This window comes from Cyprinus carpio, chromosome B3, assembly GCF_018340385.1.
Source record: "Cyprinus carpio isolate SPL01 chromosome B3, ASM1834038v1, whole genome shotgun sequence".
NCBI lineage: Eukaryota > Metazoa > Chordata > Actinopteri > Cypriniformes > Cyprinidae > Cyprinus > Cyprinus carpio.
In genome coordinates this window covers 6357931-6430019 of record NC_056599.1, presented here as the reverse complement: position 1 = coordinate 6430019, position 72089 = coordinate 6357931, and the positions used below count along the sequence as shown (strand labels likewise).

The 72089-nt window shown below is 37.3% G+C and overlaps 3 protein-coding genes across 4 annotated transcripts in view; 1 reads left to right on the top strand and 2 right to left on the bottom strand.

Annotated features, from left to right (window-relative positions):
* LOC122136717 (gastrula zinc finger protein XlCGF57.1-like) overlaps positions 1 to 10478 on the top strand; it is a 15282-nt gene extending 4804 nt beyond the window's left edge. For both annotated transcript variants that reach the window (XM_042721208.1, XM_042721207.1), the window contains one exon: positions 8546 to 10478. In XM_042721208.1, the coding sequence (XP_042577142.1) occupies positions 8546 to 9711 (1166 nt within the window). In that variant the 3' untranslated portion in view covers positions 9712 to 10478. The remainder of the gene's footprint in view (positions 1 to 8545) is intronic.
* Positions 10479 to 29873: 19395 nt separating this feature from the next.
* On the bottom strand, positions 29874 to 37245 carry LOC109052093 (zinc finger protein 271-like). The gene is made up of 2 exons (XM_042721246.1): positions 37190 to 37245; positions 29874 to 31916 (listed from the first exon to the last, which is right to left on the bottom strand). Exon 2 carries the CDS (start codon positions 31735 to 31737, stop codon positions 30697 to 30699), a length of 1041 nt encoding a protein of 346 aa, XP_042577180.1. The 5' UTR covers positions 31738 to 31916; positions 37190 to 37245; the 3' UTR covers positions 29874 to 30696.
* Positions 37246 to 47588: 10343 nt separating this feature from the next.
* On the bottom strand, positions 47589 to 58995 carry LOC109052092 (zinc finger protein 271-like). The gene is made up of 3 exons (XM_042721273.1): positions 58942 to 58995; positions 49448 to 50662; positions 47589 to 48320 (listed from the first exon to the last, which is right to left on the bottom strand). Exons 2-3 carry the CDS (start codon positions 50469 to 50471, stop codon positions 48241 to 48243), a joined length of 1104 nt encoding a protein of 367 aa, XP_042577207.1. The 5' UTR covers positions 50472 to 50662; positions 58942 to 58995; the 3' UTR covers positions 47589 to 48240.
* Between the last annotated feature and the right edge of the window lie 13094 nt (positions 58996 to 72089).

Below are 72089 nucleotides of genomic sequence, written 5' to 3'. Positions count from 1 at the left end.
GATTTAGGTAATAAGATGATTAAGTGGGTACAAAATGCCCTTTTTGTTTTCATCAAATTGTGTTAGCTTCTGTTTCTGTGAGAAATCCCTCTCGAAGTCTTGAGGTTTTGATGCTGGAAGATATACTTTTTTTTATCAGAGACAATGAAGCGAGAGGCTCAGCAGAGAATCTCTAGAGTCTGTGTCTGCACAGAGTTTTTCCTCAAGGCATGTCCACACATTTCATACACAGTCCTTCTACCTACAAACAATGTACACATTTTACTCTCTTATGGTGCTTTTCCACTGCATGGTACGACTCGACTCGGCTTGGTTTAGCTCGGTTTGTGTTTCCACTGCAGTTTAGTATCGTTTTAGAGTGGGCGGGATTATTCACACGTGGTTATAGTCACGCCGCCTCTACTGCCACGACTCCTGAAAAACTTTTTCATTCTGCGTCGCCCCATCAAGCTCTCGCTCAATGAGAGGAACGTCTGTTCTTCCGCAACAGACCACGAAACACTTTGACTGTTAAAAAAATGTGCGCTCGTTCCGAACAGTTGCGTTCGATCCTTCGCTGGTTGTGCTGATTTAAATCTAGCAGTAAAAAGAAAAAAGCCTGCATAGCTGAAATATACAGCCCCTCAGATAAGAAACATCTGGAGAAATACAAGTGGGCCTTGTTCTTCACCATAACAAGTCTTGGGGGCCCTTCTCTCGAGGGAGGAAACTAATTGTATGCATAAGGAAAACTCTATGAAATGTATAGAACACGCCTTAAAGGATAGAACTGTATAAAAGGAAAGACAGAAAAACATTCAGGAGATTTTTCTCTGCATAGAACGTCTTGGCTTTATTCTCTTTGAAATAAAGTCTATCTTCTGGAAACAAAACCCCATGCCTGAGTGTGATTCTTCAGATCAGCGGCAGACAAGACTGCATACCGAGTGGAAAACCCCCAAAAAAGTGAACCGAACCGTACAGTACCCATACACACAGGAAACATGATCATAACAGAACAATGACTTGATTACTCTCCTGCAGGCCTCCTTACACGCAAGAAACACGTTCATAATAGTAGAATAACTTGATTACAAAAAAAAAAAAATCTTCTACAAGATGTTCAGTAAAGAGAGGTTTGGGAAACTTTCATATTGATTGTCAAGGTCAGATTAAATATTACTTTAACTGTTTAATTTACATTTATTTTATATCTGGTTCACAAATGTTTTACCAAATATTTTGGACATTTTTCAATATAGTTTATAACACTGCAGTTTGTGTGAAAACTGAAACAATGGGTTGAGGTGATTTTCTTGTCCTCCCACCCTGCTGTAGAAAGAGTTCAGATGATGTCACTTCCTGTGTGTCACAATTTTAAGAAATGCTCTGGTTTTTAAAAGGAGGAAAATCATGACAGATATTGAAATACTGCTATTCAAAATAGTAAGCAAGCGCTGCTTTGTTTACATTTCGTATATCTGTGTTTATCTCGTATATCTTTGTTTCGGTTTCTCCTTTTGAATAACTTATATATACTATTAATAGTTGCTGATATGAACAGCTCGTTCTTCCCACGCATGCGCAGAACGCATGTGTTAGTTTGTCGTCAGCTGTAGTCTGTGCGGTGTGTTCAAGCTCTTTTTGGTCCGACACTGCCGATGCGAGACGCTAGTTCTTTGAAGTCGCCTTGGTGTGTCCCGGCCTTAAGAGAAAACAAGTGATGATCTTGTGCTGACTGAGACCTCTTTCTTACTATTAAGCTGACATGAGGTTACAAGTCCACCACGACTGTTTGTGTGATCGTGTCGATGTTTAGAGTAAAAAAACTGTTATTGAATGTCAGGTCAAAAGTCAAAGTTTGAGCTCTGTGATGGGAATTGATCTGAAGTGTTGCTACTGCAATTTCATTTTCAATTCAATTTAAGTTTATTTGTAGAAATGTAAGGTAAAATTCAGTTAATGATATAATCAAACAGATGAATGCTATTAACAGCTATGATTATGTGTTAACACATAATCATTGCTGTTAATAGCATTCATCTGTTTGATAATAGTAACAGTCAAACTTACAGCATTTCTAGTTTTATTATTGATAGTCAATCATAGCCTGTGGTAACTCTGTACTTAAACTTTATTTGACACATCCAGGACTTATAAAGCATGTGTAATAACACACATACATGTTTCACATTGTTGGCAGATGTTTTAGCTGTGTAATGAGAGATTTTTCAAAACAATTGCAATGGCAGGACATCCAAAACTGCATTGGACGTTTACACCCAAGCCTCACTTTATATTTGGAAGAATTTACATTGTAATCTTTTTCAAAATTTCTTTTTTTTGTATGTTAATACAGATGGCAGAATGAAAAAATATGAATAGAAATGTGAACAATAGAAAGACAGAAGACAGAAATGCATGTAATGTGTGAATTAGCACATGTGTGAGTGCAGTGTCACTGAATGAGATTTTAAATTGATGTGATCTTTGTGTTGGCGCTCTTAATTTTGATATAGTAATATAATAATTTACAAAGAGACAACACTTTGCAGAGGTGGGACCAAGTTATTGTTTTGCAAGTCACAAGTCTAGTCTCGAGTCTCAAGACAAGCAAGTCCAAGTCAAGTTGCAAGTCCTCAACTTTAAGATTCAAGTCTCAAACCCGTCATTAGTGCTCTTTACCCAAATCAGTGTCTCAGTATTATTTACCATATCAAATTTGACATAGCAGTTCAATTTCATGTGAGATGGGTGCCCTTAGTAAAACTACTCAAGTTCAGTTTAGAGATTGTGCCAAAATAGGACAATCAGTGAAAAAAAAAAAAAATTGTAACAATAGCATAGACAAAATAATTTAATAGAAATAACAACTGCAACAGACTTTGCATGTGTGCATGAAAATATATGCTTCTAGGTTTTATATCAAAGCCACTGAGCCATTATTTGGAACTTCAATGAAACAGATTTAAAAACATGAGCAGAAACAGAAAAAACGTTCTGTTAAAGGAAGAAATAACTGCTACCATACTACACTTTACAAGTGAGAGAGGAAACGTGCAATATGGATGCAGACGAACTCAAGAATTTAAAAATGCTTTGCTACCATCCTTTTTAACCAAAAGTAACAAAGAAAAAATCATTTTATAGAAAAAAAAACACGGCAAAATATTCGATATTCAAAATCTCAAATATATGTAAAAAATTGTTAAAAGTGTTGTTGAATGTTATATGTTATATGTTAAGTGCATAGTTGATCCCTAAATCTAGGGGCTACGTACACTATACAGTCTGGATTTACAACACGTGAATGCATTCATTTTTCCCAAAAGAAATGAAAGTGAGTGCTGGGTGAAGGGAGAAGGGAGAGAAAAATTGAGTAGGTATATTTTAGTTACATATGAAATGCTTATTTGGTAAAAGAAACACTTATTCAAATTATATTTTAATGGGTCATTATTAGGGGTGTAACAACTAACCACTCTTCTTCAAGAATCAATTACAAAAAACCACGACGAATAATAATCAACCATCAAAAAACATTATTTCATTGTGAATCACTGATTTCGGACAGTAATCAATTTAAAACGCTACAAATCTAATGAATTGCAATTTCTGTAGTGACTCAATGCTTTCAAAATATATACACTAGAGGTCGACCGATATATCGGGCTGATATTTGTCATTTTTTTATATATCGGCCGATATCCGTGTTTAGTAGCGCCGATTAAAATTCAGGCACGTCGGCGGGCAGCCCCGTGTTATTTGTGCGGTGGAAAGTGCTGCTGCCGCATGTGAAGGACCCCAAGCCAAAACTTTTGGAAGATTCAACAACAGTCCTGGGAGATAAAGGTAGTCAGAGAATTTCACTCTGTAAATGGGGTGGAGAAGGTGGCAGTTCTCACAAACACTGCAGCGTGATTGAGGGCTCCATTACTCCACCCCGCTCACAGACAGCACCGTGCTCAGAGAGACAGCTGTCCTGGAGCAGCACAGAACGGTGAATGACATTTGTTCGGAAGCATGGTTTGATGCAGACAATAGCCAGGTTTCCATCCAACTCATTTGCATTTGGATGTCAATATTTGATAATTTCCATGATCGATCGTCATTTAAATTAACGATCAATTAATAACCTTAATGCTGCAAAATGCGTCTGCAGCGGTATTATTATTATGTGCAAAAGCCACTCGGAAAAAAGCTTTCTCCCCCGAATTAAAGGGGTTTTAGTCTGAATAAAATTGTTGTTGTATTTTAAAACGCAATTGCAATGTTTTAAAATGACACTATAGTATTAAAAATAAAATTATCCCAAACGTAACTGTGGCGCATGTGGCTGTGCTGCGCAGTCAGTGAACCACTTTTTTCACATTAAACATTTTATGCGAGCATTATGACCAGTACTTTATTTGATCCTGTTCTGCAAAATGTTCGATTTTGAATTTTTGCGTTCCGGTAGGCCTATTTGTTTTAAATAATCCGGCATTTACAGTGCATTAGATCGTGACAGTGCATGCGTGCGTGCAGACGAGGATGAGCGAGCGCGGGTTTGGCTAGATGTATTTGGAGGTTATTGCTCACGTCTCGTTCTGCACATATCCACATGTTTCCATATTCGCAATGTATCTGAATGTTAACCTATAATATATATATATATATATATATACATATATATATATATATATATATATATATATATATATATTTTTTTTTTTTTTATGTAAACTAGACGGAAAAGATCATCCTCTTCACATGAGCAAAAACGTCCTTGGCATAATAGCAGAGTGGACCGGTATAAGGTCTATTTAAACTGACCAGTGTAACCTTTTATATGTTTGGTTGACTGTACTTTATTTTAATAATGAACAGACTGCGATGTAAGTTTGAAATTAGAATGCACTTTAGATGTTCTGTGTCATTTATACCATGCTGGTTGCTAGTGTGTTTGCAGCACTACTATTATTTATTTTTTTATATATTTTATTTTTTATATTTTTCAGTTTGATTTTTTTTTTATAAAATTGTATGTATTTTATTTAAATGTATATTTATGTTTACATTTATGTTCCAACGAACTTGAAAAAGTATGCTTGATAAATGCTCTAAAACTTTTATGTAAATGATTGACATACAGGTCCTTCTCAAAAAATTTGCATATTGTGAAAAAGTTCATTATTTTCCATAATGTAATGATAAAAATTAAACTTTCATATATTTTAGATTCATTGAACACCAACTGAAATATTTCGGGTCTTTTATTGTTTTAATACTGATGATTTTGGCATACAGCTCATGAAAACCCAAAATTCCTATCTCAAAAAAAATTAGCATATTTCATCCGACCAATAAAAGAAAAGTGTTTTTTAATACAAAAAAAAAGTCAACCATCAAATAATTATGTTCAGTTATGCACTCAATACTTGGTCGGGAATCCTTTTGCAGAAATGACTGCTTCAATGCGGCGTGCCATGGAGGCAATCAGCCTGTGGCACTGCTGAGGTGTTATGGAGGCCCAGGATGCTTCGATACCGGCCTTAAAGGGATAGTTCACCCAAAAATGAAAATTATGTCATTAAGGCTTATTGGAGACGCGAACCGTTTCAAATGATTCAGTTCGATTTGGTGAACTGGTTCAAGAAGATCCGGTTACATCGAGTGATTTGTTTGCGAACCGGATATCACTAAACTGCAGTGTTGTGAACGCGCTCATAACAGACACAGAAGAGAAGACAACGCTGAATAAAGTCGTAGTTTTTGCTATTTTTGGACCAAAATGTATTTTCGATGCTTAAAAAAATTCTAATGGACCCTCTGATGTCACATGGACTACTTTGAAGATGTTTGTATTACCTTTCTGGACGTGGACAGTATACCGTACATACATTCTCAATGGAGGGACTGAAAGCTCTCGGACTAAATCTAAAATATCTTAAACTGTGTTCCGAAGATGAACGGAGGTCTTACGGGTTTGGAACGACATGAGGGTGAGTCAGTAATGACATAATTTTAATATTTGGGTGAACTATCCCTTTAAGCTCATCCAGAGTGTTGGGTCTTGCGTCTCTCAACTTTCTCTTCACAATATCCCACAGATTCTCTATGGGGTTCAGGTCAGGAGAGTTGGCAGGCCAATTGAGCACAGTAATACCATGGTCAGTAAACCATTTACCAGTGGTTTTGGCACTGTGAGCAGGTGCCAGGTCATGCTGAAAAACGAAATCTTCATCTCCATAAAGCTTTTCAGCAGATGGAAGCATGAAGTGCTCCAAAATCTCATGATAACTAGCTGCATTGACCCTGCCCTTGATAAAACACAGTGGACCAACACCAGCAGCTGACATGGCACCCCAGACCATCACTGACTGTGGGGTACTTGACACTGGACTTCAGGCATTTTGGCATTTCCTTCTCCCCAGTCTTCCTCCAGACTCTGGCACCTTGCTTTCCGAATGACATGCAAAATTTACCCGAAAAAAGTACTTTGAACCACTGAGCAACAGTCCAGTGCTGCTTCTCCTGCTTCTCTGTAGCCCAGGTCAGGCGCTTCTGCCGCTGTTTCTGGTTCAAAAGCACACGCCTGTGCACGGTGGCTCTGGATGTTTCTACTCCAGACTCAGTCCACTGCTTCCGCGGGTCCCTCAAGGTCTGGAATCGGTCCTTCTCCACAATCTTCCTCAGGGTCCGGTCACCTCTTCTCATTGTGCAGCGTTTTTTTGCCACACTTTTTTCCTTCCCACAGACTTCCCACTGAGGTGCCTTGATACAGCACTCTGGGAACAGCCTATTCGGTCAGAAATTTTCTTTCTGTGTATTACCCTCTCGCTTGAGGGTGTCAATGATGGCCTTCTGGACAGCAGTCAGGTCGGCAGTCTTACCCATGATTGCGGTTTTGAGTAATGAACCAGGCTGGGAGTTTTTAAAAGCCTCAGGAATCTTTTGCAGGTGTTTAGAGTTAATTAGTTGATTCAGATGATTAGGTTAATAGCTTGTTTAGAGAACCTTTTCATGATATGCTAACTTTTTGAGATAGGAATTTGGGGTTTTCATGAGCTGTATGCCAAAATCATCAGTATTAAAACAATAAAAGACCTGAAATATTTCAGTTGGTGTGCAATGAATCTAAAATACATGAAAGTTTAATTTTTATCATTACATTATATAAAATAATGAACTTTTTCACAATATGCAAATTTTTTGAGAAGGACCTGTATATATATATTACCTGTTTTATCTTTATTTAATACTTGGTCAGTTTATTGATTTGTTTGGTTAACTTTGGATACATTTTTTATTTTTAATACCTTGCAGTGCACAAAATTAAGAGAGATGGTTCAAGTCAGTGCTCAATAAATGATGATAAGTTTAGAAATGTTGTGCATCCACTTTTTATTAGTGTGACATTTTAGCATGCAAATGAAGGGGAAAACTTCAAGATATCAGCCCTAAAAATCGGAAGCACATATCAGCCATCGGCTGACCCTGACCTCTAAACATCGGCATCGGCATTGGCATTGGCTATAGAAAAACCCATATCGGTCGATCTCTAATATACACATTAAATTACTGCAAGCACGAATTAATGGAGACCCTGAACAGTGTCCGCGGATCTGAAATGTAAGTGTCTAAAGCATACGCACAGTTCCATTGAATGAAAAATGTGTTTTAACAATGCTGATGAACCGAATGTACGAAGGAAACTGTTAAAATAACCACAGCATTAACAACAACCTTGAAATAAGAGTGCGAGGTTTATCTGATAATCAGATGAATGAAAGTAGCGTGACCAAAATTCGATGTAAATTCAACGTCTAATGTCAATGTTAAATTGATTTCCAATACCGATGTCAGCGGACATTGATATTTTGTTGTTTTTAGGTTGTGTAACCAAAATCCAACGTTAAGTCAACGTCAAACTGATTTTAATTTTCAGCTAAAATGCAACGTCTGCCCGACGTCATGTCCAACGCCAACGTTACATAGACGTCCAGTGCCTGCTGGGAGACACAACATCTCATTTACATATCGACCAACGGCATATACCAAGCACAGTGCAAATTAGTGTAGTGATTTATTCGAATACTTTTCTCCCATAAACTTTGCATCTGAGAAGAAAACTCATACAAATGCATATTCAGTAAGGTCAAGTGCAAAAATATCTGTGTCCACGTCTTTTCAGCACTAATTCATTACTGCACGTCCTTAGTAAAACCTGACAGCACTATTTTAACGCCAAAAGACGGTTTGCCCTGTTGCAAGCTGTTAGTAAAACTGGTCCATAGTCGTTATTATCTTTTTTTTTTTTTATAATAATTAATTACTAACTTTCTATGAACTGGGTACTGTTTTTCAACATGTATGTTAGATAATTGTGTAGTGGATCAAACATGTTTAATAGTTCTCCCTGTAGAAACACGGGATTTGTGCCAATATTTTTTTATAGTTTCAAGGACATATAATTTTTAAAAACACATCAAAATGATCAACATTTCATATAGCAACTGTTACTTCACGGTTCATTTTTGTAGGTTGTTTTTCTTTCATATTTCTCTGTTTACTTTTATTTCAGAGTTGTTTGAGGAGAATGGAGAGTTCAGTGAAGTTGAGGAGAAAATTAATGTTAAAACTGGAGAAAAACCTTTGAGTTGCTCTCAAACCAAACAGAAAGATTTAAGGCAAAGAAGAGCCAAGAAATCCTTCATCTGCACTCAGTGTGGAAAGAGTCTGACAAACAAACATATTCTTGATGTTCACATGAGAGTTCATACTGGAGAGAAACCGTTCACATGTGATCAGTGCGGAAGGAGTTTCACACAAAAAGGAAACCTTATGGAGCATATGAAAATTCATACTGGAGAGAAACTGTACGCATGTGATCAGTGCAACAAAGCATTTTTGAGAGCTTCAGAGCTGAAGGAGCACCTGAGAGTTCATACAAAGGAGAAACCACATTCATGTCATTTGTGTGGAAAGAGATTTTCATTACTACAACATCTTAAAAAACATCAGAAAATACATACTGCTGTCAGAGAGTACATGTGCTTTGAGTGTGAAAAGACTTTTACTACAGCACAGTGTTTAAAACAGCATGAGAGGATCCACACTGGGGAAAAACCTTACACATGTGATCAGTGCGGAAAGAGTTTCACACAAAAAGGACACCTTTCAGAACATATTAGATTTCATACTGGAGAGAAACTGTATGCATGTGATCAATGTGGGAAGAGTTTCACACTAAAAGGACACCTTACCAAACATATGAGAGTTCATACTGGAGAGAAACCCTACACTTGTGTTCAGTGTGGAAAGAGTTTCACACACTCAACAAGCCTTAAGAGACACATGAACATTCACACTAGAGAGAAACTGCATGCATGTGATCAGTGTGGCACAACATTTTTGAGAGCTTCAGACCTGAAGAAACACCTGAGAGTTCATTCAAAGGAGAAGCCACATTTATGTAATTTGTGTGGAAAGAGATTTTCATGTCTACAATATTTGAAAAGACATCAGAAAATACACGCTGGTGTGAGAGAGTACATGTGCTTTGAGTGTGAAAAGACTTTTACTACAGCAAACTGTTTAAAACAGCATGAGAGGATCCACACTGGAGAGAAACCTTACATGTGTTCACACTGCAACAAGAGATTCAGTCGGTCAGGACACCTGAAAACACATGAGAGGATTCACACTGGAGAGAAACAGTACAACAGTGTCAATTTCATTGACGAATGATTTTCGTCACTAGCATTTTTCACCTATGGGAACGAGACAATGAATAAAATCTCTTTTTGAATGACAAAAACTAAAATCTGTTGACATTTTTTTCAACTAATAAAAATGAGATGAAAATGTTAGGGTGGGATGATTGGACAGAGATCATCCAATCAAATGAATCTCCTGCGTGGAAAGGAGGGGAGATGCACACGTTTGAACTGTAACGCTCTGATCATAAGTTTGCATGCACTTTGCTGCATGTCTCATAAAATGTGACTAAGTATGATATTAAAAGTCTAAAAGTCACTCATTTTTATAAAGTAACACTATCCAACAGCGACAACCGCAGGTAAAGTTACAGTGGAGGCTTGCCTTCCTTCGGTCTATTGACTTTCTACAGAGACCCCAAAGTGTGCCGTGACCTTTCTGGAGGCTCATTGAGATGAATGGGGGAAAATCATGTGAGGGGAGGAGAAGCCTCCATCGTGCTATAATTGGATACGAATGGTTATAATTGGATGTGATTGGTTCGTGCGATAAATCCCGCCTCTTGTTTTCGTGCGAGCTCTTGGTCTGAATGAAGAAAATGATGGCGTTATTACCTAATTATAAAATAAGTAAACTATGATTGGGTTTCAATGATTGTTTTCTGGACAAGTGTCAGATCAGCAGTCTTCCCCGTGATTGTGTAGCCTAGTGAACCAAACTGAGAGACCATTTTGAAGGATCAGGAAACCTTTGCAGGTGTTTTGAGTTGATTAGCTGATTGGTATGTCACCATATTCTAATTTGCTAAGTGAATTGGTGGGTTTTTGTTAAATGTGAGCCAAAATCATCCCAATTAAAAGAACCAAAGACTTAAACTACTTCAGTCTGTGTGCACTGAATTTATTTAATACACGAGTTTCAAAATTTGAGTTGAATTACTGAGATAAATGAACTTTTCCTCTACATTCTAATTTATTGAGATGCACCTGTGTAGGTTTTGAATTGGTAAACCATATGTGCACCCTTTTTTGGTATACCGTATGTGCACATTTGTTTTGAATCTTTTATACCGGATGTACACTTTTTATGAATATTTGTACTGTATGTGTATATTTGTGTTTTGAATTTAACTTGTATTTTATGTATAGCGTATGTATACATTTGTTTTGAATTTAATGTGTTTTTTGCATATTTGTACTTCAACATTTATTTGCAATGGGTTCTACATGTTCACTGGTGTATTTTGAATTCATGCAAATAATTGTGCGTATTTATATTAAATATTAGGCTCACCAATATTGAGTACATTTTTCAAAACAGATTTATTGTTTTTCTACTTAATCTGTATTTGAAAGCATTGTGTTTTATTCATTAAAATAATCTCATGAATAAAAGTAAATAGTTAACCCAACCTGTTGGGTTATTTTTAACCCAACTGGCTTTTAACCCAATCATTGAGTTAAAAATAACCCACAGTTGGGAAGGTGCTATGTTAACCCCAGTGGTGTAGTCCTAAAGAAAAAAGTGGTTAACTATTACCCAGTCCTCCCCCGACCCCCCGTCCCACCACCACCACAAAAAAAAAAAAAAAAAAAAAAAAAATTAAATTTATTGTTGTTGGTTTATTAGTAATTAATATAGCAATTTAGTAATATCAATACAGTGCACTCTAAAATTGGTCAATGGATTATTTTTCAAGCAGTTTACAGCATGACTTCCAGGTTGTTCCAGCCCATCTGTCGATGCATTAACAATAATAATAATAATAATAATAATAATTAATTACATTTATATAACGCTTTTCTAGGCACTCAAAGCACTTTACATTTTCAGGGGGTATCTCCTCACCCACCACCAGTGTGCAGCATCCACGTGGATGATGTGATGGCAGCCATATTGCGCCAGAATGCCCAACACACACCAGCTTATTAGTGGAGAGCAGACAGAGTGATGAAGCCAATCAGTAGATATGGGAATTGTTAGGAGGCCCTGATGGTCAGAGGGCAATGGGCAAATTTGGCCAGGATGCCGAGGTCACACCTCTACATCCTGGGATTTTTAATGACCACAGAGAGTCAGGACCTCGGTTTAACGTCTCATCCAAAGGAAGGTACTTGTTTACAGTATAGTGTCCCCGTCTCTACACTGGGGCATTAGGACCCACACAGACCACAGGGTGAGCACCACCTGCTGGCCTCACTAACACCTCTTCCAGCAGCAACCTAGTTTGGGCTGCAGGGTGATGTGGCTGCCGATAAGTTTTTATTACAGTTCTAGATAATTTCAACATGTTTCTTTGGAATTATATTCACTGTGAAAAGTGCTTAACAGATATTTGAATTTAATGTTTTATTATTATTATTATTTTAATGTTCATCTGAATTTTATGTTTTATTTTATGCTTTTATACACTAATTGTATGGTTTAGGAAGGGAATTCTACTTCCTGCAAGTGGATTTTGCAGCATATAAGCAGGGCTGGACTGGGGTTCAAATATGGCCCTGAAAATGTCAGGACACCGGTCCACCGGTCCGGGAATGCATCGGTGCTCCCGATGGCATTTGAGCGGAGCTCTCTCGCTGCAGCGGACACGTGCACTCAGTCGATGATGGGCGGGAAAAGACTGAATGACAGAAGAGATAATGCACCAATTACAACAAAGAATCACGAGTTTCACACCACTGTATGGAACACCATTAAAGGGGAAGCTATATGATAGTAGATTACAGACTTGCGAAGCAACAAAACAAGTGGGTATACCGAGGGTATATGCCAATATTGATCCTTAGAAGTCTTAATACGCAAATAGCCTGGGGAAAAAGTAAGCATATGGCTTATACTTATACTTGTGTATGGCCCCGACTACACCACTGGTTAACCCATAGTTGGGTTACTTGTTGGGTTATTTTTAACCTAACATTTTTTAGTGAGTACAGTTAGTAAAGTTAAGTTCTTTACAAACTATTCTGGCATGACCGTACACATATAAACCACAACATTAACACTGATATTATTACATTTAACAGACACAAGTGTGTGTGAAAGAATGTGAGCATGTGTATGAATGACAGAGTGTACACTCCATTTCTACTAAACAACACAGAACAAGCATTTAACATTTTGTTTTTACAAATTATACACTAACAGTTTGTTTCATAGTCCATCATGCATCACTGTCAATTTTCATGATCTCTTTAAAATTGCTGTAGTCGTGAACGAAGCCCCATCAGCACAGCATGTGACATCTTCTACATCATCCAGGGCAGCGTCCTCCTTTAAAACCACTGCTGTATCAGTTTAGAGGAAAGGACATTCTCTTCTTTGACCAGCATTCATCCCAGTCACCGCCTGTTCTCCATCAGTGCCTTAAAAAGAGAAACACATTTGAAAAAAGAAAACATTTAATTAAACTATCCATTTTCAGGTAGAGGTGTGTTCACATCAGTAAGGATAGGTAAATAATCTGTTTTAAAGTTTCAACACTTTGTGTGGTTGTTTAATGTCTCTGTCTACCGCAGCGCTCCAGAATGCTATAATGGCAGCACTAGTGTGAGGGCATGTAATATTGTTTGAATAAATGGGGCATCTGTGGGGCAGCTGTGGCCTAATGGTTAGAGATTTGGACTTGTAACCAGAAGGTCGCAGGTTCAAGTCTCAGGCCGGCAGGAGTTGTAGGTGGGTGGGGAGTGAATAAACAGCGCCCTCTTCCACCCTCAATACTCATGGCTGAAGTGCCCTTGAGCAAGGCACTGAACCCCCAGTTGCTCCCCGGGCGCTGGATATATAGCTGCCCACTGCTCCGGGTGTGTGTTCACTCCTCACTGCTGTGTGTGTGCACTTGGATCGGTTAAATGCAGTGCACCAATTCCGAGTATGGGTTACCATACTTGCCAAATGTCACGACTTTCACTTTTCACTTTCACTTTTCATAAATATATTGCTTTCAGAAAGCTAATTCTTTACTGAAACATTAAAACAGACATGACATTCAGATACCTCACAAATGTTCATGTACGTGGAGGGCTGCTCTTCAAAGGGTTAGTTCACCAAAAAAATTAAAATGGTCATAATTTACTCTCCCCCATGTTGTTCCAGACCCAAACAAACTCTGCTAATTTTTGGAACACAAATAAATATATTTAATATTCTCTTAATTTTTGTCCTCCATTGTAAGGGTGGGAAACCAATATTTTCTTCTGAACATACATGTTCGCTATCATATAATTTAAGATTTATTAATATATAAATATCGGAATGGATGACTTCTACAATAACTCTGTATTTACTGTATGAGGCTTTAAAATATTGATTATCTAGACTCAATTTTAAACTCTCAAATTAAAAATATAGTCATTTGTTTTCTAAAGACAGACAAAAGTCTTACAGGTTTGGAATGATATGAGGGTAAGTAAATTATTTTTTGTGTAAACCATTCCGTTAAGAGGGAGGACCAAGAATAGAGAGAAGAGAAGGACTCTCCAGATCAGACAACTCCAAAGTTGGTTTGAGTTCTGCAATGAAAACACAGACATCAATGGTTTTCATGAAATATGAGCACGTAATCACAATGTGAAGTAAACAGGCAGGAGACAACAAAAACATTTATTTTCTAAGAATAACTTAAATAAATCTCAAAAGAATGATGCTCTCCTATGTCTCTGGCTTTCAACATCCGCAAAAACAAAAAACAAATATTCTTTTACTCTTAGTAAAAAGAAAAATTGATAACATGGAATTTCGCTTGCCTTAAACTGTCTTTCCCTCTCTTCCAAAGAAGCTGAGAAAACCGCCGCCTCCTCACACAAGCAGGCATCTGTGTCCTTAACTCCAAAGTTAGTTTCATTCTCAAAAGAATGAAGTTATCTTGTCTCTGGCTTTCAGCATCTACAAAACAAACATTCTTTTAGTCTTAGTAAAAAATAAAATAAAAATGATAACATGATGGAATTATGAAGTTTACTTGCCTTAAAACAGTGTTTCCCTCTCTTCTGAAGATGAGAAAACCGCCTCCTCCTCACACAAGCAGACTTCTGTATAGCGTTAGTTAACTCCCGGTGCGGGCACAATGAAGACACAAGCTCAACAAGTCTGAAATATTACATGCAAAACATTACTTTTAACAATCACCACTTCAACAGTCTGAAAATAATTAAGCTAGTCTTTATTACATAACGCCATTTCCTTTAGGAAACTAACGTACATTCAGTTTAACAGCGAAAAATAAGATAACAAATTAGCATGAGTGTAACCATAACCATCTATTAACACCTCAAAAAGTGCAGATATTGTAAAATCTTATGTAAATATGACATAAAACACTCACGGACGTTATATTAAAAGTAACGTTACCTCTTCCGTTCAGTAAAAGAGGCCATTAAGACCTCCGTTTCTGAGGTGAAAACCGTGTCCGCATATTTTTCATTATAAGCTCTTTTATTTTTCACCTTTCATGAAACCTCAAAATACTCCCGGACATAAACAATGAATGATAACTTTACATTTTGAATCTTTACTTGCCAAAATGTCTTTCCCTCACTTCTCACACGCTGAGAAAATGGCGGCTTCTCGCACTGGCGACGTCCGATGTTAACGTTACGTGCGTGCTCTCCTTCACATCAGAATTCCCAACCCAATCAAGACCAATTTTCAACCCAAAGTTGGGTTAAAACAACCCAACATCCTACCCAGCGGTCTCACCCCAGCATTTTTTAGAGTGCACAGTAACAAGATCGGCAGTTTAAGACATTAACTTGTAAGCACAAAACACAAAATACTTCTCTTTTCAACATGAATGAGCCTTTATTAGATAAATCTAAGACATATAAACTAATCTAACACAAGTTGCAGGAAGAGAGAAAGTGAGGAAAGAATGAGTTTAAGAAAATGAAAATGTGAAATCCCAAGTTTACAGCAATGAGTTTAAAATTATATCAGATACACCAGTTCAGCTCAGAATCTGGAGGTAAGTTACTTGAGTTGCTTGTGTAAAGGGGGTGTTGAAAAGGGGGTTTCCCGAGGTTGCTGATTGGTTGGAAGTTCAGTAGTCGTTGAAGTGACGTTTTGGGAAGCCTGTGGTTGGAAGTTGTCTGAAGATGCAGAGTTGTGGGCTGGTTGTAGTTTTAAGCGGGCACTTTCGGAGACACGATGTTACAAAACTTAACTCAGAACACAAAACTCTCAACGGAAAAGAAAATAAACTAAAGTAAAAGAATAGAAGTAAAGTTTGACATGACTATGTGCCGTTTCTCCTCATGGTTTTGGAGGAGCTGGCGTGTAAACCAGAGCACGCTCAAAGAGCGCTAAAAATAAAACTTTACAAAAAGGCCCAGCTACAAGCCATGACCAAAATGCTAAAGAGCTAAAAGCAGGCATGATTGAAAGCAAAATGTCCTGAGTATTTAAACCGGGTTGTCGGACACCTCCCAAAAATGTTTTGCTGCACTGATCCCTGAGTACAGTTTCTCTCCAGTGTGAATGATCATGTGATGCTTAAGGTTTGATGATTGTGTGAAACTCCTTCCGCACTGATCACAAGTGCATGGTTTCTCTCCAGTATGAACTGTCATGTGAACATCAATATTTCTTTTGTATGTAAAACTCTTTCCACACTGAGCGCAGGTGAACGATTTCTTGGCTCTTCTGTTCTTTAAATCTTTCTGTTTGGTTTTCAGAGCAACTCAAGGGTTGTTCTCTACCTTTGACATGATTTATCTCCTCATCTTCACTTAATTCTTCATTCTCCTCACTTTCTTCATTTAACTCTGAAATAAAAGTGGTTTATTTTCAGTTAGTCATAAAAACAGAGAAATGTGAAAGGAGATAAAAATTAACTTTTTTTTTTGTTGGTAAAAATCCACCCACTCATTGTTTTATAATCCCAATCATTCATAAACAGTCTCTCCACATGAGCTGTTCCAGGTTTCTCACTACTATGACATCAGAGCCGGACTACCTCACAAATGAGGGTCAGTTCAGTGCTGGAGTTGTGCAAAGCTTGCTTCTGAAAGAGTTGTCGATACCAATGCTTCGTGCGCAAACATCCAGACTACAGACAAAGTAAGCATCACGCATCATATTTTGTTTTCCAAAAGCTCCGCCAGGGTTGCCAGGTTTTCAAAAAAAAATAAAAAATACGGCCAATTGCTTCTCTAAACTAGCCCAACTCAGTAAAAATCGCATTCCGGTGGGGTAAAAATACACGTTTTTGGTGGGATTCCCCTGGTAAAATTCACATTTTAGGGGCTAAATATCACGTTATTGGGGTCGCTTAAACCCGGGGAAAACCACAGACTTGGCAACACTGACTGCTCTGCACTTGTCTGAACAGGGAGGCGGGAGCAGCAGCAGCAGTTTGTTAAAGGGGACAAACATAAATAACAGCGCGTTTTGGCTCATACCTTAAAACTGGCCATTTCAACAAGCTATAAAAATGATCTGTGGGGTATTTTGAGATAAAACTTTATATACACACTCTGGGGACATCAGAGAACAATGTAAAATATTGTATCAATGCATTCTATGGCCCCTTTAAAACAGGGACTTGCTGCCACCTACTGGTGGTTCTATTGTCATTTTTATTTATCCATGACATGACCCCTGGTGTAGTTGATCAAATATACATACATATTTAATAGTTCTCCCTATTGAAACATGGGATTTGTCTACTTTCCACTGCTAGGCTCAAGACTGCAACTTTGCATTTTGCAAAAAAAAAAAAAAATCTACACAGCGCTGTAGAAAAAACAATCACAATAAGGCCCTGTACACACAGAGATGCATCTAGCTGCATCAGCATTCATCAGGCTCTGAGGAGATCTGCAGTTTACACAGTGAGAAACTCAAACTGAATGTGCTGGATCTGAAGATTATCTACTTAGGGCTCGTCAACATGAAGCCAGAGCTTTCCCTATCCAATTTTTGCTTTTCCTCGTTCCTCATGTCAATAAATATCAGTGTACACACAAAACCACTGAAACCGACTCAAACAGATCAGTATGTGGTGCTGTAATTCTGCCACAGAGATACACTAGAAACATAGAAGAAGACTTGAGCATGTGCATAAACCTTTCGCGCTATACACAAACACAACAACAAGAACATCTAGTAAAGTTAGTAAAGCTAATAGGCTTCTGCACCACGAACACAAGCATGTAGTCCACCCTTTGTTATTGTTTTTGTTATGACATGATGTAGCGGCGTCTGACATGGATAAAGACATGTGGTGATGATAACGTAGATTTATCCACTCTGGGACCCGGTTTAAAAAAAAAAAAAAAAAAAAAAAAAAAATTGCGATTTCAGGCTCCCAAAACGGTGGATCCGTCTCGATGTCTGATGCTGCGTCCTCAACAAATGTGAAACAAGAATGCATCGAACTATAAAATATACAGCATTCTGGATAAATCTGTCCTAACCATGACATGCCAAAGACACATTGTCTTTGAGTTGATCTGTTGAATCTGCTGGTTTTGAAGATGAAGATGAACTTTATTTACTGTAAAAACTTTAGATAGTGTTCCTCCTCAAAGAACAATGTACAAAGGTTTTATTCTTGTATTTCAGTTTGTTTCATGATTTAAATTATATCATTGTGCTTTCTTATGAGTTTCATTTAATTCATGTTCAGTTGTCTTATAATGCATATCACTTGTAGTTTACTTATGTTTTCATGAAGGAAAGTAGAAGCTCCTTACAAACTGTTCTTTTTCAGGAAGCTGAAGAAGAGGCTAACATTTTTAAGAGACACCAAGATATATTTTTAATTTATTCTTCATTGTTATTTTTAAATCAACTTATTCTTATATGATATATGTAGAAAACACAGGTGCAAGATATACTGTCATGTAGCTTTTAATTGATCTTTATTTGCTTCTCTTGTAAGTGGGAATGATACTGAACCCAGTCATGAGCCCTGGGGCTAAATTATGAAACACTGAAGAGATAAACTCTAATGCAGTGCTTCCCAAAACCTGTCCTGGAGGACCCCCTGCCCTGCACCTTTTGTTTGTCTTCGTTATCTAACACACCTGATTCCACTCATCAGCTCGTTAGTAGAGACTGCTAGAACTAAATTTGGTGTCTGATTAGGGAGACATACACAATGTGCAGGACATGCTTGGGAACCACTGACCTAATGTTAACCGTTCTGCTTTTGGTGCTGGGAAATTAAGGAAATACACTTACAATTTATTATTGGTTCATAAATATTATCAAGCTAACTGTATCTTGCCAACTGTTTCTACATGTGATAATATCCAGATATCCATCTGCGATGCGTTTGTGTTTTTTCATTTAATTTTTTTGCAGTCCAGAAGCAAAATCTATTGTACTTTATGGCTGTGTGATTAATCTAATTTAATTTTTGATTGAGTTTGACTTCGAGGATTATGCAAACAAGTTGTTTGAGTTAAAGTAATATATTAGAGATAATTTAAGTACCAAATAAATGTTACACCATACTGCTGCTGCTACCTTTGTTCTTTCAATGAGCAAATTTAAAGGGTATGCAATAAATGAAATGCCAAACAAACATACAATAATAAACCTTTTTTTTTTATCTAAAGTAAATCATGACATCACATAAAATATAAAAAGTGTAATAATATATCCAGTTTAATACAATAAATGAACGCTAATAAAAAAATAAAAATAAAAAAAACTGACTCCAATATATATTTTTTTTCTCCACATCAAGCTAAAGTTTTCAGACTGAGCCATTCACACTTCCCATAAAGGACTGATTATGGAATGATTCTTTTGGCAAAACTCAGCAATTGAGTTATAATAATAATAACCCAGCATTTTTTTTGTGTGTGTGTGTGTGTGTGGTTATGATAAAATCAGACTATATTTAGATTTACATAGACATATGTTGCTGTAGTTATTTAGCTGTAGTAGTTGATAAAGACAAGTAGTGTTTGTTTTTGTGTTGCTGATGTTTTATTCATGCAATGCATATTGTGAGAAAATATGACAATATAATTGTATTTTCTTTCCATAGAGCAGTTTAATTGGCTTTTAGCATACATCCTGACTCATACAATCAGTTTCCAGCAGCAAACACTCAGAATAAAGAGAGATGATCTGCTGATGATCTGAAAGTCTTGTTGAATGAGTGTTGATGGTCTGAGACTCATCAATATTAACAGAGCTGCTGAAAAGACTCTTTATTTCATGTCAATTAATTTCATGTTTTCACCTCATTTATTATGCTGATGTCTTCAGATCTCCTGTAAATTCCCACTTAATTCTCATTGGATTGCTGTCAACAGAATGAGGCTATTTGGTTAAAAATATGTACATTTATTTCTGAGTTTATGCTTTCAATGGCTTTCCTTCCACTCTTTATATTTGGAAGAAGAGCTGAAATCTATAAAAAAAGACTGAGATTATTAAAGAGGACAGAGAGAAGATGAGAGATCCAGAACTCTGCAGAATCAAACACACTGAAGGTACTCAAGAACTATCAGGTTGGTGTTTATTCTTCATTCATGATACTGAAGAATATTCATGTTTAAAGACTCAAGCACTTCATCAGGGCCTGTATGTATAAAACTTCTCAGAAATGCTCATAAAGGGTTAAAATTAAAATGTTGTCATTAATCACTTACCCCCATGTCATTCCAAACCTGTGAAAGCTTTGTTCGTTCGCAAAACACAATTTAAGATATTTTAGATCAAAACCGTGAGGTTTGTGACTGTCCCATTGATAGCCAAGTAAATTACACTGTCAAGGTCCAGAAAATTATGAAAGAAATGATCAGAATAGTCCATCTGCCATCAGAGGTTCAATCTGAATCTTATGAAGTGATGAGAATACATTTTGTATGCAAAGAAAATAAAAATAATAACTATATTCAATAATTTGTCCCCTCCCCGCCATTTTGGAGAATATCCACAGGATGCACTACGTACACTCTTCTGTGTCAGCCGCGCTACAAGTATATGTTTTCTATGTGTGTTTGCGCTTTGATTTGAACAAAAACAGTGCATCCTTGTGGCAAGGCTGACACAATATTGGCCAAAATGTGTGTGTGACACCTTAAAGGGCACATGAGGATCCAAACTGGAGAGAAACCGTTCAAATGTGGAAAGAGACTTTTTAGTAAATCCCATCTTGAATTTCATGTGAGAGTTCATACTAGAGAGAAACCGTTCACATGTGATCAGTGCGGGAACAGTTTCCCACATAAACAAAATCTAGAGCTTCACATGAGGATCAGCACCGGAGAGAAGCCGAGAAACCAGATCACTGCAGTCTGAAATCACTGTAAGTAGTTCATCTTTATGTGCTGAGAAACAAAGACTCTTCTGTGGAAGAGCTGTGATGAGCGACAGGACGTTTTGTTGGTTGCTTGGTATCTGCTTCAAAAGTTTTCCTTTATTATAAAGTATTGAGTTATAATTAACTCTTTCACCGCCAGCGTTTCTAAAAAAAAGCTGCCAGCCACCACATTTTTGAGCTTTTTCACAAAAATTTCATGGCCCCCAGAATATTTTGTTGCATGAATATCAACAGTTTGTGTGGAACAAGTATATGTGTGAATGTGATTTACATTTACATTTATGCATTTAGCAGACACTTTTATTCAAAGCGATGTACAGTGCATTGACTATATATTTTTTTTTTAACAGGATGTGTGTTCCCTGGGAATGGGATTGCTTTCTGGCTAGTTCTGCCAAAAACAAAAATTTCATTTTTAATAGACATGATGTGCGATGAACGATCAATAAAAAAAGTGTCATTTATCATGTAACTCAAGATCTTCAAACCACTCGGGACAACATGAATCAGGTTTTGTAAAAGACACAGCAACACACAAGCTCTGACGCATCAGTTCAAATGTCACATCACTAACTTTGTTATTTTGGGACATGATCAATATTATTGATTTATTAGGAAGTTAATAGTTAAAAGGAAACACATTTCTTTGGTCAGGACTACCCATACATAGCATGGATTTTTTATTTTTATTTTTTATTACTATTATTAAAATACTGGTGCATTTGATGTATAGTCTGCACAAAAAAATTGATGAAAAATGGTGAATTAAAAGCAAAAATTTGTGAATCAATTTTTAGTTGTCGATTCTTAAATTGATTTTTCTTAAATAGATTTTTAAATGAATAATGAGGAAACTTCTCATAATACTGAGTTATGTATTATAATATTCAGAAAATAAATCTCATAATAACAAGATCCTTTCAATGGGGTACTTTAACATCTCATTATAATGAGAAGGTTTTCTTACAGATTACATGTCAAGCCTACATCAGTTTCATGACCAAACTAGTGATTTGTAACACAAATCATCTTCAGGTCATTAAAATAAATCATAATCGTGCACAGCAGCTGTCGTGCAGATTTGATAGGATTGTCATGACTCTTGAACTCAACAGTGATCTTGACTTTTGGCTACACTTTCTTTCACATTTAAAAACTCACATGATTTAATGTTTATTTTAGACCTAAGAAAGGATAACAAAAAAGGAAAAACAGAAGCCAAAAAAAATCTGCCACCTGCCCAAAAGCACATATAAAACAAGTCTGAAGATTCACAAGAGGATCCTCATTGGGACCGAGCCCTTCACCTGTGATCAAAGCGGGAGGAGATTAACAAGAAAACAAACCTCAAGAACTTAAACCTCTGTCTACACGTTCTGGAGAAAGACCATTTTACCAGTTAAAACAGTTTCACTGAGCATCAGTTATCAAGAAACACCTGCACATTCACATAAAGGAGAAGATTCATTCATGATATAAGAAAGTCCTTTACTACAGATGCTGAACTGAAAGAGCATCATGACAATTCTCACTGTAAAAAAAAAAAAAAATCCCTTTCAAGTATTCGAACTGCAACATGAGTTTCAATCCGTCAGAAACCTTGGAAACAAATGAAAGGATTGACACTGGAGAGAAACCACATCAGAGTTTGATCAGTTATATTGTCTACATTCACTGTCAGCATCCCTCGATTTCAGATTCAGAATCTCAGAATGTTTCTAGTAAAGTGCAGATGAAATGTAAGCATTACTGTAACAGAAATAGATCTGCCATTACTTTTACAAATAATTGCAATCATTTGCAGAAACTAAAATTATTTAGACAGTTAGTATTTTGAAACTACTGGGTACCTGTTCTAATATATTGTGGTATACTATACGTAGTAACACGTTACTGTAATCTAATTACTTTTCCTGGTAAGGCAATAAAAATCATGTTTTATGTGTCATAGCATATGCCCTTTAATGTGAAAGTGAATGTGACGTGACATACAGCTAAGTATGGTGACCCATACTCAGAATTCGTGCTCTGCATTTAACCCATCCAAAGTGCACACACACAGCAGTGAACAAACACACACACACACACACACACACACACACACACACACACACACACACACAGAGAGCAGTGGGCAGCCATTTATGCTGCGGCACCCGGGGAGCAGTTGGGGGTTCGGTGCCTTGCTCAAGGGCACCTCAGTCGTGGTATTGAGAGTGGAGAGAGCGCTGTACATTCACTCCCCACACCTACAATTCCTGCCGGCCCGAGACTCGAACTTACACCCTTTGGATTACAAGCCCGACTCTCTAACCATTAGGCCAAGACTTTCCCTGTGAATGTGTTTTGGCAGTCCTGATTATTAACAAGGCAAAATCTTTCTTGTATAATATTGCTTTAAAAAACTCACTGAATAAGTTTTCCAGGCAACACAAACCTGTGTCTTGATTTGAAACAATACTTCTCTTTTGAACATGCAGAACTAAGATTTTTTTTCTATAAAAATATTTATTACAGTTAAGGAAAAATGCCTGGAAAAGTGTAAATAATTGTGTTTGACATGTTCCCACCACAAAGAATAGTTCAAAACCCACAATTAACTGTCTGTTTTTTTGTTTATTTGTTTAAATTTTCACATTGGAGCAAAAATCTGCCTTTAAACGTAAAAGAAATAAAAATGTGACATTTATCGTGATAATTATCGATATCGACTGATATGAATGAAAATATATCAAGATAATTTTTTTGCCATATCATCCAGCTCTAGTACAGAGTCTACTGTTCTCTTACAGTCATAGCCACAACCGAATCGAGAGCACTTTGTTGTTCGAGCACTGGCTTGATACCGTTGACTTGATACAGTTAGCTATAGCAGCGTCCAGATCTTTGAATTTTTTCTTTATTGGCGATTGTTCAGTCTCTCTTTCCTGAATGTCCTTGACTGCTGGGGTACTCATAGTGGGTTAGGTAAAGAGTGGTTCACAATTTACTGACAGGATATATACAGGTGCATCTCAATAAATTAGAATGTTGTGGAAAAGTTCATTTATTTCAGTAATTCTACTCAAATTGTGAAACTCGTGTATTAAATAAATTCAGTGCACACTGACTGAAGTAGTTTAAGTCTTTGGTTATTTTAATTGTGATGATTTTGGCTCACATTTAACAAAAATCCACCAATTCACTATCTCAACAAATTAGAATATGGTGACATACCAATCAGCTAATCAACTCAAAACACCTGCAAAGGTTTCCTGAGCCTTCAAAATGGTCTCTCTGTTTGGTTCACTAGGCTACACAATCATGGGAAAGACTGCTGATCTGACAGTTGTCCAGAAGACAATCATTGACACCCTTCACAAGGAGGGTAAGACACAAACATTCATTGCCAAAGAAGCTGGCTGTTCACAGAGTGCTGTATCCAAGCATGTTAACAGAAAGTTGAGTGGAAGGAAAAAGTGTGGAAGAAAAAGATGCACAACCAACCGAGAGAACCGCAGCCTTTTGAGGATTGTCAAGCAAAATCAATTCAAGAATTTGAGTGAACTTCACAAGGAATGGACTGAGGCTGGGGTCAAGGCATCAAGAGCCACCACACACAGATGTGTCAAGGAATTCGGCTACAGTTGTCGTATTCCTCTTGTTAAGCCACTCCTGAACCACAGAACATGTCAGAGGCATTTTACCTGGGCTAAGGAGAAGAAGAACTGGACTGTTGCCCAGTGGTCCAAAGTCCTCTTTTCAGATGAGAGCAAGTTTTGTAATTCATTTGGAAACCAAGATCCTAGAGTCTGGAGGAAGGGTGGAGAAGCTCATAGCCCAAGTTGCTTGAAGTCCAGTGTTAAGTTTCCACAGTCTGTGATGATTTGGGGTGCAATGTCATCTGCTGGTGTTGGTCCATTGTGTTTTTTGAAAACCAAAGTCACCTCACCCGTTTACCAAGAAATTTTGGAGCACTTCATGCTTCCTTCTGCTGACCAGCTTTTTGAAGATGCTGATTTCATTTTTCCAGCAGAATTTGGCACCTGCCCACACTGCCAAAAGCACCAAAAGTTGGTTAAATGACCATGGTGTTGGTGTGCTTGACTGGCCAGCAAACTCACCAGTCCTGAACCCCAGAGAGAATCTATGGGGTATTATCAAGAGAAAAATGAGAAACAAGAGACCAAAAAATGCAGGTGAGCTGAAGGCCACTGTCAAAGAAACCTGGGCTTCCATACCACCTCAGCAGTGCCACAAACTGATCACCTCCATGCCACGCCGAATTGAGGCAGTAATTAAAACAAAAGGAGCCCCTACCAAGTATTGAGTACATTTACAACTGAACATACTTTCCAGAAGACCAACAATTCACTATTTTTTTTTTTTAATTGGTCTTAAGTATTCTTATTTGTTGAGATAGTGAATTGGTGGGTTTTTGTTAAATGTGAGCCAAAATCATCACAATTAAAAGAACCAAAGACTTAAACTACTTCAGTCTCTGTGCATTCAATTTATTTAATACACAAGTTTCACAATTTGAGTTGAATTGCTGAAATAGCTTTTCCACGACATTCTAATTTATTGAGATGCACCTGTGTGATGGCTAAGGCCACACTTGTAGTAAGAATTGGGCTAGTTTATTTCAATTGTTCTAGATTTCTTTTAATTAATTTCTTTGTAGGAGAAATTGTTTTTTGTTTAAGGGATTAATTGTTTGTTTGTTTATAAATTCAATGTATTAATTTTGTCTCTTTAATATTATTTACCCCAAAACATTTAGTGTTAAGTTGTGCATGTTGTCTCTTATGTGCGCACTGAAGATCAAAGAGCGAGATAATTAATTACTAGAGTGCATGCTAGTGATTGAATAAAACCACAACTACACAAGATATGGGTTATTTTCTTTAATTAGTTGAAGGATTGAGTATCTTACCCGTGGTTCTGCCGGGATCCATGACTGCAGCATGGAACCAAGGTTTGTAATTAAAAGAGCGGGCAATTCCTGATGTCCTTCATATCCTGTGTTAGGAATTATGGGAAATGTAGTTTTGGTACCACAAGGGTTTGGATTGTTTGTTAATGATGTTGTTATTATAAAGGGCATTCTTTCCAGTTTATTTTATTATTGCTTTATGGTGAATGGGATTTAATGTTTATAGAGTTTATTTGTGTATATTATACCTTTCTTTTTCATTTAGGTTTGATGTATGGACTTGAGTCCCCCATAATTATAAAATGGTTTGATCTGTTTTGATCTGCAAAGTGACATGAAAAAAATCAACCCATTTACTTTGACAACAGCCCTGGCAAATAAAATAGGGGAAATAATATATGGAAAGGTCCTAAATGATGGCAATCTACTGATAAGATGTGCAAATGAAAATCAAGTTGAGAAAGCTCTCAAAATTAAAGAAATAGGGAAAATAAGGGTGGAAAGTGCAGGAAAAATTGGGACAAATGGTGGTGGAAGCAAAGGAGTTATTACAGGAGTACCAGTGAGTGTAGGAATGGAAGAAATCAAGAAGAATGTTAGAGGAGGAAAAGTAATCAAAGCTCAAAGGTTAAAGACTACAAGAGAAGGAATAAAAAAGGAAAGAGAAACTATATTGATTGAATTTAAAGAAGACAATTTACCAAAGAAAGTGTTCCTGGGGTTTTTGAGTTACCCAGTGAGAGTCTATGTTCCAAAACCAGTGAGATGTTTCAACTGTCAAAGGTTTGGTCATATAGCAGGTAAATGTAAAGAGCAGAGAATATGTGCAAGATGTGGGGGGGGATCATGAATATGGAAAGTGTGGAGCAGGGGTCCAGCCAAAGTGCTGTAATTGTGGCGGAGCTCATAATGTGGCCTACGGTGGTTGTGAGATTATGAAACGGGAGAATGAAATCCAGAAAAACTAAAGAAGAAAGAAAGATTACCTATGCTGAAGTTGCAAGAATGGTAAATGGACAGAAAAGAGATGTTAACAGCCAAGGGACAATCAGAAAAAAGATCAAATGACAGGGTATATGTGGATAACAGGGATCTGGTTACATTCATTGCAGGTGTTATTAATAGCACTGCAGATGTTAAGTCTAAAAATGATAAAATTCAGCTAGTAGTCAAAGCAGCAGTGAATCACCTTGGGTTAATTGGACTGACGTGGGAAGAGGTGAGGGAAAACCTTGCCTTTCAGTCAAGTCAGGATGTACAATGGATTGGGTCATTTTAATTATGGTAATCCTATTACAATGGAATGCCAGGAGTTTACTGGCAAATGGTCAAGAATTTAAACACTTCGTTAATACACTTGTGGAAAAACCTGACATAATTTGTGTTCAAGAAACATGGTTGAAACCAAACCTAGATTTTATAATATATAGGTATTTAGGCATAAGGAAGGACAGAGTACTTGGGAAAGGTGGGGGGTGGGCTACATTTATCAAACAGGGAATTCCATGTAGACAGCTGGGTCTGGGAGATAAAGAGGAATATGTAGTGGTGGAAATATGGGATGGGGGGAGAAAATGGTCATAATAAATTACTATAATCCCTGCAAAAGTTTAGATCTGAATAACTTACTGACAATACAAGGACAAGACAATAATAAAGTGGTATGGAGTGCAGACTTTAATGCTCACAGCACAATGTGGGGGGTGGGGGGGCTGTCACACTGACTCAAATGGAAGGATTATAGAAGAGTTGATGGAGGATAGGAATTTAGTTTGTTTGAATGATGGTAGAGGTACGAGATTAGATGTATGTACAGGGAAGGAATCGGCAATAGATCTTACTTTAGCATCTAGCTCTCTAGCAGGTGTTAGTAATTGGGAAATTTTGACAAGTGATACAGTAGGAAGTGATCATTACCCAGTAATTTGTTTAATTGGAGAAAGAGGGGAAATACGGTCAGGTAATGGAAGTCCTAAATGGGTATTTGGAAAAACTGATTGGGATAAGTTTCAGAGTCTGAATGAGGAAGGAATAATGAAGATTGAGTTATCTGAAGATGTAGATGAATTGAATAAGCAGATTACATCTGCAATCATTAGAGCAGCAGAGGGGTCTATTCCAAAAAGTAAAAATAAGAAGGAGAGAAAACTGGTACCATGGTGGACAGAGCAATGTCAGCAGGCAGCGAGGAATAGGAATAAGGCATTTAGATTAGTCAAAAGAACCCACAATATGCAGCATTTAATTCAGTATAAGAAGGCACAAGCTACAGTGAGAAGAACAATACGTCAGGCTAAGAGGGGTAGTTGGAGGTTTTTCTGTGAAGGGATAGGAAGGACAACACCAGTGGGCGAAGTTTAGGGAATGATAAAAAGGATGGGAGGAGATAGAAAGGAATGGGAATACCCAGTTATATTAACAGAGGACGGAACAGCAGTATCAAATAAGGAGAAAGCAGAGAGCATGGTCAGAGCATTTGCAAGGATAACCTATCAGAAAACCTATCAGAAGAAGAAAAAAGGAAGAGTGAGGGGAAAATAAATCAATTTTCCAGGGATATTAGAAAGGAAAGTAGAAATAGACTGTATAATGGATGAACCATTTTCAATGGAAGAAATGAAGAGAGCAATAAAAATTTCAAAATCGTCATCACCGGGTAAAGACATGGTATGCTATATGATGTTAAAAAATTTAGGAGAAAGTGCCCTTTTGAAATTGCTGTATCTGTATAATAGAGTCTGGGAAGAGGGAAGATTGCCAAAAACATGGAAAGAAGCTGTAGTAATTCCGATAAGGAAACCTGGTAAGGATCCATCAAAACCCACCAGCTATAGGCCAATAGCATTAACCTCTAACTTATGTAAAATAATGGAGAGAATGATAACAGAAAGGATGTCATATGAGCTTGAGAAGAAGGGAAAGATAGCAAATTATCAGAGTGGGTTTAGGAAAGGTAGAAATACCATGGATGCAGTTGTAAGACTAGAAAATGAAATAAGGAAAGCCCAGGAAAATAATGAGACAGTGATTGCAGTATTTTTGGACATATAAAAAGCTTATGTTATGATGTGGAAGGGATGAGTATTAATTAAGTTACACAAATTGGGAATCAGAGGGAGAGTGTTTAATTGGATAAAAGATTTTTTGTTTGAAAGGCAAATACAAGTAAGGATAGGGTCTGAAATGTCTAAACAGTATACAGTAGAAAATGGTACACCTCAAGGTAGTGTAATAAGCCCATTACTATTCATAATAATGATTAATGACATATTTTTTAAGATACCAGCTGATATAGGTAGGTCACTTTTTGCAGACGATTGGGGCCCTGTGGAAGAGAGGGAGGAATAAGGAGTTTGTAGTTGGTAAAGTGCAAGGAGCTGTGGATAAGGTGGTGGAATGGGGGAAAGATTGGGGATGTAGATTCTCATGGGCAGATCATATTAGGAAAATAGTTGAAAAAAGTAATAAATGTAATGAGGTGCTTGACGGGCAGAGAATGGGGGGCAAGCTGCCAAGCGTTAAAAAGGATACATGTTGCCCTGATAAAATCTACAATGGACTATGGCAGTATAGTATATGCTTCATTAGCTAGATCCCATTTAAAAAAGTTGGAGGTAATTCAGGCTCAGGCATTGAGAGTGTGTTGTGGAGCTTTTAAAACATCACCTGTATCAGCTATACAGGTAGAGGTAGGAGAAATGCCACTGGAAATAAGGAGGAGACAGTTAATAGCAAATTACTGGGTTAATTTGCAGGGGCATAATGGTTTGCACCCCACAAAAGAAGTGCTGATGAAATGCTGGAGAAAAGAGAGAAGTAAGAAGAACAACTTAGGTCATATAGGGAATAATATGGCAAAAGAGCTAGGGATACATGATATGGAAATTAGCTCTACAATAGTGCATTCAGTCATAGCCCCATGGAAGATGACATGTCCAAAGGTAGATTGGCATCTATTAGAGACTAAGAGGAAAGAACAAAATGCTGATCTGGTTGGGGTCTTTAATGATTATATTTCTGAAGTGTATAAAAACTATACTCAAATCTATACAGATGGTACAAAGAACCCTTAGACAGAAGGAACAGGAATAGGTGTGGTGGTTCCAGGGAGGGGAATTGAAATTAATAGAAGAACAACTAATAATTTAGCAGTGTATACAGTGGAGATGTACGCGCACTTGTGCTGGTATTCAGAAAAGTACTTTGCTTGTGCAATGAATATAAAAAATAAAATCTCATACATGGGTATTTTTTCTTTCATTGCTTGAATTATAGAGCATTCTGACTGCATAATCGTGCAGTGAATGCTTTTGGACTTTCCAACAAACAAACAAACAAAAACATGTCTTGTTCAAAGTCTGTGACATACATGATAATGTCATCTCTCATATCGTGTTAGTTCCTCATAGTTACAAATACAATACAGTAACATTATGTTCAGGGAATGTCTTTAAATTCTAATCAAGGAAGAGCCATACCTTCCGTTCTCTTCTTTTAAAAAAAAACTTCAAAAGTTGCACTTGAATCATTTTGCGTGAAAAATGACAAATGATGAAAACTTGCTTCAGCTGTGCGCAGCTTCTCACAGTACCAAGTTCTGATTGGCCAGTTGCCGTTATTTAGTTCGGGAATCATCAGTAGAGTATTTCAACATTTCATTAACATGACATATATATCTTGCATCTGCATTTTCTAAATACATCTTAAGTGGAAGAATAATTAGTCATTTTAAAAACAACAGTGAAGAAAAATAAGAAAGCAAAATAATAAAATGTTTTGACATTTATTTGGTGGAGGAACTCCATCTTTGATTTGATCAGAATCTTGAATTCTTACTGTGAATGTTTTTTGTATGATTGTGTAGAGAAGATGAATGACTGAAACGCTTCCCACATTCAGTGCAGTGATATGGTTTTTCTCCAGTGTGGGTCCTCTCGTGTCTTTTTAGATTTGCTGAAGCACTGAATCTCTTGTCACAGTGTGAACACTTGTAAGGTTTTTCTCCAGTGTGAATCCTCTGGTGCTGTTTTAAACATTGTGCTGTAGTAAAAGTCTTTTCACACTCAAAGCACACGTACTCTCTCACACCAGTATGTATTTTCAGATGCACTGTTAAATATTTTAAAGATGAAAAACTGTTTCCACACAAATGACATGAATGTGGCTTCTCTTTTGTATGAACTCTTTGGTGTTTCTTCAGGTCTGAATTTCTCAAAAATGTTTTGTTGCAGTGATCACATGCATGCAGTTTCTCTCCAGTGTGGATGTTCATGTGATCCTTAAGGGTTGATAATTTTCTGAAACTTTTCCCACACTGATCACATGTGAACGGTTTCTCTCCAGTATGAACTCTCATATGCCCTGTAAGATGTCCTTTTTGTGCAAAACTCCTCCCGCACTGAACACATGTGAACGGTTTCTCTCCAGTGTGAATCCTCTTGTGTGTTTTCAGGTCTCCTGACTGACTGAATCTCTTGTCACAGTGTGAACACTTGTAAGATTTTTCTCCAGTGTGAATCTTCTGGTGCCGTTTTAAACACTGTGCTGAAGTAAAAGTCTTTTCACACTCAAAGCACATGTACTCTCTCACACCAGTATGTATTTTCTGATGTTCTTTCAAAGTTGAAAAACGTGAAAAACTCTTTCCACACAAATCACATGAATATGGTTTCTCCTTTGTATGAACTCTCAGGTGTTTCTTCAGGACTGAAGCCCTCAAAAATGTTTTGCTGCATTGATCACATGTGTACGGTTTCTCTTCAGTGTGGATGCTCATGTCTTCTTTGTTTAATGAGTTTACAAAACTCTTTCCACGTTGAGCACTAGTGAACAGTTTCTCTCCAGTATGAACTTTCATGTGATGCTCAAGACTTGTTTTGAGTGTGAAACCCTTTCCACACTGAGTGCAGGTGGCTCCTCTTTTCTTAAAATCTTTCAGTTTGGTTTGAGAGCAACTCAAATGTTTTTCTTCAGTTTTAACATGATTTTTCTCAACTTCACTCAGTTCTTCAATCTTCTCATTTTCTTCAATGAACTCTAAAATAAAAGTAAATTTTTTTAATTTTAAGTAACTTATAAAAAAGCAGAGAAATGTGGACATAAATATTAACCCTGATATAACAGTGTAGAGTAGATAAATGTTTATTTTTGCTAATTTTTATGCATTTTTTATAAATTATACGTCTGAAATTTTTCCATGAATGAGGTGCACTGATCTTCAAATCATTATTTTTAAATCATTATAGCCACTCTTCCATGTTTCTAGAAGAACTATTAAATATGTTTGATCCACTACAAAAACGATCAGATGATGTTTTTGAAAAAAAGTGCTCAGTTCATAGAAAGAGTCTCTTACAAGGCTCCAGACTAACATTTGTTAGCAGTGGCACCAGATCCAGTGAGTCCAACAGATGGTGGCACCAGAAGCAGGTTTGCTATCTCTGGGTGTAAATGTAATGAAATGTAAATAAAAATAGTTTAATCATGAAATTACTATTGTTTTGCATTAATTGCATTAACTATTGTTGAGCTACGTCCAAACTGATTGCACTGTATTATTATTTTTTTTTTTAATAATCATTTTCTATTCCTAATTCTTTTAATTCATTTTAAATAATTTTAAAACTTTGGTAACACTTTATAATAAGGTTCCATTACTTAGTTCATGTTAACTAAAGTAGTTAACTAACATTAAGCAAGAACAATCCTACAGAATTTATTAATCTATTAATAATATTAATAAATTAATATTTATCAATTAAACATTTATTCATGTTAATTTCAACATTTACTAATACATCATTCAAATAAAAACTTGTGCCTGTTAACATTAGTTAATGCAATGTGAATTAGCATGAACTAAAAATGAATAACTGTATTTTCATTAACTAACATTAACAAAGATGTTTATTGTTTGTTCATGTTAATACATTAACTAACATTGACTAATGGAACCTTATTCTAAAGTGTAACCATTTTATTTTACTTCCTTTTATGTAAAGAACTTTGAATTACCATTGTGTATGAAATGTGCTATACAAATAAACTTGCCTTGCCTTGCCTTAAAAAGTGTAGTTGTTATTAATATTACATATTTATTTCCAGGTAATACACATTTGACAGTAAAGCACTAAGCTTGAGTTGGGAAGCATAAAAAATAAAAATAAAAACTTTTATTAACATCATTAACGTGCAAAGTCTCATTTTTACATAGAAAATTAGTATATTCAACTCTAATTAAATGAACCATCCGTGGTGGATTTAGGCATGTGAGTGAATGAGTGAATGAATGAATGAATGAATGAATGAATGAATGAATGAATGAATGAATGAATGAACGGAAAGCACAACTGGATTTTTACTGCTCATTTGTGCTCAATATCATGTTACCGTTTTCATCAATTAATGTGTGATTAATGTAAAAATGCTGTAAAAAAGAAATATGAAGCAGCATGAGCAGATCCAAATTTAATGGTGCAATTAACACTTTTAATTTAATTTTCACTTTAAAAGCATAGAACGTGATACCAGCTAAATTTAATTATTGTAATAAATCGCAGAAACGTTGTACTTTATTCTGCTATTCCTCACTTTGTGAAGTAACGTGAGGGAGGAAACTAGTTGACTTTAGCTAGTTAATTAGCTATTTTATCTGCCCCGGTAGCAAGCCAGATAGTATTTATTTCAACACTGAAACAAAGGCGGGTGGGTCTCTGTCTTGACTGGGGGTGAAAGAGGGGGAAATAAAGATGGGAATGTGTCGTCACAGCAGTAATGCATTCTGGGAATTTAGGTCACGGGAGCTACAGCAGAGATTGGATAATATAGTGAATGTTTGATATTATTAAATAGTTATTTTATTCCACTTAAGATCACGTTGGAGTGGTTTAGGCTTACTTTTACATTATTTGCCATAGCCCTTTGTAAAGCCGGTGTGAAAAACTTGCTTTTTTCAGCGTTAAAAAACTGAAAAGCTATGTTGATAGAGTGAGCGTTAATCATTCCAACGCGATCTTATGTTGAATCATATAAACATAAAATAATATTAAATGTCTACATTCACTACGAAACTTGGGTGAAAGTTAAACTGAACCTCAGTATAGTAAACAACTCAAATAAAATGTGTCTTAATAATTGATATCTGTACACTTATCATATACAGCAGGGTTCCTCAAATCTTTCCCTGGAGGGCCAATGCACTGCAGAGTTTAGCTCCAACCCTGAGCAAACTCACCTACCTGTGATTTTCCTATGATCCTGAAGACATTGATTAGCATGCTTAGGTGTGTTTGATTAGGGTTAGATCAAAACTCCACAAAAAAGTATAACATTTGAGAAACACTGCTGAAATACAGTGATTTGCATTAAACTGTAAGCTCTCACACTACATATTGAAGAAAATCATATATGGGAAAAATGATCTTGCGGCAGCTCGTTGATACCTGACCACTTATTTGTATGGATTAAGTTTCTTTAATTCGTTTGTTTGATCGCTTGCATCGTTGTCTCCCTATCCGCTCTGATCTGCACTTGCCACATTCACCTTCCACCCCTGACACTCCCCTCCCTCCCCCACCATTCAACCTGTGTTTAAGGTCTGTGTAGAGGATGTGAACCAGGTCTTCAGGAAGCAGAAATCTAGAAAAGCTTCAGGCCCAGATGGTGTTTCACCTGCCTGTTTAAAAGTATGTGCTGATCAACTGGCCCCCATCTTCACACAGATCTTCAACAGATCACTGGAGCTGTGTGAAGTTCCCTGCTGCTTCAAAGGCTACATTATCTTTCGATTCCCAAAAATCCCAAAATCACTGGACATAACGACTACAGACCTGTCACTCTAACATCTGTGGTCATGAAGTCACTTGAGAGACTGGTCCTGGCCTACCTGAAGGACATCACTGGACCTTTGCTGGATCCTCTTCAGTTTGCATACAGAGCTAACCGGTCTGTGGATGATGCAGTCAACATGGGACTGCACTACATCCTGCAACATCTAGACCAGTGTTTCTCAACCCTGGTCCTGAGCGCCCCCAGCACTGCACATTTTGTGTGTCTCCTTAATCAAACACACCTGATTCAACTCATTGGCTCATTAAAAGAAACTCCAGGAACTGAAATAGATGTGTCAGATAAGGGAGAAACACAAAATCTGCAGTGTTCAGGGGCGCCCAGGACCAGGGTTGAGAAACACTGATCTAGACTGACCTGGGAATTAGTCATGGATCCTGTTTATGGACTTCAGTTCTGCCTTTAATACCAAATGCAGCAGCAGTACTTACCACACATTTGACATTGTAAACACTTCGTGCTGCACTGTATATGTCAAAATATTTTTTTCACTAACTGTTTGGATTTCTAAAATTATTATGCACTGATTTTTCTAGAATAACTTTTGCTGCCGAATTATCCACTAACCTAGTTGATCATTTTTTTGTCATAGATTATGAATATGCATAGGCCTATATTTTTTCATATTTATTATTTTTCTATATAATGAAGTAGTCTGTATCTAGTAGATTGTGAAAGATTGATTATCAGTTTCACTCACAAAGATATATAAAATCTACATTTATTTAAATGGGGGGAAAAAAAATCACTGGTATCGGTATCACCCAATACTGAACCCTAGGTATCGGAGGAGAAAAAAGCGCATCAGAGCATCCCTCTCTACTACACACACTATATATATGCAGCCTGCAAATGTGACCTTTGCATGTTGCAAAATTGACAACATCAGCTGAGTGGAAGAATTTATTGTAATTAATTACAAAAAGATTTCTAGGCATTCCTTTTCTTTTATTTGACACCTGATGCGTTCAGTTTAATTTGCTTGCTTTAAAGTCGGCATGAAATGGCATGAATGTCTTTTTTTTCCTGTACTGTGACATCTATACGAGTGAAACAGCTTTTGTGATGAGAGGGCGGGACTTGATTTCGTCCTTCGGGAATTGATTGGGTCGTTGGAAGTTTGGGCGTTGCAAACAAAATGGAGGCAGATCTGAATGCCAGTTTGCCGTTAGTTGTAAGGGGATTTCTCTCCACTGGATTCACCGGCGACGGTCGCCATGATCCTCACAATAAACACAATTTATTTTTCATTATTGTCCAGAAAAAAATACATAATCAAACCAAAACCCACACCCAAAAACAACACCACACACAAAATTTATTTATTCCTAAAACCAGTGGGAAATGATAACTGATTAACAAGGGTGTAGAAACACCTAAACCTAATTTTAAGCCTAAAACAGATATTTCCTAAAAAGAAATATCTCAGTTCTGATTGGTTCATTAGAACGTTGTTCCAGGATCAAGGATGTTGATCCAGGAACATGTTGTACTTCATGCTAGGGTGTTGCCAGTGGGCGAGCGTGATTTCATGAAGAAATTTGTATTTATTGAGGAAGATGACAACGAGGACAATCAATGGCACAACACATGCCTAACAGCGCGTGCACGAGAGAGAGAGAGAGAGAGAGAGAGAGAGAGAGAGAGAGACTGCATGAATGACTGAGTGTGTCCTCCATCAGGTTAAGTCATATTCATAAAAAAATAAAAATAAATAAAAAATTGTTTGCAATGTCCTAAGAATAATGTTGTGGTAATATCTTTTCAACTTTTAAGGGTAGTGTACTCCCCAATGGCTTGCTTCAGCACTGGTCAATGCATTGATTCCTATAAAGTGTAGCATCGGCTTCCGTTTTTCCCCCAGCGTTTAGCCCTCACGTCACTAGCTCCGCCCTTGCACCATACCCCGTGACCGGAAGAAAAGATGATTCATTTTTGATTAACGATTTCAAGGGCATATGAATTTAAAAAAAAAAATAATGAAGTGCACGGATAAATTATTTATAATAAACATTGCAGTAATCCATTAAAAAAAATAAGAATTTTAAATTTTGATTTCACGGTGACTTTAAACAAGTTCTCTTCTTCAAAAACATTTTTTTTCCCAGTATGTTTCCACTGCTATTGTTTTCTTTGGATTTGCTTCTCAGTTCCATTCATTTTTCTTTCTTTCTTTCTTTCTTTCTTTCTTTCTTTCTTTTCTTTTAAACGCCATACCAGCTTCTAAGGCTATATTCATGGCGAGAATAAAGTGCAATCAATCAAAGGAAGACTAGAAAAGATGTTTAACATTTATTTCCTCTAGAAATCTTAGGACCATGTTCAGATTCACTTGATTAAAATTTTTTCCAAAAGTATCAACGGAATAAAAAAGGTTTCCATTCATTTTTAAGCTTTTCTTTGATCATTCCATCTTTTATTGGCAAACATTCATTAAAGATGAATGAAGAATAAACACCAACCTCCTTGTTCCTCGTGTTTTATTCTCCAGGTTTCTGGTTCCTCGTGTTTTATTCTCCAGGTTTCTGTTTGTTCGTGTTTTATTCTGCAATTTTCTGTTTCCTCGTGTTTTATTCTCCGGGTTTCGGGTTCCTCATGTTTTATTCTCCAGGTTTCTGGTTCCTCGTGTTTTATTCTGCAGGTTTCTGGTTCCTCGTGTTTTATTCTGCAGGTTTCTGGTTCCTTGTGTTTTATTCTCCAGGTTTCTGGTTCACTCGTGTTCTCTTCACTCTCTTCTTTAACAAACATCATCTTCACAGCAGCAGATCTCAGTTCAGATGATACTCCTCCAGATATTCCTGCTTGCTTCAAAACTTAGTCACGACTGTCAGGATGAGAATATTACAGGTATTTATTGACCTGATTCAAAAACTGTATTTCTCTATTTACAGAAACAACATTTCTAACATTTTGAATTAAAAAAGCACCACGACAAAACAACAGAGAGCGGTGAAACTAATCTTCTTCCTCTGATGTTTAATGGTGTTTTTCAAACAAACGGATGTGTTTTAGCGCCACCCGCTGGACTGGAGAGTGAAGCGACGAGAGGAGGAAAATAATGCGGCGGATACTTTGTGCGATTATATGGAGCGCTGTTTTTTTTTTTTAAGCCGATCTGCACTAATGAATTTAAAAATACTTAAAATTATAGACTCGCATGGTATTTGATGCATCAACAGTCTTCGTGAGCGAAGATTAGAGAAAAACTAGCGAATTTATTAGTCAAATATTCCATTGGAAATCACACAAAGTTGCAGCATGTGAATATTGAAATTAAGAAAGGAAAAAAACAGCATATATGTTGTATGTTTTGACGCTGGGATGCTGGTTTATGCTGGGCATGTGTTTTGAAAGGACCAGCATCCCAGCGTCAAAACGTCCAGCAAAAGTTTTTTTTTTTTTCAACAGGGAGATCAAGGAAAACACATGATAATGATAAGATGTAGCCATATGAAAAAATAAACTAAATCCAAAATATTAAACAGGTTTAGCATGAAAAACTACATCTTTGGATTATGTGTCTGGAACTCAAACAGTAGCCTACAATGTCAAGGAATGTGAATACACAAAATATGGTAATTTAAAGATTCTGAAAAGCTGCTTTTGAGTGTTAAACTTGATATTAAAATTGCTATTGCATTTTGCAGTGTCTAACATCAGATTCTGTGGTGAAGAGAATATTTAGTTTGACCGATAACATGCAGGTATTGTACATAATCAACCAATCGTGGGGCTGCGCGTGACGTGAGAAAGTGAGATCTACAGGGAACGATCAAAGCGATGCAAATATGCGCACGTGTCCGTTCATTCGTTTGACTTGAAGCGTCGCTGCGCATGCACCGATCAAAAAAACACACTTAAGTTGGTGCGAGAGCGATTCATAAAGCTCCGTCTTCTCTACTCTCTTTAGCTCTCATGAATGTCACACGATCAACCTGCACAGTGCAAACAGCCAAAACCTGGATATTTTACGCAATATTAAAATCCTGGCCGGGACATGTCCCGTATGAACGGTGCATGTGGCCACCCTAGCTCTAAACGAAATCCAGCTACAAGTTTAAACCGAAAGTATAAGCTACGCTCAGAGGCGTACCTACATGAGGTGGGGGCCCCAGCCTTCTAAAATACTTTGTTTTTAATGTATCTTGTTACCTAGTGATATAATTATACAACATATGAAATATTGACAAAACACATCCAACAGTATATAATGCACAAAACAGGACCCGCTCGCTCTACCTTCACTCGGATGTGCACGCTCAAACCCTGTATTTGTAGCCTGTGCGTTTCTTTTAGTGAGACACAAATAATATATTTTGTGAAGCCTAATGAATTCAAGCACAATCTCTCTCTCTCTCTCTCTCTCTCTCTCTCTCTCTCTCTCTCTCTCTCTCTCTCTCTCTCTATATATATATATATATATATATATATATATATATGTGTGTGTGTGTGATTTTTAATTAATTTAAAAAAATAGGAATGTTAAAATAGTTAAAGGGTTACTCCAGCCCAAAATGAAAATTTTATCATTAATCACTTAGCCCCATCGTTCCAAACCCGTAAAAGCTCTGTTCGTCTTCGGAACACATTTAAAAGGGGTGCTATTATGCTTTTTCAACTTAAGTTAGTCTGTAATGATGCTGTTTAACCATAAAACAAAAAGATCTGCAGAGTTACAAAACTCAAAGTCCACTTCAAAAGGAGATATTTTATTTATACCTTTTATACATTTACTTATACCATTTATACCTTCATTCTCTGACCCTGTAAATAACACATCTAAAAACATTCACAACCACCTTCACTCACACACTCTTTCCAGTCTTCAGTAATTATGATTTATCTTCCTCTCTGAGGATCTTACCAATCAATTGTCAGTAACCTACAGGTCTGGATTTTCCTGCTTTCTCAATATTTAATCTAGATCATATATATAAAATACAACTATACAAATAAGGAAATGTACAGTGTATCCTCACTTTGCGTGAATGTTCATGGCCCAAAATGAGAAAAAGTCACAAAATATCAAGAATAAAATCATAAATTAACTGGTATTTACACAGAACATAATACAAAGGTTAAACATATTCAAGTCAGTGGTGATAAAACAGTCTTGAAGTACTTTCCAGCCACACTTGTATTTGTTTGGGAGGGGAAGGACCTTAGAAGCTCCTCTCTGGGTGGTGTAAACAAAGTCCACAGTGTTGCTCCCCCATGTTGGAAAGTCTATGTGTTGGTGTATTTTTTGGGAACACATTTTTAGGTCTGTGTGGTTGAAATCCACAGCCAAGATGAGAAAAGCATCTGGGTGGGCTGTCTGCTGCTCACTGAATGTAGCGCATCCACTGTGGGCAAGATGCAGTAGTGAGGGCCAGTGATGGTGTAGGCTTCAGGAGCAGAGTGCATGGAATTTAACTGTTAAAATGTGGTTCTGCCAACATTGAGCAGAAACTCACGATTGTAAGCGCACTTAAAGACAGGTAGACGCAAAGACATACACAAACACTGCAACTCACAAGACAAAAAACATGAAAACACCCTTCTGAGAGAGAAGAGAAGCAGAGAGAAGCCGCAGCATGCACACATGCTGCCATTGATGTTAATGCGCCACCATCGAATATCAGATCTGGGGCCTCATTTGTAACCGTTGCGTACGCACAAAAACAGCCCTGAAAGAGGCGTACACCACTTCTTATGCAAAAGGAAGTTTTTTTATAAAAAACAAATTTGATGGGAAAATTTGCGCACCTGCATGCAAACTCTGACCCATGCATGCAGACTTTTTTTTCCTAAAGTGAGAAAATTAAGTAAAAACAATGATTTTAAGTTCTGTTTCGTGTCAGTATATACATTTACATTAAATAATTTCAGTCCTTATCTCCATATGAGAGTGGAATATTTAAAGTCATTACACAGAATTTAAACCAAAATTGTTTATTTTAGACATTTAAATTTAGACATTTGTAGTGGATGCACTTGATCACTTTTCCTCTTTTATTGACAGTGAGGAGTGATATAGGTGCACAATAATTAATCTTTAAACTGAACTGCAGATCTCATGTAATGAGAAAATATTTTCATAAATTTGCATAAATTTAGTTTGATCTGAATTGTTTAAAACAATTTAAATAGGCTACTATTTGGTCAGTGTTAAAGAATGAGATCAACTCTATTCTAAAATATTTATCTGATAACTATTTTAAACAGTTGTTATTTTTGTTTTTATTTTTATATATTTATTCTAAAACATAACAAGGATATTGGATGATTTTTAGAAATAAATATTAATGTATGACACAAATGGCATTTATAGTCTGTATCTCATATTTCCTGAATGTCTTGTACCTTTAACGGTGTTAAACATGGTGTCACGTGGATGGAATATGCATGGAAATGATATGCAGATGAGGTTATGCATAGTAAAACTATGCGTTGTAAGCCCTATATAGGATGATTACAGGAAGGAGACAGGGTGGAAATGCACGTACGCACATATCTTTCTCTGACTGGGATTTATAAAAGGATTTTTACGCAGGTTCTGGCATACAAATGGTTTTATAAATCTGAAAACATATGCAGAATCTAGCTTTCGTGTGTACATACACTTTTAGGATGAATTCTATGTAAAGTTTTATAAATGAGGCCCCTGATCTGAATATCAGATAATAATCACTCAAAAAACAAGTACATTTATTCATTTTTAAAAGTGAAACATTATTAAAACATTAAAACACGCACACACACACATATCTGGTCAAAAGTTTGGGATCAGAACAATTTTTAATGTTTCTTATGCTCATCAAGGCTGCATTAATTGGATCAAAATTACAGAAAAAAAAAATAGACTATAGACTATATATATATGAAAGCAAAAGTCATGACATTTGTCAAGTATGGTAACCCATACTCGGAACTGGTGCTCTGCATTTAACCCACCCAAGTGCACACACACAGCAGTGAGAAGTGAACACACACCCGGAGCAGTGGGCAGCTATATATCCAGCGCCCGGGGAGCAACTGGGGGTTCAGTGCCTTGCTCAAGGGCACTTCAGCCATGAGTATTGAGGGTGGAAAAGAGCACTGTTCATTCACTCCCTCCCACCTACAACTCCTGCCAGCACCGAGACTCGAACCTGCGACCTTCAGGTTACAAGTCCAACTCTCTAACCATTAGGCCACAGCTGCACTATATATATATTTTGTACTATAATAGATTATATGAATAAATATATGTTTGTCCATCCAATGCACATCCATGACATTTTGTGTATCCAGTTCATGTATAATCTGTTGCACGTTAGCATATTTTTGTGTGTATATATGTCTACATAATGTAGAATGTGCACATACTGCGTATAGTGTTTAATGTGTAGTGCTAACTGTAAGTATGTACGTACTACATATACTGTGTAGTAAAATGTTTGTAAATGTTTACACAGCAGCACAGTATGTTAAGGGGCGTAACATTTCCGTCACACACTTGAGGCATTTTGCCAATCACAATGCACTGGATAGCTGGCCAAACAGAGCACACCTCGCTTTTCAGAACGATGAGCTTTGTAAAAATCAATGCATTTCAGAAAGGCAGGGCATAGAGGAGCAACAATAATGTACATTATGTGGAAAATAATTAGTTTTTTTAACCTTAAACCGCATAAACACATTTCATTACACCAAATACACAAAATAATGTTATTTTTAGCAACATCATATGACCCCTTTAAAGTTAGAAATGGGTATACCAATGTCATATGTAACTTTAAAGATGGTCCCTATATTTGCAAATATGGAACATACAATGTCAAGATCCCACCACCAGGCCAATCAAATGGCTGCTTTTCAGTTACCCATTGCATTACTTGCCAAAGTACATGCATTGCCTTCGTCAGAAAGGCTTCCATGTTCTTGGTAGATATTCTTCCCAGAAATGTTTTCCGTACAAGCAGACATACATACATTTCAACATGTTAAAGTTTCCACGGCCTCAGGGAGTTACATAAAGAATAAACCCATCAAACCCCATCAAAAATGTAAATTCTTCATTAATTTTTTTTGTGTCCGGAGTATTTTGAGATTTCATGGAACACAGAAATAGTCCGAAAAAAAACTTATATTAAAAAATACGCAGACGTGGTTTTCGCCTCAGAAATAGTCTTAACAGCCTCTTTTACTGAATGGAAGAGGATCTTTTAATATAACGTCAGTGAGTGTCTTATGTCATATTTACATAAGATTTTACAATATTTACAGAGGGAAGAACAAGGAACAAGAAATCAAGGAAGAACACCCCCAACATTTTCTTCTTAACAGACACAATCGCCACATATGGTATAAAAATATAATTTAAGATTTATTAATATATAAATATTGGCTTGATTACTTCTACAATAACTCTGTATTTTTGAAGCTTGCAAATATTGATTATCTAGAGTTTCAACAGATTAACAAAACATGATGAGAGAAAATTTAGTGCAGGCCAAAGCACATTTTGAAGAGCACTCAAAGAACAAAAAATCTGTGGCAAAAAGACACAAAGCCACAAAAAAAAAAAAAAAAAAAACTTGCCAAAATGCCCAAAAAGGCTACATTTGTTGGTGTTGTGAGTTTTTAAACCCATCTGTTGGACATACAGTGCCCTCCATAAGTATTGGAACAGTAAAGACAAAATTGTTCTGTTTGCTGTGGAGTCAAGAAATCTGTAAATATGATTAAAAAATGAATATGAGACAAAACTACAGAATGTCACATTTTATTACTGGGTGATTCAACACAAAGATGTTTTACCAGCTAAGAATATCAGCACTTTCAGAGTTTCATCTCCCTATCTGATGTGAGCATAAGTATTGGAACAGTTGCCTCACAGGTCTTTCTAAGTGTTCAGCTGTGTCCTGTTGCATTAATTCTTTAGATATTAAAAGCAGGGAATGTGTCTTACCAGTTATATCAATTGCTTCTGCATTCCAAGTCTTGCATTTGATGATGACACGCACAACCAAGAAGAAAACGAGGAAGCTGACTCTGAAAGAAAAGCAAGCAATTTGGATGCTAAAAGAAAAGAGAAAGTCAATTAGAACCATAGGAAAAACAAAGGGCATGGAGAAATCATGAGTCTGGAAACTACCGGCGACATCAGCAACCAACGACGACCTGATCGGCTGAGAAAAACAACAGTAGTTGATGACAGACAAATCATAAAAGCTGTGAAATGAACCCTAAAATACATGTCTGTAAAATCACCAACAACCTCCAGGAAGCTGGGGTGATGTTCTGACAATCTACAGTCCGCAGGAGAATTTGACACAGAATTACAGAAGCTACACAGCAAGATGCAAAACCTCTGATCAGAGAGTCAGTAGAGTTTTGGAACTGAGTTGATGGACTGATGAGACAAAGATGAAACTTTATCTAAGTGATTGGAAAGCAAAGGTATGGAGAAAAAAGGGATCTGCAAATGATTCTAAGCATACAACCTCATCTATATAGCTTAATTTTAATGATGACTTAATGTATGATGGCAGTAGCAGAATGAATTTGGAAGGGTACAAAATCATCTTGGCTACCAATATTCAAGAAAGTGCCACCAAACTCATTAGAAGGCACTTCATATTGGATCAGGACAATGACCCAAAACACCCTGCCAGTTCAGTCAAGGACTTTATCTCTTTACCAAGAGTCTGGTGATGTATATGGGTCGCAGACTCACTGCTCTGATTGCATGCAAGGGATCTGCAACTAAATATTAGCTTTTCATCTTTTACATCTGCCTTAAATTCAACTGTTCCAATACTTATGCTCACATCAAATAGTGTGATGAATTCTAAAAGTGCTGTCCTTTTTATTTGGTAAAACATGTATGTCGAAAGTACTAATAATAAAATGTGACATTCTGTAGCTGTGTCGCATATTCATTTTTTAATCATATTTGCAAATGTCTATACCCCACAGCAGAGAAAGCAATTTTGTCTTTACTGTTCTAATACTTATGGAGGGCACTATATGATATATATATACATATATATATATATATATATATATATATATATATATATATGTGTGTGTGTGTGTGTGTGTGTGTGTGTGTGTGTATATGTCATATTTTGCATACCCTTTAAATTCGCTTATTGAAAGAACAACAGCAGCAGCAGAAGTATGGTGTAACATTTATTTGAAACACGTGTATTTATGTATAATAACATGTATAAATTGTCTCTAATATATCAAACAACTTGTTTTCTTATGCCATGGTTTGTCTGAATACTCGATTCTGATTGGCTGGAAGGTGTTGATTAAATTCATAAAAAACTGCACAGATAGTTCCAGGTCAGTTTAATCATGTTCTATATTAATGCACTTACTATAAACATTGGTAAGCACTGTAACATCTAACAAGTTGTAACTGACGAAAATAACCGTCATTTTTATCATTCCAGTCAAATATTGCAGCGCAAATATTATTAACATCTTTAATATGTGAATGCTGGCAAATGACCATGGCATAAGTGGATTAATCAATGGCTAGCTGTGCATTTAACAATTTGAATACACTTAGCTCCACTGTGTGTCGGGTGGTTCTTCACCTCCGCGTCATGCATTCAAATCTTATGCACAGCTAGCAATTGATTATCCCTTACATAATCCTCATAAGTCAAACACAATCAAAAATTAAATTAGATTAAAGGGGCCATATGATGCAATTTAAATTTTACCTTTCTCTTTGGAGTGTTACAAGCTCTTGGTGCATAAAGAAGATCTGTGAAGTTGCAAAGACTAAAGTCTCAAATCTAAAGAGATATTCTTTATACAAGTTAAGACTCATCCACGCCCTCCTAAAACAACTCGTTCTAACACGCCCCCACATCTCTACGTCAGTATGTGGGAAGATTTTAATAACGCTGCCCAGATGTTCACGCAAAGAAAGAAGGTGTACCTTTTATTCTCGTTGTAGTATTGTTGTTGTTGCCACCGCCACCATGTCGTATAGACGCTGTATGTTTCACTGTGAAAGCTAAACTACTTTGTTTGGCCTTCCAAAAGAGAACGATATCCGCTTCGTCATGCCTGGAGCTGATCTGTGCTGGTCGCTGAGGAAATACATCAACTTTGCACTGTGGATCGCCAAATCGGCTTTCACCGTGGGCGAAACGGAGTCCAGTCCGGGGTTGTGAAGTGAAGTGACATACAGCCAAGTATGGTGACCCATACTCTGCATTTAACCCATCCAAAGTGCACACACACACACCGTGAACATACACCCAGAGCAGTGGACAGCCATTTATACTGCGGCGCCCGGGGAGTAGTTTGGGGTTCGGTGCCTTGTTCAAGGGCACCTCAGTCGTGGTGTTGCCGACCCGAGACTCGAACCCACAACCTTAGGGTTAGGAGTCAAACTCTCTAACCACTAGGCCACGACTTCCCCCTTGTCACATGTGGTTGCTACAGCAACAAGTTACGTTCATTCGTAGAATCCTCCCTGCTGCGCCGTTCTCAAACCGCCCGCCTCTCTGCCTCCTGCCGCGGTGTGTGACGCTGTTTCGTTGAGTCTTGTGAAAATCAACACGTTTCAGAAGGTAGGGCATAGAAGAGAAATAATAATGTACAGTATGTGGAAAACAATGTTTTTTAACTTTAAACCACATAAACACATTACACCAAATATACAAAATAATGTTCTTTTTAGCAGCATCATATGACCCCTTCAGTCAATAGATCTTGCTTCTGGATTGCAAAAAACGATAACGCATCACAGATGGATATCTGGATATTATCACATGTAGAAATAGTTGGCAAGATACAGTTAGCTTGATAATATTTATGTACCAATAATAAATTGTAAGTGTATTTCCTTAATTTCTCCAGCACTAAAAGCAAAACAGTTAGCATTGGCATTTATCAATATCACAGTCTTTCATAATGTAGCCCCAGGACTCATTACTGGGTTCAGTATCATTCCTACATACAAGAGAAGCAAATAAGGATCAATTAAAAGCTACAGGACAGTACATCTTGCATCTGTGTTTTCTATATATATATATCATAGAGTAATAACGTGTTTTAAAAATAACAAAGTAGAATAAATTAAATATATATATTGGTGTTTCTAAAAGTGTTAGTCTCATCTTCAGCTTCCTGAACAAGAACAGATTGTAAAAAGTTTCTACTTTCCTTCATGAAAACATAAGCAAACTACAAGTGATATGCATTATAAGACACCTAAACATGAATTAAATGAAACTCATAAGAAAGCACAATGATATAATTTAAATCATGAAACAACCTGATATACAAGAATAAAACTTTGTTACATTGTTCTTTTGGGGAGGAACTCCATCTTTGAGTTGATCTGAATCTCAGTTGAATCTGCTGGTTTTCAAGATAAAGATGAACTTTATTCACTAAAAACTTTTGATAATGTTTCTTTGTCATGTCATGGTTAGGACCGATTTATCAAGAATATATTTTATAGCTCGATGCATTCTTGTTTCACATTTGTTGAGGACGCAGCATCAGATCTGAAAGTGCTGGATCTGAAGATGATCTACTTAGGGCTCATCAACACAAAGCCAGAGCTTACCATATGCAATCTTTGCTTTTTCCTTGTTCCTCAGTAAACGCGGCATCATCTCAAGAAATATCTGCATACACACAAAACCACTGAAACGGACTCAAAATGATGCAGTATATATGTCAGACCAGTATGTGGCGCTGTAACTCTGCCACAGAGATACACTAAAAACAGAGAAGGTTTGGAGCATGTGCATAAACCTTGCGTGCTATTCACAAACCCAACACAACAAGACAATCTAGTGAAGTTAGTAAAGCTAACACGCTTCTGCAGCACAAACACAAGCATGTAGTCCACCCTTTGTTATTGTTTTTGTTATTACATGACGTAACAGCATCTGACTAGAGGAAAAAGCATACTGTGATGACAACATTGTTTCACAAAATATACAGACTGACTGTACACACGAAAAAAGCAAAGGTGTTGTTTTCAGATTTATCCATTCTGGGACCCTTTTTTTTTTTCTTCTTTTTTTTTCAGGCTCCCAAAACACTGGATCCATCTGGAAGAATACAGCTAAATGCATCTCTGTGTGTACAGGGCCTTATTGTGTGGTGATACGGTTCACTCCAGTCTGAATTCTCTGGTGCAGTTTTAAAACAGGTCACCAAAGTAAAAGTCATTTCACACTCAAAGCACATGTACTCTCTCACAGCAGTATGTATTTTCTGACCTACTTTCAAATTTTGTAGACACAAAAATACTGTTTCCACACAAATTGCATGAATGTGGCTTCTCCTTTGAATGAACTTTAAGGTGTTTCTCCAGGACTGAGGCCCACAAAAATGTTTTGCTGCACTGATCACATGCATGCAGCTTCTCTCCATTGTGAACTCTCATGCGATGCTCAAGACTTGTTCTGCTTGTCAAACTCTTTCCATACTGAGTGCAGGTGAAAGATTTCTTGGCTCTTCTTTTCTTTAAATTTTTCAGTTTGGTTTGAGAGCAACTCTAAAGGTTTCCTCCAGTTTTGACATGATTTTTCTCCTCAAGTTCACTTGATTTATTCTCCTCGGTTTCTTCAATCAACTCTGAAATAAAAGTAAAAAAATTTCAGTATCTTGTAAAAAGCTGAGAAATGTGAAAATAAAAGGGAACCCTGATGTCACAGTGCAGGGCTCCAGTCTAATGCTGGGTACACACCACAAGATAATCGGCCTGATTATTCCTCTTCCAACAATCCTAGATAATGTCTCGATTATGTAATTTTCATATAAAATTGATATACTCTTACTAAATGTACCATTATTAGAATACAATTTTAGAATTAGAAAAATTAATTTTTATGTGAAATGTAATGAATGAGATGGATCAGACACATGAGTATTTGTTATATTTAACAAATAGTGGACAATAACCCTCCCCAACATACAAAATGTTGTAGAGAAAACCAGGCATCTGGTTACCATGATAACAAAGACACACATCAAGATAAGATTGCTTTACAACTCAAAGGAATGTAGAGTTTTCACTTTAAATTCACTTTGAAACAGACAAATGTACCCTTGTACTATATAATCCATCCTAATTCTATCTCCCTCTAGATATAACCACTCGAGAAATGTAGGAACATGTACCCAATTTTCCCCATCTCATTATTTTTCCTCATATAGTGTTCCGCTTATGTATTGATACGAACTCTTTTAAATTAACATTTTAGAATTGTATACAATTGTTAACGGAGGTCACAGATATGCCGTGTTTGTTATCTTTCGGCTGCATTTTTAATGGTCTAAATGTTCATTTATATTATATGTTGGTACCTATGGAAGGTATTAGTGTTACCAGAATCTTTAATAGTTTCTTTATCACCATCCAATCAAAGTCCATATGTGAAACATATGCCTGAGGACAAAAGGGCTCACGCACTTGCGCTGATATTCAGAAAAGTACATTGTTGTGCAATAAATATTAAAAACTCATGGGTATTTTTTCTTTCATTGCTTGAATTATAAGGGCATTCTGACTGCATTCTAATAGACTTAATCACACAGTGAATGCTTTTGGACTTTGCAACAAACAAAAACACGTCTTGTTCAATGTCGGTGACATACTTGATAATGTTAGCTCTCATATCGTCTATCAGTCACTCACAGTCACACATACAGTACAATAACATTGATTTGTTCAGAAACTCAGCTGAATCTTGAATACTTACTGTGATAGTTTTTTGTATGTCTGTGTAAAGTAGATGAATGTTTGAAACACTTCCCACATGCAGTGCAGTGATACGGTTTCTCTCCAGTGTGGATCCTCTCATGTGTTTTCAGACTTGATGACACACTGAATCTCTTCTCACAGTGTAAACACTTGTAAGGTTTTTCTCCAGTGTGAATCCTCTCATGCTGTTTTAAACAGTTTGCTGAAATGAAAGTCTTTTCACACACAAAGCACATGAACTCTCTCACACCAGTATGTATTTTCTGATGTACTTTCAAATTTGAACAACGTGAAAAACTCTTTCCACACAAATAACATGAATATGGTTTCTCCTTTGTATGAACTGTCAGGTGCTTCTTTAGGTCTGAAGCCCTCAAAAATGTTTTGCCGCACTGATCACATGCGTACAGTTTCTCTCCAGAGTGGATGTTCATGTGTTCATTAAGGCGTGATGATTGTGTGAAACTCTTCCCGCACTGATCACAAGTGTACAGTTTCTCTCCCGTATGAACTCTTATATGCTCTGTAAGGTGTCCTTTCCGTGCAAAATTCTTCCCGCATTGATCACATGTGTACGGTTTCTCTCCAGTGTGGATCCTCTCATGTGTTTTCAGTTGTGATGAAAGAATGAATCTCTTGTCACATTGTGAACACTTGTATGGTTTCTCTCCAGTGTGGATGTTCATGTGATCCTTAAGGCTTAATGATCGTGTAAAACTCTTCCCGCACTGATCACATGTGTACGGTTTTTCTCTCATGTGGATCCTCTCATGTTTTTTCAGTTGTGATGAATTACTGAATCTCTTGTCACAGTGTGAACACATATAAGGTTTCTCTCCAGTGTGGATCCTCTCGTGTGTTTTCAGATCTCCTGACCGACTGAATCTCTTGTCACAGTGTGAACACTTGTAAGGTTTCTCTCCAGTGTGGCTGTTCATGTGTCTGTTAAGGTTTGCTGATTGTGTGAAACTCTTCCCGCACTGATCACAAGTGTACGGTTTCTCTCCAGTATGAACCCTCATGTGAAGCACAAGACTATTTTTTCTTATCAAACACTTTCCACATTGAGGACAGGTGAAAGATTTATTGCTTCTTTTCTTCAAATCTTTCTGTTTGGTTTGAGAGCAACTCAAAGGTTTTTCTCCAGTTCTGACATGATGTTTCTCCTCATCTTCACTCAATTCTTTGTTCTCCTCACTTTCTTCAATACACTCTAAAATAAAAGCAAAAACCGTTCATTTGTCAGTAACTTGAAAAACAACCAACCAAACAAAAACAGAAATGTGAAAGTACACAAAAGTCAACCCTGGTCTAACAGACAATTTCTATTCAAAATTTTGTTCCTTTTGATACAATTTTATAAATGTTACCTCCCTAAACTTTTATGAATGAGGTACATTGATCTTCAAAATATAATTTTTAAAACATTATAGACACAAATTACGTTTCTATAAGGAGAACTATTAAATATGTTTGATCAGCTACACAATTATCTAACATGCATTTTCTTGAAAAAAAGTGTCCCTTATTATTTGCTGCTTCATCTATATTATTCAACTGCTCTGAAGATTGTTTCTCTTACAGCAAGCTAAATCTAAAACTGCAGCGGATGTGTTCTTGCTCTGCCCCTTTTATCAAGGCTGCATTTATATATGCATATATATTTATTTAATTTAATCATAGTACAGCACTGACTTTGTAGCATACGTTTGACTGAATTGTTTGCTTTTGTCTTTATTTCCTATTACATAAGTCTCTTATACTTCATACTAATAGTTTTATAATGACTACTATTGTTAATTTAACTGATAGGCTATTTAACAAAAAACGTAGAGTTGTGCTTAATGTAATATTTCATATTATTATTTATACAGTTAAGATAATCAGAGTATGTGTGGACATATTACCTAAACCATGTGTTAATATGTTTTATATTTTTAAAATGAAAACGAAGAGGGTTGTGTTTTATAATTTGTTTTGTTAAGGATACACACAATGAAGAAAACAAAGAGGCAGTGGAGTTTGATGTCATTTTGTTTTATTGTAATGTGTGTATGCATTGCATGAACCACAAGTTTGTGGTTATTCATTTGTTTAAATAAAACAGAAAAGAGGAAGTGCTGTTTGATATCGTATTTCATCTTACTGTGAATAATAGGGGTGTGACGAGATCTCACGAGATCTGATGTGTCTCGCAAGAAAGTGACGATAACTTCCTGCAGACCTTTGATATATATTTGCATTACACTGGCCCTTCCACCAGTGGTATGTAATGTAAGGTATGTATAAGGTATGTATATTATGTTCACATCAGGCAAGTGGCCGCATGATAAGTGGGAAAATTACACAGTGAAGTCTTTATCCAGTCATAAAAACAGAATTCACAGTTTAACGCGGAATGTAACAGAATTTCTCAAATTTCTCAAAACGCATTTTGTGTTTTTCAGTTAAATAAAAAGCCAATTTTTCCATATATATTTCATTGTTTGGTAGAAAACACCAAAGACACTTTAATATGTTATGTATTTTAATAGACCGGTGACAACAGCACAGAGTAGCATTACAACAGAACTTACACACGTATTTAGTATGATAAAACAGTGCTGCTTTACCCCACATACGCACGACCGGAAGGTGCGGAAGCAATCAACTGTGGCATAATAAAAGCTCCGCTGCGTTCGAGCCATATGTTACGCTCGTTCAGCGGCCTTGTTTCACTTTGATGGCTTTCAGTCTCAACCTGCTTCATTTTTACTACGTTAATAAATCATTAGCTCATCCATGAACATGATTTCCGCCCGAGTCCCGACGGATTGTATCGGCTGTGGGAATGAAGACGACAACTTCCATGATTCCACACTCAGTCACATTGTCATCAAACTACACCTTTGTCTCCTTGTTTGTTTTGAATACACACCCTCTGGCAGCGAAAATTACATATCGTGCCTTTAAAGGGTCATGAAACCCCAGACTACTTTTTCTGAGATTTTAGCAGAGGTGTTTATGTTGCACCTCATAGAAGACAATGTCAGAATCCGATAATTTTAACTGTTGGAGAAAACTGGTTAATTTTAAGCTTTTTTGCGCTATTTTCATCTTCCGGTTTTAAAATCTACATTGTGTTGACATCACAATCTGTGACGTGGCAGTGGACTATAGTACATAGATGACGCGTCGGTGTCTATTAAATTATTCATGAGACTGCCTTTTCTTATCCTATGAGAAGATGCTTCGCTTAATTATTCACAACCGCATGTGTTGATTCGCTATGACAGACGTTTCATACTGTGACATGACACTCGCACACATCAACTGAGAGAAACGTTCATGGATTGAAGAAGAGTGTTTGTTTTTGTTCTGTAATAAGAGTTCGGCACAAACACGATTCATTTACTTGGTGAGCATAACCGTTTTTCTGTCAAAAGGCTTATATAAACGCCACAGAATAAGCCTTAAAAGTTCTCAGAGGTGCAACAGTGCGTTCATATATATGTTTTCGATGCAGAGTGCAAATGGCTGTGCATTTATTTGTGTTTTTAACTTGATAGGAGTGAAATGAAACTGTCTGTCTCCCCTCTTCTTCTTCCTCCTCCTCCTCCTCCTCGGCCGCTGCGCACCACGCCCACTTTTTTAGCCTTTTTTAAAACTGTGGTGTGTACTAACCCGTGCTGAAACAGGGGGTTTCATGATCCTTTAAAACAAATCATTTCAGTCTTCGGACATCTTTAAAATGCCTTCCTAGCATGCAAGTGTAGCTCCTATCTTTTTGAATGAGGAAACATCAAATTCTCCAAAACTGTTCACCAAGCTTACAATTAAATTTCATTTTTGAAATCACCAATGAAATCTTACAACAACTGCCTCATAATTGTTGTTTCTTATGCTCAAATAGCGATGAAAAGGGCTTATTTTTCAGGCTAGAGCAGCCAATACGCATGTGCAGTCATGAGCGCAGTTTGCGAATGCTGCATGTTTCTATAGGAACCGGAGCTTCTAATTGCAGCTTTGCAGTGACGTGATTACTTTACTAATCAACAATTGGCTCTTTCATTTAGTAGGCAGGGCTTATTCGCCATATTGGGTGTTGCACTTTCTCCCATTCAAAAGTATTAGGAGTGCACAGTCTAGTCTTTGCTCTAAAGTGCCTCCTGCTGGCAGAGAATGAGCCTGTCTACAGCAACAAGGTGTCTACAGATATGAACAAGTTAAATTTAAGACCTAAGACCAAACCTCTGATGGAAATACGATACGTATCACAATACAGGTGCCACGATATGATCAGTATCACAGTACAGGACTGAACTAGGCATGGGCCGATTACCGGTTTCAAGGTATACCACGATTTAAAAAAAAATGTCACGGTTTCAAAACCACTAATAATTTCCATTTTACCGTTCCTGCGGTATGCGCTGTTTCCCATGTCTCCTCAAAGAATGAAAGAGTAGGAATCCCTCAGGCTGAGTGCAGTGTAGAGAGTAACACTGACCCCTCCTCCTCTTGTTGGTGCGAGCGAGCGGTCAGTCACGTGTGTGTAGTAGGCTTGTCGTGATAGACGGTGTTGATGGTGTTACCGGTTTTAAGCCGCAACACCGGTTACATCACTTTCCCACCGTGACACCGTCCCCACCGATGTCTTGATTTTTTTTTTCCAAGTATTCGTTTTTTCTTAAATATTTATTTGAATTGAGTAAATATAATAATTATAAATAATTTAGTTCAGAAGAGAGCATACACTATAATTAAAAACTGAACGCAGCTACAATGCTGCGTGCCAAGAGACAGTCACATCACAGATCAGCATCACGAGTCAAATTTCATTTATTATTCAATTAAATTTTCACGTCGAACTTACAGAAAATCAAGAGAATGGCGGAAGATTTGGTGTCAAAACGTAATTGGCAATATTTTGGGTTCAAACCAAATGCAAAAAGGGAACCTGAAAAACGTTAATGAGGCAATCTGGAAACTTTGCATGGCAAAGGTTGCAGCATCTGGAGGAAACACAACTAATTTATACACGCACCTTCAAGCGCACCACAAAAATGAGGCTGCCAAAATAGGCACTGCAGTAAAAAATCGACCGCAGAAGCCAGACACACAGGTACAGCAATCAATTAGTGATGCGTTTGCGCGATTCACAAAATATAAGAGGGACAGTGTGAGGTGGAACAAGTGCACTGATGCAGTGACCAAGTATATCTGCAAAGAAATGGTGTCTTTCTACACGGTTAAAAAACATTCTTTCAAAGACCTCATAACCACACTTGACAGCCAGTATGAATTGCCCGGGCGTTCATATTTCTCCAACACAGCTATCCCACGTGCCTACAACCGTGTCCGTGGTGAGCTGCAACAGGCTATTTCAACAGTCGAGTATTTTTCACTCACAACAGACATGTGGTCGAGCACAAAAATGACACCTTACATGTCACTGACTTTCCATTTCATTGACACGGAATGGACACTGGTGTCAAAATGCCTCCAAACTAGTTTTTTTTTTTTTTGCCAGAGGACCACACTGCCGCAAACTTGGCCGATGCTTTGCAGGAGGCTCTGCATGACTGGGGATTAAAAGAGGATAACGTGTCTTGTGTCACGACAGACAGTGGAAGCAATGTTAAAGCGGATGTTCGTAATTTAGGATGGCCCTGGTTAAGCTGTTTTGGGCACAACCTGAACCTATGTCCAACACTATTGAGAAAACGGAGAAAGCCCGCACAGACCGTGCCCTAGCAGTTTGTCGCACAATAAACGGCATGTTCTCTCACAGCTAAAAAAGGAGAAGGGAGCTGCAAAAAGCCCAAGTCCAGCTTGGCCTTCCAGAGCACTCGCTCGTGACGGTAAGTTTATTCTTAGTTCTTATTAAAAAAAAGCCTTTAGTATAGTGAATAAAATAATAATAATAATAAAACACTAAAAGCTAGTTTATTTTAAAAGATATTCGGCAGAAAACCGTTACACTTTGTAGAACAGCTTAAGAGATTTTTATTTCGTTATTGAGATACTTAAATGATTTAAGATAATTAATAAAAAAATCCTAAATAAAGTAAATGTTTGATGCCGTTTTACTTTGTTCTGGGCTGATTTAGGCTTTAATAGTCTACCACATCTTTTATTATTATTATTATTTTTTACATAATTATCATTGGTAATAATAATAATAATAATAATAATAATAATAATAATAGGATTTATTTTCTCCTTGAGGACTGTGCAACTCGCTGGTGCTCCAAGCAAAAATGATTGATAGGATGCTAGAGCAGAGGACGGCCATCAATCGAGTTCTAGCTGATGACCGCAAAGTCAATGTGAGCATCACATGGCAAGAAAAGGATGTGTTGCAATCGTTGAACAAAGCGTTAAAGCCAGTGAGCAGTTTACAGACGTTCTGTCCGGAGAGAATTATGTAACCGCGTCATCTCTTCTCCCTGTGCTGCGACACATTGGCCACATCGGATGAGGATGGACAACTGACTGCAAACCTGAAAGCCGGCATCTTGTCTATTTTAAATGATAAAAATGAAGCTCTGCCAGAAGCAAGCTTGCAGCTTATTCGCAAGACAACATTCCTGGACCCGCGCTACCGGGGTGACTACGATCCGACTGTTGCAGAGACCAAGAAAATGATAGAGGAAGAAACGGTCATCCTCGGTCGGAAAGTGCAGTCAACGCACCCCGTGAAAGTAGAGGGAGAACAAAAGGAGGAAGCCGACGTCGAGCCGCAGCCCAAAAAAAAAAAAAAAAAAAAAAAAAAAAAAAAACTCTGAAAAATGAAAAATTTTCTTTTTAATAAACTTGCCAGATTTTTTTTTTTTTTTTTTCACTGCGACAGTAAATCTGACTATTCCACTGCGACAGTAAATCTGACTATTCCAGAAAAGGTGGTGACGGAAATCGCCACCTATGCTCAGGAGTCCCCCATTCACGCAGAGCAGGATCCTCTGGCCTGGTGGAAAGATGCAAAGTAGGTTCCCCCTGTTGGCAAAGATAGCCAAAAAGTATCTTTGCGTGTGTGCAACAAGCTGCGCATGCGAGAGGGAGTTCAGCAAGATGAGGAACATCGTCACCCTCACAAGAACCCATCTTAAGCCAGAGATGGTCAACAAGCTGGGTTTCCTGGCAGAGAACATGTAGACTGCAAGCACTGTTAAAATCCAATTTATAGTGTTTGACTTTTTAGAGTGCTGTTATTTATAGGCTAGGTTCCTGGAACGTTCTTGTTTGGTTCCCAAAAAATAACCAAATGGGAACCATACGGGAACGTTAGGGGAACGTTCTGTGTTTGCTGGGGCGTCACCGCGCGTCACTCCCGGATCATCCAACATGGGCAAAAAGCTGGTTGCTGAAGCCACCCCCACCTAGCATACGGCAGTGACAGCAGCGGCAATCCACCTGTCACTCAAGTTGCCACGCCCTTAATTATTCAGAACTTTAAGGCTTAATATAATTTAAATGGATAAGTTATAAAAAAATGCACCCCCCTCACAGTTGTCATGAAGGGCAAAATTAGCTATAAAGACCAAAATATTTTTTTTTAAACAGGCTGTAAACATGTTTTTTTTTCTGCTGTAAAGTTGGGCATTTTAACATGGGGATTATGGGATTGACTTCCTTTTGCAGCCAACCTCTAGCGGCCAGTTTACAAAGTCACTTCCTTGTTGGCTTCACGAGAGAGAGCGGGAGGTTGCTGCTGTTCCTCTGGTTCAGATGTTGTAGCCTATATATTATGCTCTATTTATTTTTTAAAAACCTCACACTTTTCTACTCGATTTTAAACGGTGTTCTTATATTCAAATTAGGCGCCAGGGCCAGCTGTATCGATATTCGTATCGTCAAATCTTTGTGATGATACAACGTCGTATGAATATTTTGAACACAGCACTAGTCAATGTCCCACACAAAATATCCCCACAAAAGCACCGCATGACTGAAGGGGGTACATTTAAACATACTAACCCTGCCAGGGTGGAGGTAAGTCATTGAATCATTCATTAAACCGTTCGCTGAATCATTCAGTACAAAACACGCTGCATGTTGCTTGGAGTGGCTTTACTTCTGCTGTGATCTTTGTTTGGAACTATTTCAGTAGGTGAAACGGAACAAAAACAGTCAATATTGTGTCTAAAATGTAAGTAACATAATTACGTGACTACTTAACTAGCCTACTTGTTTATTTTAAGTAAAATCAATGTAACATTTGAAATAGTGAGAATATTCGGCATTTAATTCCCTTGTCATGGTATGTTAATTAATTGTCATGTTATAAATAAAAAAAAACTCAACATTCTGAATTTTTACCTCAGTATGTTTCTTCTGCGAGTTTCTTATGTTTACCGTTCAGCTATTTTACTCATTTCATACACTCCTTTGATTTTATTTCTCCCTAAAGTCTCTTACAGGCAGCGCAAGCTTAAACAGTGCGACATTGATCCCAGAAATACACTATCCATTATCAATCGCTGTTTACGTTGAATGTAATAAAACAGTAGAATCATTCATCATTTTGAGATGAAAAGGGGAGGACGACGAGTTGAGAGCTCAACTCTCCCCCGGCCTCCCCCTACCCTTCTCTATCAGCTAGCAGTTGTAATTATATCAGCAGATTCAGCACATTCGCGATAGAAAACCTGTGCTTGCTTTTCCAACTTCAGCAACAAGTTATAGTATCACAGCTGTGAAATTACAAAGAAGAATACACATTCTGAGACATGAACTGAAATGAATTGTGAATTTTATTAATTTGGTAAAAAAAAAAAAAAAAAAAAAAAAAAAAAAAAAAAAAAAATTAGTGTTCACTTTCAGCGCTGAGGAGTGTTGAGACAAGAAACCTTGCAAAGGAGGCTAGCCTTCCTTTTTGGTATATCAACCAATCATCACAGAGACGTGAATTACGTAATATTAGTTTGAACGTCTTGTGCTGTGCTTATAAATGTACCAAGTACTTATGATGAGTAGCGATACTGAATATTTGATCGCCAACAGATTTACCAAGCTGTCATTCAAATATAAAAATTGAATATATATATATATATAAGTAAAAGGAGAACAAGCCTAAGATGGATATAGGCTACAGCAGTCGCGGATTAATTAAATAGCACAACAAGCAGCTCTCTTTTAGCACATACTTTTAAGGGATATATGTTGCTTCAAGTGATAGGCCAGGTAAGTGAAATTATATTATAGTGTCGTTTTCTTAACGCTTTCTGACTAAAAGCAAACAACAGCCATTCTAAAGTAGTTAAGCAAATAATAATTGACAGGGATAGCAATCTGTACTTAATCTGTGTATCAGAAAGTCATTTTTAAAACCTTGATTAACTATCTTGTTTAAAACTACGTCTTGCTTAATTTAAACCCTGTCTGGGAAACTGCCCCAGAATTTACCTCAGAAGAATGTGATTAAGTCAGACCCCACAGGGATAAAATTTTGTAAGCCTAATGTGCCACAAACAGTCATTAAAGATGAATGAAGAATGAAGAATAAAGACCAACCTCCTTGTTCCTCGTGTTTTATTCTCCAGGTTTCTGGTTCCTCTTGTTTTATTCTGCAGGTTTCTGGTTCTTCGTGTTTTATTCTCCAGGTTTCTGGTTCCTCTTGTTTTATTCTCCAGGTTTCTGGTTCCTCGTGTTTTATTCTGCAGGTTTCTGGTTCCTCGTGTTTTATTCTCCAGGTTTCTGGTTCCTCGTTTTTTATTCTCCAGGTTTCTGGTTTCACTCGTGTTCTCTTCACTCTCTTCTTTAACAAACACCATCTTCACAGCAGCAGATCTCAGTTCAGATGATACTCCTCCAGATATTCCTGCTTGATTCAAAACTTAGTCACGACTGTGAGGACGAGAATGTTAATTGAACAGTTTTAAAAACTGTATTTTTCTACTTACTGAAAGAACATCTCTAACAGATTGTATTAAACAGCACCAGAACAAAACAACAGAGAGCGCGGTGAAACTGATCTTCCTCTGAGGTTTAATGGTGTTTGGGAAACAAACGTATGTGTTTAGCGCCAACCGCTGGACTGGAGAGTGAAGCGGCGAGAGGAGAGAAATAATACGGGGAATTAGAGCGCCTAAAAGGTGCGCTGATTTGTTTTCCTTAATAAAAAAAAGCCGATCTGCACCAATAAATTTAAAAGAAATTAAAATGATAGAGTCGCGTGGTATTTGATCAGCACCAACAGTCTTTGTGTGTGAGGATTAGAGGAGAAAAAAAAGAGTCAAATATTTCATTGAAAATCACACAAAGTTGCAGCATGTAAATATGGAAATTAAGATAAATGAAACCACGTGATAATGATAAGATGCAGATAAAAGTTTAGCATGAAAAACAACATCCTTGGTTTATGTGTCCATCTAAATATCAGAAAATTAAACAATTGAATGACATGTAATGTGAATCCACAAAATAAGATAGTTTGAAGATGTTTCTGAAAAGATGTTTACTTGATATTGAAATTGATATTGCATTTGGCAGTGTCTAACATCAGATTCTGTGGTGAAGAGAATAACTAAAGAGGAAACGTTATATCCACTCCAATTTTACAAGAAGCTACGAGACCCACATTTAGAGCCATAAATTTATTGTGTTGAAGTCATTTTTATTTGGTGCTGCAGAAATGCAAAATCTGGGTACCGTAATCATACATTAATGGACAGAGTTAATACCAGTTAATTGGGAGGGTTGTGTTGTCACCCAAGAAAGGTAACCCATTCAATTGATAAATTATCAGCGAGTTAAAGATGTAAAGGAATTAATATAGTATTAATTAAAAATAAACTGACTCTAACAATCAGTCTCTTGCTCTCCTTATGCTTTTATATATATATATATATATATATATATATATATATATATATATATATATATATATATATATATATATAGCCTAACTAAACTGAACATATGGTAAACAATTTGTATGTATCATTTAAATATAATATAAATTTACATTTAATTAAGTAACATTTGGATGTAGTGGCCTAATGAAAAAGTGAAAGTGGTGACATTTGCCAAGTATGGTAACCCATACTCGTGAACACACACCCGGAGCATCTATCATATATCCAGCGGGATAGCAACTGGGGCATTGCACTTCAGCCATGGGTATTGAGGGTGGAAGAGGGCGCTGTTCCTTCACTCCCAACCCACCGACAACTCCTGCCAGCACCGAGACTCGAACCTGCGAGTCCAACTCGCTAACCATTAGGCTAAAGATTAAATATAGTTAAGTTAAGTTAAGTTCAGGCTGAATCAATGGCATTCACTGTCTGTCTACACCCAGCCATGACCATAGGAAAAAATCATGAACCACATTTTCTTCAAACACAGGAGGTGAATTATTATTGTGATTTGACCCAAAAGCTGTTAAGCCGCAACACCGGTTACATCACTTGCCCACCGCGGCACCGACCCGCACCGTCGTTTTGATTATTTTATAGTAATAAAAATCATTTAGTTCAGTAAAAGCACATACATAACAATTTAAAACTGAACGACAGTCGCATCACAGATCAGATTTATTTTCTCCAGTGAGGAGAGTGAGTCGGGCTGACTGACAAGAGTGAGGTGAGACACACAAGACGATGGCGGATGATTTGGTTTCGAAACAAAATGCAGAAGCACCTGTTTGGCAGTATTTTGGATTTTGAAAAACCTGTTGACTTTTGCCTTTTATTTAAGGTGATGTTGAAAGCTTTTTTAAACATTTGTTTCTTATTTAATTGGTTTCACAATGTTTGCTGATTTTTACATTAATTAAACTTTGTGTAATTTATTTATTTTATTTGACATCAAGGTGTATGCCGTGCCTCCAAGCTTTCGTATTTGTTTTACTAATAAATGTATTATTTATTTGGTTATATATTCCACTCTAAAAAACACTGGGTTAAAAACAACCCAATTTGGGTTGTTATTAACCCAAGGGCTGGGTAAATATAGGACAGAACCCATCTTGGGTTAATTTAACCCAGCACAATGGGTTGATGTAACCCAGCTATGGTTTATTCATTTTTATTATATTACTATCTTATTCTTTACTTCATACTAGGGCTGCACGATGTGTCGTTTAAGCATCGATATCGCGATGTACGAATCCACGATAGTCACATCGCAGGATGTGCGATGTAGGCTGTCGTAGTTGATCCGTTATTCATTAACCTTACGGGCCAGCTGCGCCCCGGCCCTTGACGAATGTGATTCACGGATAAATTGCACAGCTTAACCATCATAGAGTGAAAGTTTATCATTTGCATGGGTTTTTAAGTCCTGTCAGTTTAACAGGGCGCATATAAGAACGAGCAGAGAGAGAGAGAGAGAGCGAGTGAGCGAGCGAGAGAGAGAGAGAGCGCCCCGGCCGCGCGCGCTCACCTTCACCGTCTTCAAACAACACGAGAGCTGTCTTTCTCTCTCCCTCGCGCATATTAATCAAAATCAATTGACACGATGGTGTCGAAAAAAAAAATAAAAAACCTATCCAGTGATGAAATGTGTTCTGTGTTGTCAAATCGGCAGTTTAGTGCGATATCCTAAACTGCCGAGATAATTACACATCACGTGCAGTACACGTCTGATTCGCGAACTAATGATTCCTTTGAACCGATTCAATTTAATGAATGGTTTAAACAACTGACCTGTCCAACACTGAACTCACGAGACGTCTGAATGGTGTATTAAAAAAAATCTGTAACTCTTTACAATAATGTTCTATTTATTAAACTATTTAACTACATTATTTAACATTTACTATTACTAAACTGCACTTCTACTACATTGTTAATTTCAACAATTAGGCTATAGCCTTCATTGTTGAAATCAAAAGTATTTGTTAACATAATTAATGCACTGTGAAGTGACATTACCAAACAATGAACAGCTGTGTTTTTTATAAACTAAGATAAACAAAGATTAATAAATATAGTAACAAAAGTATTGCTCGTGGTAAGTTCATGTTAGTTAATATGTTAACAATTCAAACCATATCCTAAAGTTACAAACAAATAATTTACTCTAATTTAAATAATACTCTGATGTTTAAAATCATTTAAAATGAGAATGTAAGTGTGCTCACCCCCATTTTTGTTTGTAAGAAAAAATTAGATTAGATTTCATATCGCAATATATATCGCAGAAAAATAAAATATCGCAATGTAATTTTTTCCCAATATCGTGCAGCCCTACTTCATACATTAAATAATGTTTACAGATTAACTTTAATCCTCTAAACTTTTCTAAAATACTTAACACAACCACTGGTTTGCATGATAACTTCCTTTATTTTCCTTTATTTATTATTTACAGTATTGTTTATATAGTTTTTAATAGGCTATACACATTGGCCATAATTAACCACGTTTAACGAACAAAGTAAAAAAATAAAAAAAACGTTAAACAGAAGTAATTTACGTGTTATTCACCAGTCTCTGTTGTTCTTTTTCCGCGCTGTGCTGCGCTTCTCGTGCCCGAGCTAGAGTCGTGTTCGGCGGGGAACTGTTCACGGCTGAGCCCTTCGTTTCACTCATAGCCGAAATATACTGCGACTGCCTTTATAACCTGCCCAAAAACAAACAGTAAACAGCTCCGAGGAAATATTTTAACATCCAAAGTATTTGTATTCTGTATCTTTATTAATAAAATCGTTTATTTTATGCAAAGCAGGCTTTTCCATCACTCGAAAAGACCGCGACACTCGTTAAAGGTGATTTATACCGCCCGAATGTTGCTCTGCATACAACTGAACGATATACAGCACAGTAACGATTTTAAAATAAAATGTATGCAAACCTGTATTTTACCGACGAATGCATCAGTTCGATGGCGCTTAGAACTGCTCTCTCCAGCAGAGCGGCAAAATCCCCGCGATAAATAACTTAACCGCTGACCCAAGATCTGAGTAATACAAAAACTACCCAAACATTGGGTTGTTACATGAACTGGGTAACACAAAAACTATCCAAACACTGAAAAAATAACTCCCCCCAAAAAAAGGCTCAACCCTGTATTTGGGTTAAAAAAAAAAAAAAAAAAAAAAAAAAACAGGATTTTACGTTTACTTATTTCCAGTTTTGTATAGTCTACCTATTTAAACTTTATGTAAGTTATTTGTTATTTAAGATTAGGCATAGCCTTTCCTATAGCATGGTGTATTTTTATTTGTTTTGTTAATAAAAGTTCTATGTTTTATATATAGGCTAAAGTGAGTTTGACATTGTATTTTGTTGTTGCATTTAAGCAATTGCCGCCAAATTGCCAAAAGGAAAAATGCGCACAGTACGTTTTAGTTGTTTAAAAATGAAGGATAGCGAGGAAAAGAGGGAATAAATGATCAATCACGATTAATCGCATACAAAAAACAAATAAACAAACAAACAAAAAATACATAATATATATGCGTGTACTGTGTATATTTATTATGTATATATGTTTATCAATTTGCCCTGGCTACCAATAGCTGCTCACATAAAATTCAAGGCATTGATGTTTGCCTACAAAACCACCACTGGCTCTGCACCCCTTTACCTAAATTCATTACTTCAAACTTACTTGCCCCAAAAAAATCACTTTCACAGACTTTCAAATTAAATGCTTCCTCCTGCTGGAATGACCTGCTCAACTCAATCCCAGCAGCTGAGTCCTTAGCCATCTTCAAGAATCGGCTTAAAACACATCTCTTCCATTTTTATTTGACCCTCTAACTGTAGCACTCTCTATTCTAATTCCATTCTTTAAAAAAAAAGACTTTTAGACTTGCACTCTATTAATTTAATAACTGCTTGTTTCCTCAAAATAAATAAATAACACTAGTTGCTCTATTCTTTTTGTATTCTATTTTCTTTTTATTTATTATACAATTAACAAAAGCAAAAAGACCTCTAACACTATTGCTCTATTCTTTTTCTACCTGTTCTTTTTTATTTATTATATTATTTAAAAAGCCCTTGCTATGTATGTGTACCGCGTTAAGCTAACTGAGACTTGTTATAGCACTCGTATATCATTGCTCTTTTGTTAGTTTTGATTGCTTCTACTGTCTTCATTTATAAGTTGTTTTGGATAAAAGCATCTGCTAAATGACTAAATGTAAAAGTGAATTTGATCAGCAACCAAATATTGAGTGTCCTACCTATTAATTTTGCTGGACAGACAAAAAAAAAAAAAAAAAAACTTTAGAGTAATTTTTTCTCAATTTCATGGTAGCGAGTTAAGGTATTTTGTCTTTCTTGGGCATACTATTAAATGTAGAATTTAAAATTAATAAATGCTGTAGAAGTATTGCTCATGCTTAGTTCATGTTAATTAATGAAACCTTATTGTAAGCTCTTTTGACTTGCTCCACATGCCTGTCAGTGTGTTACGTCCAGAGACGAAATCTTTATTGATTTATATTTTCTTTAATGTGTGTTTTTTTTTTCTTCTTTCTTTTGTTTCTTCTTGGCTCCTCCTACTCAATCTGCCTGGCAGGTAGTTGATTGCTCCCAGCTGTAACTGCTTACCAATTAAGAGTGAGCCAAAAAAAAAAAAAAAAAAAAAAAAGCAGAGTTCCAGCTACCAGACTGGGAGAAAACCGTTCCCCCAAGAGCTTTCTCCAGAGCGTTGTCTTTGTCCTGCCCAGCCTGTTGCTACAGTTACATTTGGTGGTTGTTGAGCTGTTTAGTATTCTACTTTGGTATTGTAGAATTTGTCTATTTGTTCATTGTGATATTCTGCAACACTTACTTTTGTCATTTTCGTTAAATAGATTTATACTGTCCTTCACCTTTTAGTTTATGTGGCTTGGTTTACAGCTGCTATTATTAAGGTCCCTCTTAGCAGCTACTTTAATGTTTGCCTATTTGCGTTTTGCTTATTAGCTCTATTTTGGAAGCTGTAGGGAGGTGGATGCCATTTTTGTTTAACTGTTTTCTCCTGTTTTGGGGCCAGGAAGGGAGCTAGGGTACAATTCTGTTATTTTCTTTTCTTTTCTTTGTTAGTCTAGGTAGAGGTAAGCTACTCTAGTTAGATTGTATTTGTTAATTATTTTGGCCTTATCCTCTCCTGAAACTATTGCTTCCTGTTTCTTTTTTTTTGTATCTGTTCCACGAGCTGTGAAATAAAATCTTTTTCTGGACAACTTGTTGCTTGTAGTGCTGTGGCAGGACTCAGATTAACGCTCTTTAAAATATTTTTACTTTTGTTGCATCCACATTTACCCCTAGACTTATGCGGGACATGGGGGCTCGTCCATTCATTCAATTATTTCGTGGAACATATTAGTTCATTTCTCTTAACTTAAATATTTGTTAGTAGGTGTCGTAAGTTTTTCAGCAGCTTCAAACTTGTGCAAGTGAGGAGGTGTACACGTTATAATTTTAATAATGGAATTTGATTCGGTTAAGTTTACTTTGTCTCCGACAGTGGAAGAGTTTGACAGGTGTAGAAAAAAAGATCTGATTGTGATTGCAGAGTTTAATGTTCCTGTCAGCAAGGAGGCAAAGAAAAAATGCATCAAAGATGAGTTGTACCGAAAGCTTGTCCAAGCAGGTATTTTGCCAGTAGATTCTAACGTGAGCGGGGAAGCTGCAACAGAAGAGTCTATTTCTTTTTATAGTAAAGGGGGTGACTCGAGTTCTGATCCTTTGATTGCACTTTGTTTAAAAGAATTAGAGCTTGAGCTCAAGAAGCAGGAGCATTAAACTCAGCTGTTAAAATTGAAAGCTCTGCAAATTGAGGCGGCTCGAGATATTAGGCTTCGAAAGTTGGATCTCGAAGCTCAGACTCTTCATAGTAGGCCGGTTCCATTGCCTAGGTCTCATCCTCCCTTATCCAGTGTTTTTGCACCGGTCGAAACAGAGTTTGATGTGAGTAGGTACGTGAGATTGGCCCCTCCCTTTCGTGAAGGTGAAGTGGATGCATACTTTGTAGCATTTGAGCGTATTGCCACAAAATTGAACTGGCCAAGGGATTTGTGGGCTCTTGTTGTGCAGAGCAATATTGCTGGCAAGGCTCAAGAGGCATGTGCGGCATTGCCAGTTGAGAGTTCGTTAGATTATGATGCTGTTAAATCCGCTGTGCTCCGTGCCTATGAATTAGTCCCTGAAGCATACAGGCAGAAGTTTAGGCTGTGTTTGAAGCTGCCTAACCCTACTTTTACTGCGTTTGCAAGAGTAAAGCGGGTACTGTTTGAGAAGTGGTGCTTCGCAAGCAGGGTCACGGCTTTTGAAGAACTTCAGGAACTTTTGTTGCTGGAGGATTTCAAGAGTTGTGTTCCTGAGGGCGTCATAGTTCATATAAATGAACAAAAAGTGAGTAAACTTGTTGAGGCGGCAGTTTTGGCAGACGAGTATGTGCTTACTGTTACGCCTTTATATTTCATTAAATTGAAAGTCAATTAGCTATTTTAAATGACACTTTGGAGACAGCTAAACATAAGGTCCTGTGTGCTTATGATGAATTTAGGCAGCATGTATCACCTACCATTAAAATGATGAGAAAAATGGACGCGTGTGAAGCAGTTACAGCTGACATTATTAAAATTATTAATGAAAGAATAACGGGTGTAGATGGAGATTTCAGTGGTAAAAGGGAGAAAAGGCGACTTCGTACCTTATTAGACCATCAGTATGCCCACTCAATCTTTGGTTCAAGGGTATCGCAATTTAGTCAGAAAACCAGTAACTCCAGCCACCGCTCTGTCATATCAAGTTTAGAAGCCAAACGTGTAGATGCTGCAGCAGAAGTAGCAGCCAAGCAAGCTGCATATGATGTTCTGCTAGAAGAATCAAAGCAAAGAGAAAAAATAAAGTGGCTAGAAGCACAACATAAAGCAGCTCTTGATGTCGAGGTAAAGGAACTAGAGCGAATTCAAGCACAAAGAGATCTGAAAGCAGCTCAAGCTAAACTTGAAATCTACAATCAAGAAACTGAGAAGGAAAAGACTAATTTGTCCAAAGATTGTAGTAGTTCAAATGGATCAGATTCAGATTTGTCTCTAAGTATGGAAAAGCAAGAAACATTTCAAAAGGTGTGTCGTGAAACCAAAAAGGCAACAGTTGAAGCGTCAGCGACTGATATGCCTCATCTTATTCAAGCATTTCAAGATGGCATGTCTATTAGCAAGCTACCGGTGCCAGAACCTCCTGTTTTTACTGGTGACCCTATTAATTTTATTGAGTTTAAACAATCCTTTGTGGCACTTGTTGACAAGAAAACCATCTCTTCTGCCGATAAGTTGTTTTATCTCAAGAAATATGTGAGTGGTCCTGCTAGAAAAGCTTTAGAAGGAACCTTCTTCAGAACAGATGATGAAGCCTATCAAGATGCATGGAACAAACTGAACAATCATTATGGCCAACCATTCGTAATACAAAAGGCCTTTAGAGAAAAGCTGGCAAGCTGGCCCAGAATTCACCCAAAGGATGCCATTAGTCTTCAGGCCTTCTCTGACTTTTTAAATGCATGCCAGGGTCCCATGTCAAAGGTCTCCAAATTTTAAATGATTACCAAGAAAATCATAAACTTGTGTTGAAATTACCTGATTGGGCAATCAGCAATCTCTTTCTGAAAATCATGAGTATCCTACTTTTAAAGAATTTGTTGCATTTGTGTCCACTGAATCAGAAATTGCTTGTAATCCTGTTACATCCTTTCACATTCTTCGTGCTGCAGAACCTGTCACTGAGAAGATAAATCTGAAAGAGACCAAGAGAAACCGAGTTAGAGTTTTCCCCACTCAATCGAACACAGAGAGTCGAAAAGTGATCAAACCTGTAAACAAAATGCTGTGTGTGCTTTGTCAGGAAGATAATCACCAACTTGACAGCTGTTGTAGTTTTCTCAGCAAACCATTGGAGGAACGACAGAAATATGTCCAGGAAAAGAGACTTTGCTATGGATGTTTAAAGCCTGGTCACAGCGCGAAGGAATGTCGCTGTCGTCTCACTTGCAATGTTTGTAAGAGAAGACACCCAACTAGTTTGCATGATGATAACTTTGTGAAAATGATTAGGATTTTACCGCCTGCGGCTCGGTCTCAGAGCTATCCTAATGATGTAACAAATGCAATGGCCTTGAGTGTATCTGGAGAAGAGCGAAATACGTATACCTCAATGATTGTACCTGTCTGGGTGTCCACAAAGCAGAATCCAAGTCATGAGAGATTGGTGTATGCACTTCTTGATTCGCAGAGTGATACCACATTCATTGATAAGGGAGTGTGTGATGCTTTACAGACAACCATGTTTCCAGTGCAACTGAAGCTCACCACTATGCTTGGAAAAGATACTGTCCTACAGAGTGAAAGAGGGTCAGGACTTCAAGTTCGAGCATACAAGTCCAGTAACTATATCGATTTGCCACCTACTTATACCAAAGACTGTATACCTGTTAATCATAGCCACATTCCTACTTGTGAAGTCGCTAAAAAACTGGAATCATCTTACGGCCCTTGTGGGCAAGATACCTCCATTACAGGACTGTGATGTTGCTCTTTTAATAGGGTACAATTGTTCAAGGTCAATGGCTCCCCGAGAAGTAATAATCAGAGGACATGAGGAACCCTATCCCATTCGGACGGACTTAGGATGGAGCATAGTAGGTTGTTCTTCACCACATTCTGATATGTCTGGAGTCAGTGGATTGTGTCATCACATTACGGTTAAGGAGCTCCCTTCTATCACACCAGATGATGTGATTCGTGTTCTTGAGAGTGAGTATTAAGACATTGAAGAAGAGAGCACAAAGGTGTCCAAGGATGACATTCTCTATCTTGAGAAGTTAAAGGAAGGTATACAGAAGAATGTTCATGGCCATTACCAAATGCTACTTCCCTTTAAAGTAAGACCAAATAACAAACAGTGTGCTATGGTTCGACTCAGTCATCTCAAAAGAAAATTGGTGAAGGATGAATTGTATAAGGAACGGTACAGTGAATTCATGAGTGAAATCTTTCAACGAGGGGATGCTGAGGAAGTACACAATGGGAGCAAGGAAGGGGAAACATGGTACTTACCTCATCATGGTGTTTTTCATCCGAAAAAGGTTGATAAGCTGCGTGTCGTCTTCGACTGCTCTGCAAGGTATGAGGGGTACTCCTTAAATGATCATTTACTTCAAGGCCCTGATCTAATAAATTATTTGTACGGCATCTTAATTCGATTTCGTCAACATCCCATTCTTCACATTCGAGTGGGGAGGGTATTTCCTCTTCAGAGAGTTCCTCCTTGAATCCTATGGGGGATGATTGTGTTCACGGTCCATCTCGAGGGGTTATTGAAGGACGATTGAATAATTCTGAAATGTATCCAAAATTGGTTCATCATTTACCCCATCTATCTCAGTCTGAGAAAACTGACATTCTTCAGTTGTTGGAGTCTTTTCCTCACTTATTTTCTGATGTGCCTAGTTGCACTACCGTCATTGAATATGATATTGATGTGGGGTCTGCTTTACCAATTAAACAGCATGCATATAGGGTAAACCCTATGAAACGGGACTTGTTGAAAAAAGAGATGACTTACTTGCTAGACAACAACCTAGCTGAGCCCAGCTTTAGTGCCTGGAGTTCACCTTGTCTCCTTGTAAATAAGCCAGATGGATCTTACAGATTTTGCACAGACTATCGCAAACTTAATTCTATCACTAAGCCTGACTGTTATCCTTTACCCCGCATAGATGATTGTGTGGATAGAGTGGGGTCTGCAAAATTTGTGAGTAAATTTGATCTCTTAAAAGGGTACTGGCAGGTTCCATTGACTGCCAGAGCAAGGGAACTGTCTGCTTTCGTGATACCTGATGACTTTCTCCAATATCGTGTTATGCCGTTTGGTGTTCGAAATGCTCCAGCTACTTATAAACAAGGTGTTGTCTGGATTGTCTGACTGTGAGGCTTATTTGGACGACGTGGTTTTGTACAGTTCATCTTGGTCAGATCACCTAGCCCAAATAAGGGAGTTATTTGTTCGTTTGATTGCAGCCTCTTTAACTTTAAATTTGTCAAAATGTGAATTTGGGAAAGCTACAGTCACCTATTTGGGTAAAATAGTAGGAAATGGACATATCCGCCCCATTGAAGCTAAGATTGAATCGATTTGTGCTTTTCCAGTGCTTTCAAATCGCAAGGAATTGCGTAGGTTTCTGGGAATGACCGGGTATTATCGTAAGTTTTGCCCTAACTTTGCATCCCTTGTAGCAACCTTGACCGATCTTGTAAGTACTAAAGTATCTTTTAACTGGACCACTGTTTCCCAACAGGCATTTGATGGAGCCAAAGCACTGTTGGCTAGTGCTCCTGTGCTTGTTGCACCAGATTTCTCTCAACCTTTTTGTTTAGCTGTCGATGCTAGCGACACTGGAGCCGGAGCTGTCCTTCTACAGAAACGTCAGGATGGAGTAGAACATCCAGTTTGTTATTATTCAAAAAAATTCAATGTCCATCAGCGTGTTTATTCTGTTGTCGAAAAGGAGGCGCTTGCTCTTGTTTTAGCTATCCAGCATTTCAAAGTCTATCTGGGATCATCTGCAAGTCCAATTGTGGTTTATACTGACCATAATCCTTTGGTGTTTTTACATTGGATGAAGGATCGTAATCAGAGGATAATGTGGTGGAGTCTCTTCTTACAGCCATTCTCTCTTGACATTAAACACATTCGGGCCAGTGAAAATGTCATTGCTGATGCCCTATCCCGAGCGTGAGCTTGTAAATTTTTGTCTTGCCTTTTTTTTTTTCTTCTCTCTTCCTTTTCTATCCTGTCTCCTATTGCCCAGGAAGCAGGAATCAGGAACCAAGTAGAGTGGGATAAATGGCGAGATTCCAATTTTTATTTTTTTTTGCATTCCTTTAGAGGAATACTTTTGTGGGGGAGGTGTTACGCCTGCCTGTTTGCCCCTGCTGGCTCTGCTACACAGTACAGATGTTAATTGGGCAACAGGTGTATTCAATCCTTGACTAACTCACCAGAGCATAAAGACCTGTGACTTGGAATGAGAGGTGGCTCGCTTCGCCCTCACTTCTCCTCTACTTTGTCATTTGTATATTTTAATTTTCTCTTTAATCATCCCTTTGCTAGATTTATTTGAAGTGCCAGATATTGTTTATTTAATAACCACACGCGCGTGTCTTATTTTTCCCCTGGACGTCGGTTTCTTTGGATTGTTTGATAATTGTTTGTTTGGTTTGATAATAAATTTCTTTATTGTTAAAGAATTTGTTGTCTGCCTCTTTTATGTTGCGGTTTATGAGCCAGCCGTAACATAAAAATGGGACCTCGTTCGAGATTTTTTTTGAGCGTTTTCTGAGGGAGTATTTTTATTGTCTCTTCAGGATTTCTGTAAGAGTTGGTTTTCACTCCGGTTAGTTAGAGTGTTTTCAGCTGGGCTGCGTGTGAGCGGTCCTTCCATCGGAACACTGTTTGTTGTTTTGTTGATTTTGTTTTGTATTTTATTTGGAGTTTTCTGAAGGAAATCCTGGGTGGGGGTACGCTTCTCGCGCAGCTGAACTCATTTGGAGAACGGTTGTTACGAGGTTCAGCGTTTTAAGTCGCCTCGAGCCCGGCAGTCCTTTGAAGACTAGCTAGGATATAGTTTCAACAGGCAGGTATATCGGAGATGTAAAGCCGATTGAAATCCTGGTGAGTACTTTATATTTCTCCATTGGCAAATGTAATGTTACACAC

Bases quoted from the DNA above. Each gene is read 5' to 3' on its own strand.
- LOC109052093 (XM_042721246.1), bottom strand. From the start codon at position 31,737: ATGAAAGTTCATACTGGAGAGAAACTGTTCACTAGTGCTCAACGTGGA.
- LOC109052092 (XM_042721273.1), bottom strand. From the start codon at position 50,471: ATGAGGGTTCATACTGGAGAGAAACCGTACACTTGTGATCAGTGCGGG. The intron at 48,321-49,447 runs GTAAGTATTCAA...CTTTTATTTCAG, and splicing joins ACATACAAAAAACTATCACA to AGTTGATTGAAGAAACCGAG.